At 38.4% G+C, this 72,089-nt stretch overlaps 2 protein-coding genes across 2 annotated transcripts; one reads left to right on the forward strand and one right to left on the reverse strand.

Annotated features, from left to right (window-relative positions):
- Window positions 1-5,266: 5,266 nt before the first annotated feature.
- On the reverse strand, window positions 5,267-8,395 carry LOC132123835 (cerebellin-2-like). The gene is made up of 4 exons (XM_059534526.1): window positions 8,248-8,395; window positions 7,380-7,886; window positions 6,276-6,395; window positions 5,267-6,138 (listed from the first exon to the last, which is right to left on the reverse strand). The coding sequence occupies exons 2-4, from the start codon at window positions 7,665-7,667 to the stop codon at window positions 5,941-5,943; spliced, it is 606 nt and encodes a 201-aa protein (XP_059390509.1). The 5' UTR covers window positions 7,668-7,886; window positions 8,248-8,395; the 3' UTR covers window positions 5,267-5,940.
- Window positions 8,396-11,499: 3,104 nt separating this feature from the next.
- LOC132123863 (F-box only protein 15-like) lies at window positions 11,500-17,639 on the forward strand. The gene is made up of 10 exons (XM_059534559.1): window positions 11,500-11,739; window positions 11,846-11,935; window positions 12,223-12,327; window positions 12,434-12,667; window positions 14,574-14,774; window positions 14,860-14,983; window positions 15,709-15,788; window positions 16,128-16,273; window positions 16,620-16,744; window positions 16,845-17,639. The coding sequence occupies exons 1-10, from the start codon at window positions 11,540-11,542 to the stop codon at window positions 17,112-17,114; spliced, it is 1,575 nt and encodes a 524-aa protein (XP_059390542.1). The 5' UTR covers window positions 11,500-11,539; the 3' UTR covers window positions 17,115-17,639.
- Window positions 17,640-72,089: the final 54,450 nt, after the last annotated feature.

Here is a 72,089-nt window from a genome sequence, read left to right on the forward strand (position 1 = left end):
GAAAGGGCAACATGCAGTTATTTTCTTAAAGATCTAGTACCTCATCTAAATTTTCTATTTTAGTTTTGTTAGGTTAGGTTGTATCTAATCATTCACTTTCCCTGATGCTTTTGATCTAAATAAAGCATTTCATTCAAATGTTATTCCACAGTAACATTTACTACAGTTACCGCATGAAGCATTTTTTCAAGTTACCTTTTTTTACAGTTTGTAAGGTGTACAGTCCAATATTCAAACACTTTTGCTTTAAAGTGGGCATGCACTCTCGCATTCTATTAATACTGAAATCAGCTGAAGTCTTTTTCACTACAGCGATAACTGAGATACAATATGGCACCTGTAGCATTTAAATGAAGCAAGACAGCAAGTAGTGCAAGCTTCAGTGGGCTGTATGCTGAATGTCACCTGACCAAAACAGACAACTGGTCTGATCTCATCCAATTGTTGGAGAAAGTGTTAACAGCAGAATGAACTGCCAGTAATATCTATGAAGTTTTAAGGTGATTAGCTATCCTAGCTAGTTGTTTTTATGCCATATTGTTCAATTGTAGTATCAAAATCGACATCGGTTATGCTCATCTTTGGTATCTCCTTTGATGGCATCTTGATCAAAACAGCTCCATATCTAACAAAGACCTAAACCAGAAGTTACCCAGACAAGCACTCTCATGTACAGTGTTGCGACAGCAAATATTAGGTAATATCCTACTGCTAGATGATGGCATTGATGAACCAGAATCAAATATTCCAGCAAGCCATCTAATAAAGCACCTAAATAAGTAATTTGCCAAATAACATAGCCTATAACATCTAACAAATTATTGTTTTTTTTATTAAAATGAATGCTTTCAGCGAGTGATATGAAACATTATGTTTGTGTACTCATTCTGTTTATATTTATATGAGATTTGGAAAACTGCTGACTTCACAAACAGTTTGGGTTTGAGAGTACTGTATATCCTTTGTAAATCACAGGGAATTTCCTTTATGCCCAACAAAATGATTACAGACATTGCTATTTCTGATTTTCCAGTCCAATCCTGCTTTCCAATGTCTATTCAAAATTAAATGTAGACTACATATGAACATCACAGTTTATGTGGAATTCAGCACATTTACATTGCAGTGCTGCATATGTGACATTCAGATGCATGGAAATTGCATGCTATGACGGTTTACTTATTGAGCAACTGCAGATGCAGAATCAAGATTTTGTTTTTTTTTCTCCAAAATGGATAAAAACAAATAAATAAACAAAACTCTTTTGAATGAATCATCTGGATGCAGAATCTCCTGGCAGGCGTTTCCACAGTATTTTCTGTTTGTTTTGGACTCTTTGTTTGCAGAGTAGTTGCCGCATAAAGCACTGGCTTTTTATTGTTATTCTTTTTTAATTTGTTTTCCTCGACTGGTCCTTCCAGTCGTTTTTAATTACGAAATCTTCTCTCATATGCCATGCAGCATTGCTGGTGCACATTCAAGAAGCAGAATGCTAAAAATCATCCTCAGACAAAGACTGTTAAACTGAGCACACACACGAATATAAATGTTGAGCCAGAGGATGAAACATCTTCACTGAGGTGCCTTTTCCCTGGAGCAAAGCTTTAATCTATATGAAAAGTATGGCACCAATGTTAATATCCTTCTATCCCTTATGCAAAGACAAGAGCCAATTAAAGTGGGCTGTGAAAATTAAGGACAGCCATTTAACAAGGAACCTGCATTAAATACACAGAAAAATCCATTAGGAATGGCTATAAAATGCAAGTGTTCAATGTATCTGACTAGGTATCCTGGTAATTGTTCTGAATGAAGGGATATAAAGGGGTTTGTTTAACAGATGCCATTAAACAGCGATATTTTGAAAACATAAAGCCACAGAGTCATTTATGCTTTTTAATTTAACAATTATTTCTCATTTATAATGCATATTTATTCATTGTTACTGCAAGAACACTAACGGCATTTACGTTTGTTTTGTTTCCTCCATGTCACAAGGAAACAAACTGATCTCTGTATGGAAAGTCAAGGCGGACATTTCCTCAAGTGGAGGGCCTCTTATCAGAGCTCAAAAGCTGTGCACAATGTTGTTCACCATTTTGATTGTCCAGGCCAATCTCAGAGGGAGCATATTGGTTTGAGCCATTTCCTGAGCTAGATTACCTTCCTCTGGGCTCTTGAGATGCAGTTATGAGCCTCCAAATTGGGAGCCTGCTAATGGTTAATCACAAACACAGAAGGTACAGAGGAATTTAAAGATGTAGGATAAAAGTAAAAGTATATTTTCCACATTATTATTATTATATTATTATTTTTGTATTGGGGATTACAATGATATAAATCAGTATATATATATATATATATATATATATATATATATATATATATATATATAAAACTTTTGAGTTTTATACTGTTTTATAGTGTTAGGTTTGACACTCATGCAGGGTGTTCATAGAACTTATATAGAAATAATAATAATGATTATTCTTTCTTAAATTAAATTTAATTATGTAACAATTGTGTTCCCAATTGTCCTGTATCATGTTTCTTCATTTGTTTTTGAAATTTACAAGAAGAGCAAAGCTTGTTTTCTTAATCTGTTGATTAAATCATGTGAACATGAGACAAATACACTTAAATGCCACATACAGACCTCGGTGTGCGAAACACAAGGGTAAAATCGAATTTCTGATCATTTCTGTAGAGGAATAAATGCATTCTGGCACAACAACAAGTTACTAACCGTGACAACAAAATCAAGAACAACAGTGTAACTAAAACTGGAAAATGGTCAAACAGTGCAACCTTATTAATTATTCATGCCCTGGTGCATGATGTGAATAGGGTGAGTAGGATTGAAACAGAAAGCAATTCATAATGCAACTCACCTGCCATGCTTGTTGTTTTGACGTAATAAATCATGTGTGAATAGATAGTCTCATATTCCTGAAAGTCAGAACTTAGAAATAAATAATAAACATAACCAAATAAAAACTATAATTAATAACTATTAACATCATATTTATAGCTTTACTTCCTAATTATATATTTTTTTAAATTCAGTCTTAACTACAACATCTACAAAAAAATTGCATAGCTGTAACCATAAAACTGTAAAAAAAAAAAAAAAAAAAAAAAAAACAACGCTATTTATATCCTTTATGCAATTCCACATCTTAATGACTCAAGTATGTGTTTTGCTGAGAGTTAACTGGAAGGTGGATGATCCTGCTGGGTCTGTATGAAACTTGAGTTCAGCCCACAATGGAAGTTATCTAGCATTGTCTTTTTTGAGAAAAACTCTATTTTGGGTCTGTGAATTGTAAACCACAAAAATTTAGAAAATATTTTAAAGTGCTGCTGTTTTTACCCCCCCCCCCCCCTCGTAATTAATAATAGACAGTGTTTGGCCATCTGTGCATGCATATAAATGTCTGTTAGTACACTAATTTACTGCGTCAGGGGTTTTATGATCTGACTTCTTTAATGGGTTGTGTATAAGTCTGCCAAACATCAGCCTGCTCACCCCACAATTAATTTTAACAGTAGAGGAGTATCTCCAGTGGCCTAATTTTCTTTACATTTGAAACCAATACGACATAATGAGACCTGCCAATAATATCTGGTTACATGCGCCATCTGAGGACCAATAGCAGTGCAGAGATCTGAACTATGAGGTCATCGGCTGCCTTTCAAGAATGGGGGATTAGTACCTTTTATTGGTGTAATAAATAACACCATGACAACCACAGTATAAATTGAGAAAATAATTAAATTGCACTGATGGAAACATTTGATAATCAAAGTTTACATATTTGTATGTAAGAGTGCCTTATTTAATTTAATTAGATTTAATACACTCAGACACACACACACAAAAGGCTGTAAGTTTGAAGAAGCAACTAATTTCTGTAAATGATTCTATGCTCTACTCTCAACTTTCAAAAAATAGATGTCACATTGAACTGGAAAACACAAAGACATTTGAAGAATTTTTGGCCAAAAAAATAGAAATGAAAAATAGTCACCCTTTCCATGTGATTATTTATGAGAGAGAGACAGAGAGAGAGAGAGAGAGAGAGAGAGAGAGAGGAATTAAACAGTAAACTTTTATTTATAACATTAAAGCTCTGATCCAAATGTTTTTTGTTGTTGTTTGTTTGTTTTTGTGTATTTTAAAAATTCATTAAACTTTACCTGCTCTTCTTTTTTTTTTCTTTTTTTTGCTGCCAATGCTTGACAAAGGTAAACATTAATTAATTATCCATTTCTAAATCAATTCTAATAATCGTTTTAATTATATTTACCTATACACTCTAAAACTAAGAGGATCTGAAAAAAGAAAGATCTGATTACTTATTGGCTAACTGCTAGTTGGTTAAACTTCTACTTAAGACATTTTGTTAACATAAAGGCTAAGTTTATGCCACTGGCCCCAGCACTCTCAGAATTAAGTGTCTTGCTTTAAAGCATACGAGCCGTGCCTTGCAATCTTTATGATTTTAAAATGATTAAGTTGTAAGATCTATGATCTACTAATATCATAGACATTTTGCATCTTTAGTCTATTAAGAACAAAGCCAAAAGACCTTCATTTGCATGCAATAATTTTATGTTAAATGTTCGTAGGGAGGAGAAAATCAAAATTATATATATATATATATATATATATATATATATATATATATATTACAAATCAGGGAATTAATACTGGTGCAATATTAATACATCTTAATGTTTGTTTATTAATAGTTCTGTGTTGATCTTAATGTTCACAATTTGTATGCAGCTCTGTTGATTTGTGTTGTGTGTGTGAGTGTGTGCGTGTTTGTGTTTTAATGGACCAGCGGTGGTGGAAAAAAAAGCTAATTTAACATTACTATCACCTTGGTTCAGTCCATTCATTCAGGTAGGTATCATTATAATGATTTAAGGTTGCAAAAAAATAAAATATAAACATGATATATTTAGAGCAGCATACATCATTGTTTATCATCCAGTCTTGAGATGTCAGAGAATGTTCTTAGGTCTAAGTGTTGCTTCAGCACCATGGACAGTGTCGTTTTTTTTTTTTTTTTTTTTTTTTTTTGTCAATCTGTTTTCATTGCAGTCAATCAAAGAAAATGCTTTTTGCACACGCGCAATTCATTAATACAATTTTATCATCCATTATAAAAATAATCAAGGTTAATAATAATAATAATAATAAAAAAAAAAAAGATTGAGTTAATATGTGTACAATACAATATTTTATTAGGCGGGACACTATATAGGGACTTTTCTTTTTCCACAACTTACATCTGTGAGCAATGTCACTGAACACTAAATCAATCAAAGCTACTTATTATCCGGAATGTAGAACACACCATAATGTAAATATGTATTTTTTTTTAATTAGATGTCTAGCAAAAAGTCTTTAAGAAGTCTCCATTGGCTGACATATTATATTTTTTTTCTCATTATAATCACTGTTAGCAGGTGGCTTACATTTGGCATATTTTCAGTATGTTCAGTATCCAAACGACACATCGACAGCACAAAACAGGAATCTTCCATTCGTGCAAAAAATGCTTTGGGGCCGTAAAGCACTTCCGCCGCTCCACACCACACACCTCACTGGACGGAAGCCGAATCATCAAGGCTATACAAACACAAAATAATGCACTGATAAATACACCTAGTTCTGGATTTGAAGTTCGTCTTAAATATCGTCTCGTTTATATAGCGGTCCAAGTAACTGTCAGTTGCGAATTGTTTCCCATCGATAAAATCCAAACAATCGCGACTGAAAATCGCTGCGGTCAAAAAAGGCGGGAACTCCCAGTGGACGCGTCCACATGCAGTTTTGCTAGATTTCAGTTTTGTTCAAAGAACTGAAACTCGTTCGTCATCGTTCTCTTGAAAAATGTTACTCACAGTTACACGTCTGCGAGTCAGTTATAGAGGAAAGACTAAAAATCCAGAGAATGTGGAGTATTTCCATCCGCCCATTAGAGTCCCTCGTTCCAACTTGAGATAAACTCGATCCTCGCGCTCCACCATCAGTAGAACTCCGTTACTCGCAGCCTCCCGCGTGACATCCTGATCCCCAGCAAAGGCAGATATGACCGGGTACTCATTCTGCATCAGGTTCACCTGAATAACAGGACATAGCGCACTTTAGTCATTTGAAAGCAGAGAAACGGCTTTCCACGTTCGTGAAAAACGCACAGAAAGACATTACTATTCACAACAATAGTATTTTGTGCGGAAACACAAGCTGCTCTGCTCACCTGTATGGTTTGTCTGTTGTAGACCTTGACCACATGAAAGCTGAAACTGTATATTCCTCTCCGTGGTGCAGTAAACAGACTCGCTTTTAGGTCAAAATGATTGCCAATGTTTACTAAGACCTAAAACAAAAGCAACATGGCGCATTACAAATCGACTAGCAAATGAAATTGTGTGAATCTCCATTTCACATTTACTTTTACTTTGGCACATGCAGATCTATGAGCGCAGTGTGGCAAGCTGTTTTAACATTTATTCCTTACTTCCAACCAGTAAATATTTTTGTTTTCATATGTTTTTATTAGTATAAGACGATATTTTTTTCAGTTTCACTAGAAGACTTACTGTTCTTTTTTGCCATTGAATTATTTGGAATCTGTGGTCCAGATATAAAAAAAAAAAAAAATCAACAAGTATGTATTTCAATTATTGCTACTCGATTTTTCAGGATTACAAGCAGGCTACTATTAATTTGGGCACTATTACTTCTTCTTTGGTTATTTGTTAGTGTTTGAATAGTTAGGCTAGCTACTAGTATCCGTTCCAGTTGTCAGCTATTAGTACTTATTTATTTGACACTAGAGCCTATATTAAAAGACACAGTATTTATCCTGCTAGTTACTATATATATATATATATATTGCTTACATGATAAAAATGCTTGCCATAAGCGCTTTCCAAACCTGTCAACACGTCGGGTCAGTTTTAATTACTACTGGTCGATTTTAATGGCAGCAGGTAGGTTATTGTTAATCTAAACACGCCTCACTTGTTGTCAATCTAAACACTTGGGTTCAATTTCACATTTTTGACAGTATGGGCGACAAAAAATATTTTTCAACTAAGCAGTGTGGTGAAATATATTGTGGAGACTAGGCTATTAAGAAAATCACAAATTTTATCTGACCAACACTAAAAAGGCTTACGTTTAATTAAATAATGTTAATTACCCTGAAAATCAAGATACGCGGCTGAATTGGTTAAAAACGTACATTCCAATAGAATAGAAGCATTTGTCACTTCGTGAAGTTTCTGGCTGAAAATCCTGAGCACAGAAATACATATGCAGTTCCTGTGATTACAAAGTCACCAACGGGACACCTGACCTGGTCAAAATAGATGGTCATGGATGTGTTGCTCATCTCCGAAGGTTCGTGGTTTGTCCCTCTGACGGCCGAAAAAGCCACTTTGGCGCTGCCAGAGCGCACAGATATCCCAAGCGAAGAGGTGACTCCACCGTCAGAAGAGGGGTTGGAGTCGCACACAACCAGACACTTTCCCTCCAGAACAATGGGATCCGTGTCATTTTGACCCAGACAGAGCCCTATGCCACATCCCAGGAGAAAGGCGAGAGCCAGCATGGCAAAGGGTCCGGGACAGGCTGCTGGCACCATGATCGGAACGAGAATCCTCTACAAACTGATCTTAACCACCAGCCCCTTGGAGGTTTGATGTGGCTGTATCAACTGTTCCAAACTAACCTCTCTCTAATACACTTTCTCTCTTTTGTCTCTCACTTTCTTTCTCTCTGTAACTCACCGTCACACACTCCTTTTCTTCTCGTCTATGCGCATCAGTTTATTAAGGTGCTCAGAATATTTGCACAATGGTCCCTGAATGATAAAAAAGGCATACATATTTTACAAACAATAATAGTGCACGAAAAATAATTGATCAGTGAATATAGCTAGATAATATCTCAGTATGATGCTTGAAGATAATAAATTGCGCAACGATGCGCAACACCTAATCTCGACTAAAAATACAAGGTCAGTTGCGTTTTACTCACGTAACACGTGAATAAAAATAAAGTTTTACAGTTCCGCGTTATCTTTTCCATAATTATTAACACTTCTATAACAATTACATACATTTCCAATGGGATAATAAAATCAATAAATATCAACAACAGCACAATTCAATCTTTCTTTCTATGTTATCTTTTGCCTCATTTCTACTTGAAATGTCCATTACCTGTTAAATCCATAGTTGGTGCAATCTGTGTACCTGCTCCTTCAGCTGTCTTGAGAAGGAGTGAAGCGCGGACCTATAAGAGTGGAGAAAACCAATTGCTCCTACATTATTTTTAGAGGGCGATTCACGCCCATCCCTTCTTTTCAAGTACAGTAATAATTCTGGAGCGGACGTTTCTGGGCATAAAGGTCAGGGGCGGCCAGAATCTTGGACTTAAGAGTTTGTCTGCACAATAACACCTATTTTATCAACCAATTTTTGGTGACATCAGTATTCTTTTAACATAGCAATAGCAAACTTATAGTTTTGCATATAGGATACAGTAAGTAGACCAGCTATAAATTTGAAGCTGATATTATATTGCTTAATACTAAAAAAAAAATAGATATGTAATTCAGTAATAATATCAGTATCCAGGTGGAATGCCTTCAAAGTCTTGTGCTCCACCCTGTGGAGAAGAAGTGCTATGATCCTCTGTCTCTTATCATATCTCAAACCATATGTTTATCAAGTTAATATTTTTAAATAAACACTTTGAAACATGGTTGGTCTACAAGGGCTTAATGAACAATGGCTGGTCATAAAATGTCTAAATTGTGGGTTGTTTTATGCGATTTCTTATAGAACCATTTTTAGTTTCCAAAGAACATTTCAGTGATTACTTTAAACTAAGGTAAGTTAATACAGTAACTTATATTAACTATCAATAAAGAATACATTTATAACAGTATTTATGAATCTTTGTTGATGTTGGTTAATACAACTTTTTATTTTGGATTATTAGTAGAGGTCATTTAAGTGATTTAAAATATTTTTTTTCTTTGTTAGCTCATGTTATGAAGTTAAATATTGTTAATGGATCTTTGATAAAAGGTGTTACCCATAATAGGCACATGTTAGTACCTTAGAGTAGTAATTCATACCCTTAAGTTACTAATATGTTATCATACCTATTAGGGGTAAATAAGGAACAAAGATGTCATTTTAAGAGTACTGCTATGGTGACAAGCTGTTGTACCCCAAAAGGTGCAATTTTGCCCCCTTTTTATATAGCCTCAACAACAATGTCTGAAACCACAGACAACCCTATTATTTGTATTGCCATCAAATTAAAAAGGTCTAAATCAGGGGTGTCAAACTCAATTACTGGAGGGCCGGAGCCCTGCAGTTTAGATTCAACCCTAATTAAACAACTGATCCAACTAATCAAGTCCTTCAGGCTTATTTGAAAACTACGGCTGCATCCGAAAACTGAAAAATGCTGCCTTCGGAGGACTCATTTCAAGGTGGGAAGGCATCAAGGCATGTCCAAATTCAATGTAAGCTTCAGTTCCTGTATGTTGAGATTCCTTCATATGGCTGATTTTTGAAGGTAGCATAGATGTATCCTTCGCTGCCTTTGATATCCCACAATCCTGTGTGTTCCATTCTGTGACAGTTAAGCTAAAAAAAATAAAGACGGCTTCTGAAAGTCGGTGGTCAGTTTGTGTGTATCTGTTTTTGAGCAAAGTTTTCCACTTTTGATGTAATTTCTAGCGAGAAATTAATATTGCAGTAATAGAACATTCACTTAGTTATCACCAAAGCTTTCTATATTTTGCTGTAGATCATTAAACCGTTACTCTGCCTCAGAAGCCTGTCTGAGAACAGTTTAATGAGGTGCCTTTGTGCAAAAACGCTGCTTGTAAAGTCACTGTCTCATACGACAGCGAGGCAGCAAGTCAGCTGCCTAAGTTTTTGGGATGCAGACTACGTGATCTGTGTGTTGGAGCAGGGTTGGAACAAAACTCTGCAGGGCTCCGGCTCTCCAGGAACTGAGTTTGACACCCCTGGTCTAAATTTTTAGTCTTGGGCAGTGGAAAATAATTAAAGGTTCTCTCTTGCACTGCACCTTCACTTCCCTTTCCCTTTTCTTCATTCCCCCCAATATCTCTGCCCCCAACCCCCACCTTGTTGAAAACAACTACCTCATTTTAGCTTGTTAGCACAGAATGTTATATTTCTTAAAATGACCTAAATACTCTAGATTTTACAAACCTATATTTCATACAAATATACACTACTAGTCATACATTTTTGAACAGTAATGATTTAAAAGAAGTTTCTTCTGCTCACCAAGTCTGCATTTGTTTGATCCAGTACAGCAAGAGAGGGGGACATTTTTTATATATTTTTACTATTTAGAATAATTGCTTTTGATTTGAATGTATTTTAAAATGTAATTTATAGCACTGTTTTTGTTGTATTTTTGGATCGAAATAAATGCAGGCTTGTTAGGCAGAAGAGGCTTCTTTAAAAAGCATTTAAAAAAAGAACTTACTGATCAAACCCTTTTGATTGGTGCTGTATCAAAACACATTTTCTAAAGCGCCTAAATGTCAAAATTAATACAATATAATTGTTGAAGAATTCTAATACTGAACACACTATTGCTTTATTAGGTTGTGATATTTTTGTGTTGCTGTCTGCCCTAGATCACTCCCTCTCTGTACAACAAATCCACGTGAATAGCCTATCTGTCTAAATTTTTAAATGTAACTTAACAATCGATATTGATGTCCTTGAGCACACAGTTTTATGAATGATGATGATAATGGGGTGCTAGTACTGATAGCATTTTAATACTCAAAAAAATACAACACTATCTAGCGTGTTTATAGATTAAACTGACATAGAAGGCCTGAACAGGTCAGTTATGTAGCTACTTGTCACTGCTTCTTCCGGCCATTTCCTTTCTTCCATCGAGTCCCGCGCAACATCGAAACTGTTTGACGGAAGCACGGAACAGCGCTGCCAGTCAAGACTAACCGATTTATTATTTATTATCGATTTATTATCAAGTGAAGAAAAAAAAACGGAAATTATGACTTTGGTGCATTGAGAAGGCGTATATTAATTAATAAAATATTATTAATAATAATAGCTAAAAAAAAAGAACAGAGCAGCGGTCCAAATCAGCCGCCCGCCAGGCCAACGGGAATTCTCCCTGGTGCTCCCGATGGCCAGTCCGGGTCTGATGAAATACAATAAATAAATAAATAAGCAAGGCTACTTTTACAAATTGTTCACGTAGCATTATACCCCTACTGTACTTGTGCGGCTCTCATGGTGTTAATGTATCCTCCTGGCCTGTTGGGGGCAGTATTTCCCAGATAACGTAGTCACATCACCTCAAGATTGTAGTTGAAGTTGAAGTTTTTGCTCAGAATAACATGTTATAACTCTTACCTGAACTGTTTAATGTCCTACCTAGTGTGCAGACTGTACCCATTAAAATACACCAGACTCTGAGATGATAGTGCGATTAATGCGTTTAGCACCTGCGCGGCAGCGCGTTGGCCTGGTTACCTTGACAACGAGATGCCGGAAGAGCGAGATCAAGAGATACAAACACGCTTCACAAGAGATACAAATGATGTTTTCGCAATCCTCGAAGACCCAGAGGCAAGATGCGGGACAGCCTTCAATTATTAAATCAGAATCCATGTCCAGGTTGTTGTTGCTTCTATGTTATCTCGCATCATTCTTGCTTTAATGCTTCTGCACTGCAGAGCTTTGCTGGATCGTTTCAGTGTGTGTGTGTGTTTAATCTCCTCAGAAAACAAAGAAAAGCTGCTCTACAACATCCACCAGTCCACAGAATGACATCCAAACGCAGAGAAAAGACTTGTGAAAACTTCTTAGAAAGGCATGTTTTGCGAGTGTGGTAACTTTCTTAGCCTCACGGTGACTCTCATGATCGGATTACTGGAAATTAATTAAATTACTTATTGTTCGAGTATTTAAAGTAGCTATTTAATTAGTTATATCACGCATGAACAAATTATTTATTTATTGTTTGTTTGTTAATTAAGATGCCACATCTCTGTCTGTTTGTTCATCTAGCATCTATCTATCTATCTATCTATCTATCTATCTATCTATCTATCTATCTATCTATCTATCTATCTATCTATTTTATCTAACTTAAACTAGGATGCCACTGGAGATCATTCTCAGGATTCTCTCATACTTGGATACTGGGTCTCTTTTCTGCATTAGTTTTGTCAACAAGCACTTCCATGAACTGTCCAACAGCAAGTGCGTGAGTTGGTTTTTCTCCTGACCTTTTTTTGTCTCACACAAAGCTAAAAAAAAAAAAAAGATCAATCAAAATAATTTCTTCCTTACCCTGATGTCCTTGCAGTGCTATGTGGTATCAGTTTTACATCCGTGAATGTACCAAAAAGAAGAAAGCCAGCCAAGAAGACCAGACGATGCATGTCCTAGGTATGATGGGTGTGCAGGAGAGGCCAAAGGGATACTGGAGAAACACGTTCTTCAAAGAAATTGCCGGCCTGAACTTGAACAAGTGGAGAACGAAACTACGACGCATTGACCCTTTTTCAGGACTGCCACGTCATACAGAGGAAGTCATAAGGTTAGAGATCCTGGCTTTTCTGGTTTATTTTATTTGAGATTTCACAAATATGTGGCCTAATTAAATATGTAAATCTTAAAATCGATTTCTCTTGAAATCCCTTTTATATTTTATGGTTATTATATCCTTCATTTAAAATGATGAGAGCATTGGTTTGGCATGATGACACGTAATCTGTACGTTTCTTCGTAATCTATGTTTAGTTGCTTTGATTATCTCTCTTTCTGTACATCCCTACATTTAGTAATACACTACATGACTTTGTAGTCAAAATATCATCTTTGTTGTGATCTATGTAATCTGTTGAAGATGGCATATTCCCCATCAAATATATGTCAGGCTGTGTTTTTCCCTCCTGCAGTGTCTGGGCTTATTAAAGGTGAGTGTGAGAGTCAGCGTCTTCGATTTGCTCTGTGCTCCTGGGCGATGGGAAAGGAAACACGCTTGATGATCTGCAGGCCGCGGCGTGCTGTTGTCTTAACCTCTGATTAGAGCTGCCGGGCCACTCAATTTTTCGACTCAAAGAGCGTGTGGCATACAGGGGGAATGAAAATAATTGTGGTCCCCTCAGAAGGCTGGGTGAATTGTAGAAATAAATTGCTTGGCCCCTACCTCTTGCCCAGACAGATCCCCATAGGATCCTCAGTTACAAAGACACCGAAGGATTAGATTTACTTCGGTAATAATCATCTCCACTGACTTGCAGACACAAACAACAGCTATTAATCTCTCTGGGACTTTGCTTGTCTCTCGTCTCACAGCATTAATTGATATCATATGGTGCCAATGCCGGATACATGATTTATCAGATTAGGTATTTCCCCAAACTAATGCCCTGCTTCTTTCATAATTAATGTTATGCATTGTTAGTATCTTTTTAAAACAGACACTTTCCTGCTTTTAATCAACTGAATTGGGTTAATAACAGCATTGCACATCAGTCAGTCAGTCAGTCAGTCAGTCAGTCAGTCAATACTATTTTTGTTTTGTTTCTCAGTTAATCTTTCAGTTTTCATCTTTCTAAATGTTTTAGCAGCCTTCTTTTTGTGATACAGTCTCTTTACCTTAGATCATCCACCTTTAAAAATAGTTTTGTATTTATGGATTTAAAAATGTTTGTTTCATTCATTTTATTAATTTAATACAAATGTTTCTGAAAACAACATTATCTTTTGGTTTTCATAATTCAGAATAGCATTTTTGCATGTAATGATGTTTATCTTGTTTTAGAAATTTATTTTACTTAATTCAAAATATAATCTCTAAAACAACATTTTATTTAGTTTTTCTTAATTCATAATTATAACTTTTGCGAGTAATGCAGTTTGTCTTGTTTAAGAAATGCTTATTTATTCATTTTTATTAATATTTATTTTCATTTTAATTAATTCATTTTCCCTGTTGGTAACATTTGTATTATTATTTTAAGCCTAAACCTCAATTTATAACTTAATTAGACTATTTGCTTTTCCTTCATTTTTCATATTTCAGAACATATTTGAAATATGAAGTTTTTTCTCTCATTTTATCATAATATTTATTAGGTCGAAACCTCACTTTTTAACTTCATTAGATTTTTGCTCTATGCATGCTTAAAAATGCAATTGATAATACTCTTACCTAAAAATATAGTATTTGAAAAACAGAGTTATATTTCAGTTTCATATTTCAGCATTATACTTTTTTTCACAAATAAAGAAGTCTATCTTGTTTTAGGGATGCTACAGGAACACAAGATAAATGTACAGATTCAAATTATTTTCATCCACTTAACATTTTCTCTCACAATACATTTTATGTTTTCTTTGTGTTGCATTCCCTACAAAGAACAACAAAAAAGGCATTGCCCTTAAATGATCTGAGAGCAGAGGTGTCAGATGTGGTTTGTGTCATGTGTGTTTGGCAGGAGTCTGTGCATTACGTGGGAGATCACAGTGACTGATGGGAGAGGACGGCGGAGCACCTTTCAGCAGTCTCATGCCTCCTTCAGTAGCACGGCTGTTTTTGTGTTTTGGAGCACTGTCAGTTGGCCTCCTTTCAACCAGCTCACCTCGCTTGAGCTTCATGGAGTGTTGCGGGTGCCACTCAATTGTCCTGCGCCTTACAGGTATGGTAGGTGCCAACAAATATAAAGGTACACTTTACTCCAACCTAAATGAGTGATGTAGTTGTTTCCATCTTGTGCCTTTCAGGCCGGGCTGGAAATCAGTTATGTCCAAAGTAAAGCTTCAAAGAGAACACAGCGAGTTGTGTGTTTCAGACAAGATTGTCAAGATGCTGTATGTTGGGCAGGGGTTAACTTTGGGATTCTGGAAGGTATTTTCCATTTCGAGAGCTGAGCTTGTAGGCTACATTGTGAAGAAAACCTTAAATTAATTGAATAAAAAAAATTATTTTATTCAAATAGCTGTTTTGTTTTGCTCTTGTTGTTTCGTTTATGTATTTTGTTTATTTAGTCTTTTTTGCTTATGTTGCACTTGATGTTTTGAATTTATATATATAATTATTTTTTTCAAACTAAATTAATACTTTTAAACTGCAATCATGCATTAATGGATTAAAAGACAATTCCATTTTACAGAAGATTTGTATTTTTTTAAATTGCCGTTCATTAGAGCTTTCTGTTCTTCAAAAAAAAAATATATATATATATATATATATATATATATATTAATGTTTTCTAAATAATAATGATAATGTTTCTTAATCAGCAGCAAATCAGCATACTATAATGATTTCTGAAAGATCATGTGACACTGAAGACTGGAGTAATGATGCTAAAAAAAATCAGCTTTGCATCACAGGAATACATTTAATTAAAAAAAAAATCTAAATAGAAATCAGTTATTTTAAATTGTAATAATATTACACAATATTATTGTATTTTTGCTTAAATGCAGCTTTAAACATTAAATAAAAATTTTTAATAGTAGTGTGTAAATAATTATAATTATTATTATTGATAGTAGTGGTATTCATAATATAAAATAATTTTTTTTTTTTAATAATACAAAAATTGTTAATCTGGTGCTTCTATACAGGACCAGTGGGAAATTGCTTTTGTCATGGTGAACTTACACAATCACAGACTTGTGGAACGAAGTCTTCATGCATCTATTAGGTATTGCTGTATTTCCTCTTATCATTTTGTCTTTTATCAAACTTTTATTAATGTCTCCTCCCTCCCATAGACTCCAAATATATGTGTGTGTGTGTGTGTGTGTGTGTGTTTGTCAGAACCTGAAAGTCAGTTATGTATCACAGTCAGTATAGTTTAGTGGTGTAATAACTCCATCTTCTGGTGAAGTTAGACAATGCACAGCTCTGACTCATCAGTTGTTAAACCACCTGTTTTACCGCCATACTTTATCTACAGTCTTCAGTGTGAAAAGGTAAACTGACACCCGCTTTGTTGTTAATCTCTTTTGTACCCTTCTTTATCCTTCTTTCACACCACTAGTCCATGTACAGCAGCTGGAGTCAGTGCTTTGTTTGATGATGTGGACCCGGAGTACGGTCTCCATGGATACACTGCTTACATTGAACTGCACAATACAGTGAGAGTCATCATGTCTGGCCGCTTTTCCCAGCTGTTTTGCAGGAGAGGTAAAAACAGACTAGAATAAGAGTTAAAATTGACACTTGAATCATTTATGATGATTTTAAAATCATTCCACGTTAACCTAACAGTTTACACTCTTAAAACTGACATCTAACTGATGGTTCAAAATTAATAATAACCTTACAAGTAAATGAATGAGCATTTGGCTATTGCTACAGTTTTACACTATTCCTCAACAGTTTATTGTACTAGATTCAAAACAGTAGATGGCGCTATATTCCCAAAAATATATCAGCGTTGTCCTATTCTTAGCAAAATTAAGACGTTTTTACTAAGCCGTTATTAAATACAAAGACTTTGAAACATTTGTATAACATTTGTGTTCTCCAGATCAGATTTTTGATGGTTATCTTCCACTGGAAGTAATCAGTGAGAATAACAGATCTCCAAATATTCATCTGGTTGGAGATGTCAGCTTGCCTTGGAGGACTGAAGCTTTACATGGAACTATCAAGGTACAGAATCACCAAACATGTCCGATCATCCTCACTTTTTATTCACAGTATTTAAATACTTATGGAAGGATGTATTTCCTGGTCTACTTGCTGTCTTCAGGACTGTTGCATGCTCAGCCTCACTGTATGGGATGAAGCCAAGCAGCCTTTTTGGTGTTTCAGCGCTCCTGTTGTGATGACAGAAGCAAGTCAGGACACAGTATCATATGATTTTGATGGCGGGAGTTTCTCCATTCTATACCAAGACTCAGAGGGGAGGGTGGAGATGAGGCTGAAGCAGATGGAGTGTAAGGAACAGTATTTTGTGGTAAATCTAGTGATTTACATTGCTGTCGCCAAAGTGAATAAGCACTTTGGGAGAGATTACTGAAGCTTTTGAATGCCATTTCAGTTTGTATGACGACCGTTTGACTGAATTTGACTTAAGAACACGCAGGAACGCTGCAGTAACTCCCAGATTTAACTCCTGTCGAGATTATTGTAGCTTTTTCTCTTTTCAGGTTCATGTTTTTGGTATCACCAAACACATAAATACACATTTTCACATATCTTTATTTTGTAATCGCAGACTATAAAAGTCATCCTGTAACAAAGAGAGGGATAGTCATGTCAAGTTGATCAAATCTAAATAACAGAATAAGTGGAAACCCATAAAAAGAAAACTTCTATAGAATCAAGAGCTAAGTAATAAGAATGGACCTTTAAGCGGGTTTAAAATTGCCAGTGGAGGAGGAGGATCTAATATGAGTTAATATGAAACAGTTCCAGAACTGCGAAATCTCCCTTACAGCATGAACAGGACAGAAGGAAGTTGGTTGCATGACCTTGGGGCAGAGTATGCATGAAGGAGTTTACAAATGTAGTTTGGAGAAATACCACACTGGGCTGCTTTTTTTTTTTTTTAACTATAAACACCTATAATTCTAATAAGAAAGATGTGATCTTATTTTTGATGTTCACTAAAAGTCTCACTGGTGTTTACTGAACCATCTGGAGATGAGATTGAGATGGGCCTGCATTCATATAGTTACATTAATCAAGCTGGGATTGTTTCCAAATCCTAAAATATATATATATATATATATATATATATATATATATATATATATATATATATATATATATATATATAATTTATTTATTTATTTTATTTTTTTTAATTTAGCAGCAGATCTGAGCTGAAAGATCCTTAATGATAAAGCTAATCTGCTTTTATTTTAACTTAATTTTATCTACATTTTAAACATTTAAACATCTTAAATAACTTGATGTTGAATAAATATCAAAAAGTAAAATAACTAAAAGTAAATGATCTTTAAAAAAAAGCAAATAAAATGACAAAAACTGGACAAAAGTAAAACCGATTTCTTAATTTTAATTTGAAAATATTTAATTGAACAGCATATGGAATAACTGACCTTGACACATAGGCATAAGTGAGTAAATCTCATTATTAAAGTTTTTTTTTTATTTGTAGTTATTTATCTTTTATTATTATTATTTTTTTTTTTTTTGTATTGACAGATTGTAAGTTAAGTTTATTGCAGTGTTGTTGATCAGTTATTCATTGTTTTGAACTTATGGATTCATGATCATGTCCAAACCAAAGGCACTGAATCCACTTAACTTGATTTACCTTTCAATCTTCATCAGGAATTGCCCCCCCCCCCCCCCCCCCATTACACTTGTTTCTAAATGAGATGATTTGCATGATGGATAGTTTTGGATGTTGATGTGTTACTCTACTGGCAGAATGTTTCTTACTGTGGAACATGACAGAATTCTTGTATGCCCGCCGGTTTATTTCACTATATTATTCATAGGCAACAGACATTTCCCTGCCCTAGAGGTAGATTATGTTCTTTTGTCATAGCGTCAAGTTACACTTTAAATCTCCGCTGCATTGGTTTATGTAAATGTAATAGTCCATAAAATGTTCGGTAGAAGTGCTTGACTTAGATGTATCACGCCATAACACCGAGGACATTAAGAGCATGTAATGGGATTTCAGTGTGTGACTCTGTGAACAATATTTTCACATCATAAAATGAAAACATGCCGTGACTTATATAGCTTAGCAATGTTCATTTGGCAGCAAAAGTCTCTGGAAAATGATTGTACACAATGCAATGTTGTTATTGTGCAGCCTAAGCATTCCTAGCATAAGACAATTGCATTCAGGAGAGGTATATAATCATGACGTCTCTTTACTGCAGGCATTTTGACACAATTCCAGAGTCGGAATAACGTTTCGCTTAGGTCAGTAATCAAAGGTGCTGAACTTATATGGTTGGCAGAAGAGACAGACATAAAAAATTGATAGACGTAATAAGATTGCCTAGCACGCTATCTTTTTTTCTTAGAGGTCAAGCTAACCTTGAAAACTGCTGTTTTCAACATATTCTGTGTTGTGGCTGATCCAAATCCATTCTTTCTGTAGCCTCAAATGAATTGGCTTCTTGTCATGTCTAAGGCTGTATTAAAGGTTTGCCTGAAGGTTAATACCGCTTATGTTGCCTCAGTATTTCAGTGGTTTATTGTACTGCAGCAGATGAACAACAGTGCAATGCAACTTTTTTAAAGCCGACCCGAGGCGCATTTTAGTGTAGTAAAAAGACTTTATTCATCTGGTAATATAGTCTTTACAAGTCATAAAACACCTGTAAGATCTCATTATCCATAAAAGGGGCACAAATAGTAATGAGTTTGCAAAAGCAAGTGGATGCTGTACTGTAGAAAGGGCTTAAAGTAGTAATGGTAGTAGATTTTTATTTTTGAGAGAGACCAGTATTGGTAATAATGAGTGAGTGAATGTAGTGTTAAAATGTGTGCAGTGATTTATGCATTAAAGCATGGGACTCTAAACTTTTTTTGTTTGTTTTTTTTTACATCATGGACCAGTTTCAAGTCCCAATGAGGAGGGTTGGATGTTGCAAATGTCCAGTCAGCTTTGTAACTAACACAGTATCTACACCAGACGTGAACACTGTTCCTCGTGTCGCTCATTCAGTGTAGACAGAAACACTGTGTATAATAAGATTTGTCTTCAGCCGCTCACATCTACTGTAGACACTGTGTTATTAGTTTCAAGGAACCAAAGTAATTTTGAAGGCTTCATTGACCCATTAGACAATATGTTTCCACATATTGCACACAAGGGACTTGGAGCATGTGAACTGCTCAACAAAACTTTATTTTACAAATGAGTCAACATATTTACAGTTAAAGGTTGCTTTCTTCCTTTTTTGTCAGTAGCCGTCTCTCCGTTATCACCAGCGCTTGGTCTTTTCTCACCTCCTCAACCAATGAGGACGGATGTTTAACACTCATGTTAAAAATAAAAATATTTCCTGAACCTGTGGCAAGTTTGGAAATTATGTTTTCTGAAATTGCAACATATGTAAATTTTGATGAGGAGTCTTAAAGGGAAAGATGCACAATAAATAATGTCATATTTTTTATAATATATTCTGCAACCTGGTAGCAACCCAGTGATCGGGGACCTCTGTATTAAAAGAATAGTTCATCCAACCCAATATGTAAATTTGTTTTTTTTTTTCCTTGGAAACCGGTTTGGAGAAATTTAGCATTATGTTGCTTGCTTAACAATAAAACCGTTGAATGGGTGCCGTCAAAATGAGTGTCCAAACAGCTATAAAAAAACATCACAATAATCTACACGTTATCCACACGATTCCAGTCCATCAGTTAACATAGTGTGAAGCAAAGGCTGTGTGTTTGCAATAAAGTAATCTTTAAAAGACCTTTTTTTTTTCTTTTTTTTTTAACACTCCGAACTGTTGTTTCCAGTATGAGTCCTCTATTCATAACATTGCTTTCTTCAGTGGAAAAAGTCATCTAGTCTCAATCAGGAGGGAAATGTTAAAAAAATTAAGCTCCATTTACAGTACAAGTGTAAACAGTTCTAAATAAGTATTTTGTTGGATTTTGATGCGAGAGGATGATAGTGAATGGACTAAAGGAACTGATTAGAATTGGAATACTTTTGAATTATTGTGATATTTTTATCAGCTCTCATGAGCTCTCATTCTGACAGCACCCATTCACTGCAGACGATCCATCTGTGAGTCTGTGATTTAATGCTAAATTTCTCCAAAACTGTTTTGACGAAGAAACTTGGAAAGCCTGAAGGTGAGTAAATTTTCAGCAGTTTCATTTTAGGGTGAACCAAGTATACTGTGCACAGTATTCAAATTTTCTGAATAAAATAGCTGGTTGGCCCACTACATTTGACAAAATATGCAGTATACATCATTATTTGATCAGTCAAATGTTTAAACATTTTTACACACAACCATTTTCATTACCAAGATTACAACAGGATTCACTAGCTGAATTAAAGATGCATTAAACAATGATAATTGTGAAGTATTGCCTGCTGTTTCTTTCATTATTTCCATCAGTTGTGCACTAGACACTGTATACTGCACAGTATTCAGTAAATTGTAAGATAGTATTTAATTCCAACTAGCTTCTCTTTACCCAAAATATAACATTACGTCTTTCCAGCAGATGGCAGCCTAGTGAAATGAATTTGTTGTCATTACATAGACATTGAACCATATCTATATTAATTAACTTTTTTTTTTAAGATATTAATCAGCCGAGAACAGAAGACTACTGCAGTATTTATTAAAAATAAATAAATAAATTAGCAAAAGACTTCTGGGGACTTACAAAGAGAGTTATAAATGTGACTGAGATTGTCAGAAAGCTACAGTTTGCAGATAAAATAATATTTTGATATGGTGAACACAAAATCAGTTTCAGATTACTAAGAAAAATCTCTGTGATATTTGAAACCGCTGCCATTTTTACCATCTAATGGCATCTCTAATGACTGACCAGCTGAGACCAGGATGTAATCAGCCTCTTAAACAAACTCGTTTATCTAAGTGGCTGAAAGAAAATTTAACTGCCCCCCAAAAAACTAAATAGTTATGCTTGAATTAATCAGAGCAGCTTTTTAGCCCACACAGTGTGAATTTAATCACATAATTTTATTAACATGCAGTTGAATACTCCCAGTGGCATTTTGCAGCAACTTGGCGTTGTTCTCGTCCCCCTGATTAACATGTAACTCCGATCTGGCAGGACCTTGTTGCTACAGTTAATTCTCTGTCATCCCAAACTGAGGTCACATGCAAGGCTGCAGCCTTCACTGTGTATCACCGCTCCATGCTGCCATTTAAACTAAGGCACATCCTTACACTGCTCATTTAGTAAATGAAATATATCTAAAATAACTCAATAGTTTAGCTATTGTACGCAATATTTATATAGCTTTTTTGCAAAAAGTCTTTAATGTTCATTAAGGCTGCATTAATTTGATCAACAATACAATAAAAAGTAAAATTGTGAAATATTGTAACAATTTGAAATTATAATTTAATTTTTTGCAAAAAAGCTATATAAATATTGCATACAATACCTTAATGAACATTAAAGACTTTTTCAATGCAAAAATTATTTACATAATAAAGGAAATTATTAAACATTACAGTTCCCCCAATCTGGACTAAGTTACAGATTTTCTCTAACTTAAACAACTCTCAAAATAAAGTGCTCTGTGTCTGGAAAGAGGAAGACATAGTTAACTTTAAATGAGTTGCTGTATGTAACAAAACGTCTCCGGTTACTACCGTAACCTCGGTTCCCTGAGAAGCGGGAACGAGACATTATGTCAGCTAAGACGTATATGGGAACTCCTCCCTTCTCCACTTTTTGCTGAAATCTTATGGGCTAACGCCAAATCTTATGGGGACAGCTGGCCAATTGACACGAAGTATGCAAATACTGACAGGTCAGCGGGCAGTATAGAGCATCACAGTCTCGCCCACAGCCGGTGCCGGAAGTAAAAATTCAATACAATTTCTGCATTGACAGTTGGGGTATAAGCCATAAAAACGTAACCATACATGGTAGACTTAAAACCAACTACGGCTGTACTAAGCGATAGTATATGCTCATATAAACTGAGGGACATATAAAATGAGGGACAAGACCTACAAAGTTTTGGTGAGTTTTGCAGGGAGGTTGGTAAGGTTAGTTAACATTATCGTCCACTTTAGCTAGGCTACTGTAGCCTTTATATGGCTTATCAAGCATTTTATGATGGCACTGTCAAAACAATATTTAGCCTAGGCATACCTTTTTGTGCATTTACTGAACATTTAATAATTCATGGCAACGATACGTGTTGATGACTGAGCGGTGATTGCAGTCAGGTACAAAGCACTGCACCATGTTGCTGACGTTATCGTTAACCACTTTCACACCCGCACACAATATAAAATACACGATGATAAATATAAAATTCAATACACAACACCTATATAAAACACTATTTATTTACACGATTAATACTGAAAGAACTGCTATTAACTGCACATTCAAATAAAATTAAATGGAGGAAAAAGTTTGCGCGGCCGTCATCAGATTTGGAAGTCGCTCAAAAGGCTCTTTCACGGTTGTGGCTTCAGTCGAATTCAGTGAGGCGCGGTGGTTTATGGGATGAGTAGTTCCTTCGCTCGAAATGGAAATATGTACACAGTCGTGTACCTTTGACTTTTTTTGGATTTTCTCTTCGTTTTTTTTCGCTCGAAATGATATGTTGTATACTTATGATTTCAGCCGTAGCTGGTTATCCTCAGACATGCTCTTAAACTCTTTAGATATGGATATTTCCAAAAGTCAATGGGAGAAATGAATGGGAAATTTACTTCCGGCACCAAAGCTCTCTCAGGCTGTGGGTTGGACTGTGATGCTCTATAAAATGCATGGGCACGAAAATTACGTCAGAATCACGACTGAACGCTAGCACAGCTGATCAAACAGCGACCACGGCGGCTAACGTAATGTCTCGTTCCCGCCTCTCAGGGAACCGAGGTTACGATAGTAAACGGAGGCGTTCCCTTCTCAAAGCGGTTACTCAACATTACGTCAGCTAAGACGTATATGGGAACTGTATAAAATCCCGCCGTGAGAGCATTGAAGATAAGCCCTGAACGGAATCAATCAGCCCCACACATAAGCAAGACAGTTCTAGCCAATGGCCGTGTCGCTAAGAGTGCTCGCATCTGATAGGCGGAACTAGACCAATTAGGCATCTGCTCCGACCCTAACAAAATTTGCATATCTTAATGCAATAACTCGAAGGCTGCATTGAACAGGGCAGACACAACGCAATAAGCACTCAAGCATGAGAGTTAAAAACAGAGTCGACAGCGTTTGTGGTGACAACTGCATAAACCATATAAACCATAACACAGAGTTAGCAGCCATGGTAACTACTGTATAGCTGGTTAACAGTTTACAACACATGAATAAAACTTAACTCACCGAAAGTACATGTGACGCTACAAAGGGTACATTCAGCTTGTAAAACCCAGGCTCTTACCACTGCTGGTTTCGCCCGAAACGAGCTTCCGGTTTGGAGCGGGGTAACACGGTTGGCTGTCTAGCCGGTCTTAGGGCCTGCCGAGGTGCAGAAGAACGGAACCTCGCAGATGATGACTGGAGTGAGCGACGGGGCATCATGTGGCTCACCGCCTTGGCGCGCTTTTTGTGTCTCAGAGAAACGCTCTGTGACCGACTCCATGGCGTCACCAAAGAGTTGCTGTGCACAGATCCCTGATGACGTCAGCCCTACTATGCCACCGTATGCATGGAACACCTGGAGTATTTCCATGGCATGAAGAGCAGAAGCTGCCTTTCCTCAGAAGTATATGCTTTGTCCGCCTATGGGCCCAATGCAGAGGGAGACAGGCACAGGTGCGTGGTAACAATCTCCTGAACGGGGGGGAGGGGTTCCGCCCCATCCACGTGCGTGAACATGGCCTGCGTGGCAGAGTGGGTGCGCGCCGATTGGGGTGCAGTCCACGACTTCACCACAAGCTCTAGCATGCCTCAATGCCATCTGGCAACGCCTTGACTGGAGGAGCCATGAGTCCAGCTACTTTTCACAGCTCCTCCTGGAGGTGTGCAGGGCCCTCTTGGTCAGACCGGTCCGACTGAGACACCCAAACCCTTTTCCAACGCCAAAAGGGAGATGGAGTCGTCTTCCTCGCCAGCTCCAAAGAGGACGAAGTTCGCGGGGCAAAGCTATCATCCACCAAGCCGACGTCAAACTCGTCTTCGGGCGGTCTTTGGGCCTCATTCCCACTGTTGTCCGAGCAACTCTGGCTCAGAGGGCGCGCACTGGCAGCTCGGCACAGTGGGCGCACATGTGGTCCGTGTGAGGCCCAGGCAGGTCACACAGAACTGGTGAAGGTCCAAGTCTAGCAGTAGCAGCCATCGGATGCGGAGGGGAAAAAACAGGGTGAGTAGTCCTCTATTGCAACTTCCTCGATGACTTAGATAAGACTTCTAGCGTGAAGAAAGAGATTATATTATAAGATAATATTTGGCCGATTTGGTGCTCAAGAAAAATGTATATTATTATTATCAATTAGTGGTCAACCAATATGTGTTTAGACAGCCGATGCCGATTTCATGGAAAGGGGAGGGGGGGCAATATAAAGCCGATATGATTTTTTATTTATTATTATCATTAATATTTAATAAATCTGAAATCATTTGACACTGGATTAGAAGGTGAATGTGTAAAGGAAACATGCTTATACTTTAGATTACAGTATTTTTCACAAATAAATAAATATTTAATACAAATAGAATTAAAAAGTAAGTAAACACTGTAACAAACAGGGCACTCAGTATTCTGGGAAGTTTGTGTGCATTGGGAATCATATTTTTCAAATAAAGCCCAGGGTAACTCTCATTTTACATACAGCATACAGTGAAAATGACAATGGGGAAATGCATAATGCGCAGCATAATTTGAAATCACGAGTTTAAAGCATAAAGTTTAAAGCATTCAATTCAAACGGACAGACCATCATGCAGAGAACACGTGATCATGCTGGATACACATACACCCTTCACAAGATCTCACAGCTGGATTTGACTAAGTTTGCAAGGTTTATGAAATTAAATGTTCATTAGTCATTCAAAGATTGGTTTAAATTATATAAATCTGTATTTACTTAATGCTGACGGCAAACGAGAAAGTATTATAATGTTTGCCTTTCTATTACTAATAGGCCTAAAATAAAAGCAATCATTATAATACTTTTTGTATACATTAATTCCTTTGTGTAACAGTTCTATCTGATTATTAGCCAGACTTCTATCCGTATTAGACAGAACTGTTAATCAGTGTTGGGGGTAATGCATTACAAGTAACGTGAGTTACGTAATCAGATTACTTTTTTCAAGTAACTAGTAAAGTAACGCATTACTTTTTAATTTACAAGAAAATATCTGAGTTACTTTTTCAAAAAAGTATTATTGGGAGAAATCGGAAGTATGGAGGCGTTGTTTGCGCTGTGTGAACATGTTACTGTAGTTCTAGACTAAATGTGAATGTGCATTAATTCATCCCACTCACAAAAAAACAAAAAACAAAACAGATTTAGTATTCATCAAAATTAATCAAAACAGTGAAATGCAAACTCAGAATATGACGCAAACCTGCAATAACTAAATATATTAAATAACACAAATGTATCTATTCCCATTTTATTAACAGTGTCTTTGCTGCTGACCTTTAATGATCCAGTTCAACCATACTAATAATTAAAAAATGACTTTAGATAAACTAACAATTGTGCTTCATTGTTTTTTTTTTTTATTGCTGAAGAGTGTTGAACCTTCTTCTCCTGTGTTCTACTGTACAGACGTGAATTTACTTTTCCTTCAGCCTGAGGTTTATTCATTACACTTTTTGGTGTGAAAGGGCTTTTACATTTGCTATAAATAGAACTTCTTATATTAAAAACAATCAAGCCCTGCTCATATTTAAAAAAAGTAACGTGAAAGTAATGTAACACATTACTTTCCATAAAAAGTAACTAAGTAACGTATTTAGTTACTTTTTTAGGGAGTAACGCAATATTGTAAGGCATTACTTTTAAAAGTAACTTTCCCCAACACTGCTGTTAATGACGACGACGAACAAGAGTGAGAGTGTAAGCACTGTGCGTGCTCAGACGCTGTCAAAATAAAAGTGCCACCTTGAACACATCGGCCAAGCAGAAAAACTTAGGGGCCGATGCCGATATTTGACGATATATCGGTCGACCACTATTATCAATGTTGTTGTTCTTAATTTTTTTGAAGAAACCTTTACACTTTTTTTTTTTAGGATTCTTTGATGGCCAGAAAGTAAAAAAAACCTGAAATATATATTTTTTGTTACATTACAAATGTATTTACTCTCACTTTTGATTAATTTAATTAATGCTTGCTGAATAAAAGCATTAATTTCTTCCAAAAAGCATTATTACACTAAACATTTTGTTAGTAAGACACAATGGGCTTAAATTAAACCTAATGGTGGCTCAAGCCTGATTAATATTAATACAACCTTCCAACAATTATTTTATTTTTGTATATAACTGACAAACAATTTATTTTGCTCTGCACTGTTAACAGACCCTGGGGCCACTTTTGCAATCTGCGATAAGGGTAAGATGTATTAATAACCCCATTCAGAAAAGCATCACTGTGCTGACTTGGTTCCAAAAGGATTTAAAAGCATTTAGTGAACTCCCATTTCTGTCTAATCCAGTTATCCAGTTACAATCATATTTAGGGATTTCTTTTTTGTTTTGTTTCTCTCTTAAATTCACTCAGCCTCCCGTTGTTGGTCCCAGGAGTCCTCATAAATGCGCAGAGGGTTTCTTTGCTCTGAGTAAATTGTGAAAATCATAAAGCTCTGTCTCTGAGTTTGTAAGTATAACCCCTTACTGCTGACTGAAAAGACTGCATGCATACTGTTCCGCTTGGGCCTGGAGATGCAGATATGTAGCTGGTGTAATGTGTATTATGTGGATTGTAAAAGCGAGACAAGTCGAGTCAGTTTTATTTATATAGAGCTTTTCACAATACATATTATTCCAAAGCAGTTGCATGGAAAATAAAGCCTTCATATCCCAAGCCAGAGGCAACTCTGGAAAGGAAATTCATGCAGGATTCATGCATTACATTCAAAAATGGCTAGATAGAGTGCAAATGAATGAGACGACAGATTGATATGTTAATACACTAAATTGGTTTAAATATATTTATGAAGATAGTTCTAAGAGTATTTAGTTAAGTGTCAAGAGGAACACTTGTAGAATATTTATTTTAGGTGCACCTAAAAAATTTGATAAAGCCTTTGTTATGTACTTTCTGTATGTAAATTTATTTATTATTTATCATATCTGCTATTAAATGCTTTATTTTTTTTATTTTGTTTTCCGTAATTTGTAGCTTTTATTTGTTCCTGTGGTATAGCTGAATGTTATTTATCTACATTCTGTAACACACACACACACACATATATTGCTGATTTAATTATTGTCATGGCATAAAATAACCATATAAATAAATACAAATGAAAACATGCAACAAATTTCCCAAACAAAATAGAAGAATGTCTGTGTAAACGCCCACCTTAGATATACAGTAATGCTTTGACAGCTTTAAAAAATTATGACCAAGATTAACTTTTTGGAGTAGATATGATTTTTCTTTTTTATTTATTTATTTATTTATTGTCTATAAGACAGAACAGACGAGAATATGATTTGTTTTGTAGATTTTCTGTTTTGAAGAAGGCTTTGCCTGAGAGCAACTTGCCATAAGAGTTTACAGAACAATTGTTTTGTTGTTTCTTTTTCGTTTTTTTTTTTTTTTTTTAGTGCAGTGGTATGCTCCTATGACGAGCACTCCCTGGTCTGAGTGAGTGCAGATACACACAGCAGATACTGGATTCCAGCACTCTGGAGATTGTGGCCTTGTTATTTGTGAGCTTGTGTTGCTGTAGATCGTTTTCCCACTGCTGCCAATGACGAATGTAATGGAAGTGTTGGTGGGCACGTCAGATTTATTGACGATGTGGTCAACTGGAAATGCTTTCTTTCGTTATTTGACTCAGACTCATGTTAGCCTTCGTTCATTATTCAGTGCCGTGTGTTGATGCTAGCATTATGGTTTGGTGTCCTACTATGAACACACTATTCCCTCTGCTCACATTTGGGTGTTTACTAGTGTTATGAGTGAGGTTTATGGCTCAGAGCTGATTTATGTGCATTAGCTGAGCCAGTGAATTACGGAAAATGTCCCAACGCTACTGTTTTATGGGTCAGATTTTTTGAGACACATCAGCATCACACATTGAATAAACAGATTGTGTTTGTATAATACTTCCTCTTTTAGTACATCAAATGCAGAGGGATTTGATGCTCAAATAAGCAGTATTTATGGGCAAGCATATGCGAACGGTCTGCTCAGTATGTCCGCTCTGTTTATTCTGAGTGTGATGGTCATTATAAGGATGGTCATTATGCTGAATGGCCACTGAACTGAGACTGCCCTGCTCTTGGTTACTGAAGCACTGAGACTGGCAAAAGCAGCTTCCAAATCCACAGTTGTCATCTTGCTGGATCTGTCTGCTGCTTTTGACACAGTCAACCAACATATCCTCCTGTTAACCCTCATGAAGATGGCCATCTCAGGAACTGCACTCCAATGGTTCAAATCCATCCTCTCAGGTAGGTCCTTCAGGGTGTCTTTGAGTGTGGAGGGTTTCTAAATCACAACTTCTTGCTATTGTGGTTCCTCAGGGCTTAGTGCTTGGACCACTTCTTTTTTCCGTCTGCGTGTCATTATTAGGATCTGTCATTCAGAAACATGGCTTTTCCTATTACTGCTATGCTGATGAAATTCCACTCTACTTCTCATTCCAACCAGATGATCCAACAGTAGCTTTTTCGCATTGCAGCCTGTCTTATAGACATCTCTGGCTGGATAAAGGACCACCACCTTCAACGCAACCTCACGAAGACAGAACTGCTTGTGATCGAGAAAGTTAATACTCAAAAATTCAGCAGCAGAGTAGTAGTAGTAGTATTAAGAATCTATATTATTTATTATTAATAATAAGAATAAACACATTTATTTATAATAATGATCTATTTTAACATGTTGTAATTACATTAATAATTCCTAGCAAAAGCAATGATGATGTTCCAGATTTGAACCTTAATCCCCCTGAGCAGGGTTGCAAGCACATGCACTCTGACATCAGTTGTGTCTTAAAATTTTAATCTTGCTTAATATAATAATAATAATAATAATAATAATAATAATAATAATAATAATAATAATAATAATAATAATGTATTATTATCATTCAGAAAAATAATTAAAGTAATTTGTAATATTTTAGTTTATTTTTAATAGTAATTAAAAAGAATATAGAAATGTTAATAATTATTATAGATTATTATAACCATTAAATCTCTTACTACTACTACTAATAAATGCATCTTTTATATTTAATTATTATTATTATAGTACATTTAATTTCCATCTGATATATATTTCACAATATTCAACAATTTACCAAAGGAAAAAAAAAAAAAAAAAAAAAAAGAAAGAAAGAAAGCATGTTTTGAGTGTGCTGTCACATTTTATCCAAACAAACCTAATTTATCATTCACAGCTCCTGCAGAGCGGCGCTCATCTCTCGCTAATGGTTTTCCTACCATTACAGATTGTAATAATCGTGAACACATTTTGATTTATGTTATTTTTTCCCCATGAAAAGCATGAAAATGCAACATTGGCTGATATGCCTCGATTAGGTTGGGAGATGGAGGAAGTTATCCATTTACTGAGAACATTTTGCAGTTCTCTCCAACAATAGATGTGATTGGGCCTCTGGTAAGGGAGTCTGGTCCAAGATAAATATAAAAGATTAATTTTAGCACAGAATATGGGAATGTTGTGGTACTTTTGAGCTTTTCTTTTTTATAACGCTCTGTGGTGTTGGAACACTCCGTGCATAACGAGGAGACATCTCTGCTATGATGGTGATTCTATCACACTCAGAGACCCTCAGCCCTGTCTCCACACTGGATGATCAGTGAACTTTTATATTAGCATGATGGATGACTTGCAGTTATGTACCTTGAGAGGTAATGTTCTTTTAACCTCGCTCAAGAGTTCTGCTGAACAGATAACAGCCACCATATACCATGATTTAACGACTGTCACTAGCAATGTGGGTAACATTTTAATAAGGTAAGAAGGTTACAACAAAATACAAAAATTGTTTGTGTGAAATCTTCAGAGAGAGAAAATAATATGTGTATATATATATATATATATATATATATATATAAACTGTAAAAAGCACAAGGTGATTTAACTGAACAATTTAGGAGATGCATTTTGGTTATGGTGCTAAAATGTAGTCACGGGCTAAGCTCGTACTTTATGTCAAGAAGGGCCAGCTTTTATTGGCAATATCAGGCCATTTGTAGCTTTTGGTGACATCTACAATTGTAATTAAAACTTTAATCATGCAATGTTATATATTTGAACACATCTTTACAGGGTATTCGGTGACATTGAGCCATAGGTACCTAGAATATAGATACAATGAACCAGCATATCTGTAGCCTGAGGGAGACAAATCCACAGTGGCCTTGACTGTGAGTCTCCAGGACACGTCATCAGTTTTGTATGCCACCTTGTGTGGCTAAATACAAACCATATCTCATTAGCCAATGTTACCTGAGACATGCAGGACAACATTCATCAATGCCACCATCCTTTCTGCGAACTCTGCATTTCAGAAGTTACTGTAAACCATCTCACCTGCACTAGTGTCATGAACAATTGCATTTGCCGGTCAAATGGCTCTGCGTAAACCAGGGATAGCTGTTTGTATTTGTATCAGGTATGCTATCAGTTCTCTATGGTGCGCTAACACTGCAGCCATCTTTTTAGGGTTAGATTTACACTACTGTTCAAAAGTTTGGGGTCGGTAAATGTAAAGGTTTTTTTGTTTTTATCTCTTTTGCTTTCAAAAGAACAGTTATTTGAAATATAACTTTTTGTGACAATGTAATTTGTAAGTTTTTTAATATCTATATAGAAAAATGGAATGTGGTGTAGATGTTTCACATTTTATTGTTTGCATGTACTTACCATTTGATCAATGTTAACATGATAAATAATAATAATTAGCAGTTATATTAGCTAGCTTAATAATTATAGAATGAGAAATATAATATCACTCCCTTCTGTCATTCACTTTTAATGAGCAAGGTGATTTGAGATGGCATGAATAAATTAATGTAGCATTAAAATGAGATATAGTGGTGAATTGTTGTCCAATTGGGGGCTTATTTAATTAGTATCACTTGTTTGGGTGCTTGTAATGAGAAAACACAGGTGCCCCATAGAGAACATTACAGCTGTCCTCTGAGAAGCAGCTACAAACAACAACCTTTTAATAAATCTCCTGAGGATAACAGGCCAGATGTTTCTTTAAGCCGCAGATAACACAGAGTGTGTAAAACAAGCAATGTCTTACTGTACAGCCATATTTAGATATATTGCTGTGGAAGAGTTTAGGTCCTGAATTCAACAACCTGCAACTAGATGATGTTTTGTTTCCGGAATTAATTAAGGGTTATAGCTAATCATAAAATTTCCTTGACAGCAGTTCAAACTGTGAAGGTGTGAAATCTTCACATTGAAGGCATGGATAAAAGACAAAAATGTGTTGTGTGCATGATAAAGAGAGAGAGAACATGAGTATGACTAAAATATTCAAGACAGCCTTCCAGCCAATGCATATGAGTTCAAAACAGTTTCATGGCCAGGCCTTTAGAAGCACATGAAAGGTGCTGGAGGAGAGCAGTGAGGAACAAATTACAGTCATAGTGATCCTGGTACAAGCACAATTTAAATGTACTAAACATAATGTTCTGGCTCGAGGAAAGGAGGCTCTTCATTTCAAAATAAATCACCCTTCTCCATTTTCCAACATGAAAAATGGTGTATTTTTAAAAGCACGTATGGAGCTTTGTTTAAAAAGATAATATAGTATGTTTTACAATAAACTACAATTTCAGTTTTTCTACTTCAAAATGTTATGATTCAGTGTGCTGCTAACTGTGTCTTTTCAATTGTTTGTATAATTGACAAGCAATTTCTGAGTGAAAATTGTTTACACAAAATTGTTTTAAGTGTTGGGCAAATACAGGTAAAGGTGAGGCACTTTAAAGGACATTTAGTACAGTTTAGTTACATTTAACACGTGAAATAATTAAGAATAATTCAGATGTATATTAACTTCAAATGTAGTATTAAATAACACAATACAGTAAAAATATAGTAGTACTTGTGCTGTGTTAGTCAACACATCAATTGTTTGATAACAAACATATTATTAAAACATTATTTATGTACTTTAAAGTGCACTTTTAAAAGTGTTTTTCCACAAGCATAATATGTGTTTGTTTGTTTTATTTTATTTTAATGAATTTTTTGGACAATGGTCAGTATATCATTGTATGACCAAAAAAGTACTACATGCACTTATGTAATTGGCACAGAAAAGCTATAACTTCTGAAAATGTAAAACATTACATGGAGTTTCACACATGCATGCTAATTGTACTTCAGTTGATTATGATGGGAAAATACACAGTTTGTATTTTCAGGCTTCCTTCATAAACATCACTGCCAAATGTTTCTTTTTGAAGTGTTTTGTGGCAACAACATCGAGGGTAAACCAAAGTCGGCTCATGAATGTGTCAGGGAGATCTATGCTGCGTCACTAGTACTCTGTGACAAGGGAACTGTAGTGAAACAATCAGCACTCATGTCACAACAGCTCACACTGTGAAACCTGCTTCTCAAACGCTCCCAATGTTATGTCATCTTACACACCAACAATACTTCAACACAGTCTCCCAAGCAAGCTGTTCTCAAATTCACATGGGCAATACTAGACCTCGTTATTGCTCTGGACTACTGACAGAAATACTCATATTTTACAAACTCACACCACACTAGGCAAATTATAACCACAACTATTACTTTCCCTGTAAATCACTATTGTTTTGTTCTTGGGATTCTTACAGAATCATTGTGTAATGTTGGGAGGCGTGATATTGCAGTGGTGGATCCCAGTGCAGGCTTTATTCAGAGTGGTCAAAACAGGCAGGGTCGAACAACAGCAAAAGGTACAATCCAGGATAAGACAAAAGAGTAGTGATGTTACGTTCTGTGCCGAGTCTGGCTCACTTGGCCAGACTGGTTCAGGAAGTGGTTTGAATCTTGTAAATTCACAGTCTTCTGCTCTGTAAAACTTAGCCACTTTTAGACTCACCAGTTTTAGACTAATAATACCCCCCCCCCCCACACACACACACATGCCTATTAAGAGCAAAGAGTTGATTTACACAAATTTGATAGCCCCATTCATTTCAAGTCAATACATTTATTTCACAGTTATGTTATATTATGTTGTACAATCATTATTACCACTAGAAAATGCACATTATATTCATATAAATAGATTAGTCTATGTGATAATAGATTTTTTTTTTCTTCACTGTTATTTCTAAGCCTTAACTGGTGCAAAATACAGTGTATCACAGACCACATCAGGTCATCTGTAATGTATCTGCTTGTTTTACACCAAGTGGTATTATTTTGAGCAAATGAAGCCACGAGAAATGAACCATTTTGTGAACCACTTGGCTGAAAAGCTTAAATTCTTCATCTCACCATCACCACAAAAGAGTGATCCAATGAACAAGCGAAGGTCAGGGCAGGCAGCAAATGATCAGAAACAAGGTACACAGTCCAGGAATCAAAAACTAGGAAAACAATGAAACTAGGAAAACATAGTGATGGCTGACGCGAAACTGACATTTCGATATGGTGTCGAGATCCCGAAGCACAGATGTTTTGAAACACTGCTTCAAAGTATGATTTGAAACACCCATGTCACGTGACTAAGGCAAATCAAAGCATCGGGGCCTTTCGCAAGTGTTTCAAGATCTGAATCTGCTTTTGATTGACAAGGTCAGGAACAAACCACACAATCACACATCTGTCTTAACCTAACTCCTGCAAAGTATAAAAAAGTGGAGTTAATGCAGCAGAACAATTAATATATTTAAATAAAAATCTTTATAACATGTAAAAAGTGCCAGTTGTGGCTTGATGTCTTTAATTAATGTTTATTTTTTCATGACCAAAATAACATTCACAAGGAGTTCATTCAGTTGTCAGAGAGATGTAACAACACATTACAGGACCAGAACAATAAATACACAACTTTCAAATATTTATTATAATTAGAAACATGCATCACCAGGTATTCAAACATATACAGGTCCTTCTCAAAAAATTAGCATATTGTGATAAAGTTCATTATTTTCCATAATGTAATGATAAAAATTAAACTTTCATATATTTTAGATTCATTGCACACCAACTGAAATATTTCAGGTCTTTTATTGTTTTAATACTGATAATTTTGGCATACAGCTCATGAAAACCCAAAATTCCTATCTCAAAAAATTAGCATATCATGAAAAGGTTCTCTAAACAAGCTATTAACCTAATCATCTGAATCAACTAATTAACTCTAAACACCTGCAAAAGATTTCTGAGGCTTTTAAAAACTCCCAGCCTGGTGCATTACTCAAAACCGCAATCATGGGTAAGACTGCTGACCAGAAGGCCATCATTGACACCCTCAAGCAAGAGGGTAAGACACAGAAAGAAATTTCTGAACGAACAGGCTGTTCCCAGAGTGCTGTATCAAGGCACCTCAGTGGGAAGTCTGTGGGAAGGAAAAAGTGTGGCAAAAAATGCTGCACAACGAGAAGAGGTGACCGGACCCTGAGGAAGATTGTGGAGAAGGACCGATTCCAGACCTTGGGGAACCTGCGGAAGCAGTGGACTGAGTCTGGAGTAGAAACATCCAGAGCCACCGTGCACAGGCGTGTGCAGGAAATGGGCTACAGGTGCCGCATTCCCCAGGTCAAGCCACTTTTGAACCAGAAACAGCGGCAGAAGTGCCTGACCTGGGCTATAGAGAAGCAGCACTGGACTTTTGGACAAATTTTGCATGTCATTCGGAAATCAAGGTGCCAGAGTCTGGAGGAAGACTGGGGAGAAGGAAATGCCAAAATGCCTGAAGTCAAGTGTCAAGTACCCGCAGTCAGTGATGGTCTGGGGTGCCATGTCAGCTGCTGGTGTTGGTCCACTGTGTTTTATCAAGGGCAGGGTCAATGCAGCTAGCTATCAGGAGATTTTGGAGCACTTCATGCTTCCATCTGCTGAAAAGCTTTATAGAGATGAAGATTTCATTTTTCAGCACGACCTGGCACCTGCTCACAGTGCCAAAACCACTGGTAAATGGTTTACTGACCATGGTATTACTGTCCTCAATTGGCCTGCCAACTCTCCTGACCTGAACCCCATAGAGAATCTGTGGGATATTGTGAAGAGAAAGTTGAGAGACGCAAGACCCAACACTCTGGATGAGCTTAAGGCCACTATCGAAGCATCCTGGGCCTCCATAACACCTCAGCAGTGCCACAGGCTGATTGCCTCCATGCCACACCCCATTGAAGCAGTCATTTCTGCAAAAGGATTCCCGACCAAGTATTGAGTGCATAACTGAACATAATTATTTGAATGTTGACTTTTTGTATTAAAAACACTTATCTTTTATTGGTCGGATGAAATATGCTAATTCTTTGAGATTTTAGCATTTTGGGTTTTCATGAGCTGTATGCCAAAATCATCAGTATTAAAACAATAAAAGACCTGAAATATTTCAGTTGGTGTGCAATGAATCTAAAATATATGAAAGTTTAATTGTTATCATTACATTATGGAAAATAATGAACTTTATCACAATATGCTAATTTTTTGAGAAGGACCTGTATATATATATATATATATATATATATATATATATATATATATATATATATATATATATATAGCCAATTACTAAGATAGACACTTGTAAAATTATGCCTGAAGTATTTATTAACAATTGTATGCTTTTCTTTTAAATTTATAAAAGTTGTTGTTGGGCTGGTGAAGGGAGTACAAACTTTGTTGGGCCTTTTTAACAGTGGAATCAATGTGATTGTCCCACTTCAGGAGAGATGGTGGTTCCCAGGAATCTGAATGACTCCACTGCTGCCACAGTTCTGTCTATGATGGTGAGTGTGTGTGTGTGTGTGGGGGGGGGGGGGTGCAGGGGGTTTCTCCTGAAGTCCACTATCATCTCCTCTGTTCCGAGTGTGTTCAGCTCCAGGTTGTTAAGACTGCACCAGACAGACAGCTGCTCATCCTCTTGTCTATAAGCAGACTCGATATCATCTTGAATGAGACCGATGACTGTAGTGTCGTCTGCAAACTTCAGGAGCTTGACAGAGGGGTCTTTAGAGGTGCAGTCGTTGGTGTACAGGGAGAAGAGCAGTGGGGAGGGAACACATCCCTGAGGGGCACCAGTGTTGGTGGAGTGGCTGTTTGACATTAATTTCCCCAGTCTCCCTGGCTGTTGCCTATTTGTCAGAAAGCTGGTGATCTACTGACAGATAGAGCTAGGAACAGAGAGCTGGGTCAGTTTGATCTGGAGGGCTGTTGGGATGATGGTATTGAAAGCCCTGTTTTGTTCCTTGTTTTGTCCAGATGTTGCAGGATGAAATGCATTCCTATGTCTACTGCAATATCCACAGACCTCTTTGCTAGGTAAACAAACTGCAGGGGGCCCAGTAAATGTCCAGTGATGTCCTTCAGATAAGCCAGAACCAGTTTTTCAAATGACTTAATGACAGACGTTAGAGCCACAGGTCTGTAGTCTTTAAGTCCTGTTATCTTGTGTTTCTTTGGAACGGGGATCATGGTGGAGCATTTGAAGCAGGAAGGGACTTCACACAACTCCAGAGATCTGTTGAAGATCTGTGAAAAGATGGGAGCCAGCTGGTCAGCACAGGTTTTCAGACAGGATGGTATAACACCATCTGGGCCTGTTGCCTTTTTTATTTTGTTCTTCCTGAAGACCTTGCGCACATCATCCTCACTGATTTGAAGAACGGGAGAGGGGGATTGTAGGAGTTGTTAATGGTTGTGTAGAGAGATGGTCAGAAGGGGTGTGGGGGGTTTAAAATCGACAGTAAAACTCATTCAGGTCATTAGCAAGTTGTTGATTCGCCTAAGTGCAGGGGGATGGTGTCTTGTAGTTTGTGATGGCTCTCAGACCTTTTCACTCTGAAGTTGAGTCATTGGAAGTGAACTGATCTCCCAACTTTTTAGTGTAGGTCCTTTTAGCCACTCTAATCTTTATTCAGTGTGTTCCTGACCTGATTGTATAAGACTCTGTCCCCATTTCTGTAAGCATCCTCTTTGGTCTGATGAAGATGTCTGAGTTTTGCTGTAAACCATGGCTTATCATTTGTTGAATGTTAAATAAGTCCTGGTATGAATGCATATATCCTCACAAAAACTAATATAGGATGTAACAGTCTCTCTGAGTTCGTCCAGATTGGTGGTAGCAGCTTCAAAAACTCTCCAATCAGTGAAGTCGAAAAAGGCTTTTAAAGCCCACTCTGTTTATGTAGGGCCGGCACTGAAAGGAACTAGGACATGCTACAGGCTAAACAATACTGAGCCATGAATGAATGAAAAACCAAGCTTTAAAAAGGGTGTGACTGATGAGGTAACAAGACACAGGTGAATGCAATCAGTGATAATGAGTCCAGAAAAGGATTATAGGAAATGTAGTCTGTGACAGTGGCAAGAATGGAGTGGCCTCTGGTGGAGTTCATGGGCACTCCAGCTAGAGATTGTGACACATTTATATTTTTGTAATATTATTGTTAATTAATCTTGAAGGGTTAGTTCACCCAAAAATGAAAAATAATTTTCTTACCTGCACGTTGTTTCAATAAAAGAAGATATTTTGAAGAATATTAACAACATTTGACTTTAAATGCTTGGAGAGAGAGAGAGAGAGAGAGAGAGAGAGAGATTTTATTTTTATTTTTTTCAAAATTGCCTCAAGACACCCAAGATGGGTGAATGTAATACTTTTATCCAGCTATGGTGCATTAAATTGATCAAAAGTGACAATGAAGACATTTAGACTTGAGATAAATACTAATCTTTTTAACTTTCTATTCAGTGGAGAATCCTGACAAAAAAAAGTTTTCACAAAAATATTAAGCAACACAACTGTTTTCAAAATTGATGATGATAATCATAAATGTTTCTTGAGCAGCTAATCAGCATATCAGAATGATTTCTGATGGATCATGTGTCACTGAAGACTGGAGTAAAGACATGAAAATTCAGCTTTGCCATGATAGGAATAAATTACATTTTAAACATATTAAAGTATAAAACATTATTTTAAATCAAAATGTTTCTGTGTTTCTGATCAAAAATTTTGGCAAGGTGTGCATAAGAGGCTTTTTTTTTTCCAAAGATATTTTGCTCATTTCCCAGATCTTCATGTAAACACATTTACCAGTGTTTTGGAGGTAAGTTCAATACCAAAATCACAATGAACCTCAATGGAAGTCATTGTGATTCATATAATGATTCATTCATTTTAAATCTGAACAGGGGGAGACAATCATCTTGTCAGCCTCTGCTTTTATGTTGCCATGGTTTGACAACATACGTAAGTCTCCGGGGCTGCGTAGCGTGCAGGCAGCATGTCTGTATGGTTTGGTTTTGACAAAAATCATCTCTGCGTCAGATTCATGTGGTATCTTTTCATGAAATCAAAGCCATGGAATTGTTTTTAAACTGCCTTTTGTTTTCTTGACAGGGAACTGTGACTTTAAAATTTAAAATTCAAAATTCAGGTTGATTCTCCTGCTTTGCATTATGTTAGTACTGCGTATGTTTGTATTGGATGAGTCGATGCAGTCCTGTGCCACACGCAGAGGCAGTGAGTGCTCCAACTCATTAGGGAATTGGGATCATACAGATGCTACTTCGGAAAGTGTTTGCAAAAAGGCCCCACAGGAGCCCATTCAGCTTATTCCTGTATAATTACCTCAGATGGCTAATGGAAATCGATGGCAACAGTCTGTCGCATCAACTTGATATGCGTTGTTTTGTAATGAAAGTTCACATACCTGTCCAAGGCCGAGCAGGAGGCTGCTGGTTGGACTGTTTGACATGCCAAGTCAACGCTTTTGCCAGTAATGAAGGGAAGACCCAGCCACGGCAAAGATGCTTTTCTGCTTAATTAGCCAAAATAAGACATGTGGTTTGTCGCACTCTTACTTCCAAAGTTTATCTAGCCATAAAGCATGGTGGGCTTTTATGAGATGAGGTGTTTTTAATGGCGTCGTCAGAGATGTTAGTGGCTGTATTGCAAATTAGCTGTTAAACTCTTCCAATACTCAAGCCAGGATACAAGATTTAATGGAGCGAGCAGATGAGTTAAGCATACGAAAGCAGTTGTGAAATATTTAATGTGAATCGTTTTGTTTTATTGTTATTATTGTTTGTAATGTATTCTAAAGTCAATTTAAGTCAATATTCTCGCTTAATAATGAGATTTATTGTGTGCTTTGAACTTAGTTTTTCTGTGTTAACAGTTCATTAGCATTTCCATTCATTTCAAAGACAGTTGCTTAGCTGGTGGAAGAACACTATATTTCTAACATCATCATTGTTAAGGGAAATGAGTTTTTGTTTGTTTAGCTTTTTTTTTTTTTTTTTTTTGTGAAATATTTTTCCTATAAACACCAGCTGATGCAAGAAAGTCGCGTTCTTACATGTTAATATTTTTTAATAAGCTGTGTCTGCTTCAGTCTTGTTGCAAAGGTTCTTTCTAATGCGGCCTCAAAATAAGCCTTTCCCAAGATTCATTGCACGCTGGTGATGATAGTTTTTTTTTTTTTGTTGTTTTTTTTTAGAGAGAGAGAGAAAGAATATACCCTGTTTTATATGTAAGTATTGGGTTTGATCTGACTCTGATGTCTAGCAATACAAATGTAAAAAAAAATTTAAAGATAGTTTATACTTTTCATTATGTCCATACATGGACAAAGGTGAATACATTTGGTCAGGTTGTAAACCCTGTTTTGTTTTCAGACAATTATATAACTTTAAAAAAAGTCCTATACAAATTATATTGCCACTTATCACCTGTATTTATGTTTTAACAGTTCATTAGCTTTCCATTCTTTTCAAAGGACATTGCTTGGTAATTTAAGAAAGTTTGGATCATGCTAACCAGCTAAACCTTGACCTTTTGGTTGGAACAACTACCAACCTTCCATTGGTCTATTTTAAATCCTAAAATCACAAATGATTACACCTTGACAAACTGCGAGCTGGTCAGACTAGTTCTTAAGACACAAGCTGTGTCTTATTTCCGAGGCTGAGTCCTCCAGAGGTCACATTCATTGGTTGCATTTGTCATTGAAGCAGACTCATTTATTATAATTACTTTTCTTACATAAGACCACCTCACTAATGTATGAAAACTGGGTGAATACAATATAGAATATCTAATACTTGAACGTAAAACACCCAAGACCTGAAAAACAATGGTGTTAATTCACCAGTTATCAAGAATTAAATGCTTCTAAAAAATGTATTTCCGTGACCTAGTGACCGAGCATGCCAGTCCTATAAACTGACAAAGGCCACTTTGCTACCAAATCGAAACTGACAGCTCCTAATGAAGACAGAGAGCATTATACATAGTTTCAATTTCACAGTCAGCAACATTCAGTGACCGGGGCAGAGCAGCATGTAAGTGGCAGCTCACACAACTGTTAGAATAGATAAGGTCAAATCTTTCAATGTGTAATTAATTCCACCAGCTGTTACTCCACGGGGGCGGGGTTTAAGGAAAAGCAGATTTATTAAGGAATTAATGTTTGCTGTGTGTGTGAACACATTTGTTAAGACTGAATAAATACATAAGAGCTTGTACATGCAAATGCAAACTCTAAAAGTCTCTGCTATTGTTGATCTGTTTTGTTCTTTATTCAAGGTAAGGGCTTTAGTATATCCTGTAAGCCCAATTGCAATTATAGCTGTTCAGCTGATTCTGTCTTATTTTACTACCTCAATGAAAGCAGCTCACCACTTATATTTTCACCTTCATTTAAAAAAAAATAAAATAAAAAAAGATTTAATTGGCTATCAAAAAAAAAGAAGTAGTTGCTAATAGTAAATTATATTTTGTATTTTTAATTAGTAAATTATTATGAGATATAAAGAAACATTTGTAGGATATTACCTCATTTTTATAATTATTAATTCAGTAACACTTCACATATTTAATGTATTAACTAACATGAACAAACAATGAACAATACATTTATTACACTATTTATTAATCTTTTTTAATGTTAGTTAATGAAAATACAGTTGTTAGTTTATCTTCATTCACAGTGTATTAACTAATGTTAACTTTTGCACAACTTTTGATTTTAATAATGCATTAGTAAATGTTGAAATTAATAAACTAAGATTAATAAATGCTGTAGGAGCATTGTTTTTGCTTAGTTCATGTTAACTAAAGTTGTTAACTAATGGTAATGAACCTTATTGTAGTGTTAATTCTAATACATTGTAATATAATTGATCATTTATTTATTTATTTATGTATCAATGTATGTATTTATTTATTTATTTATAATTTATTTATTCTGCATCATAAATTTGCTTCCATATAAACTAAGCTTTTTTTTTTTCATACATATAGAAATGAACAGTTTATTCTGAAATACAAGAAAACTAAAGACACTTGCTTCTTCAGTGCAAAACAAATAAAAATATACATAAATAAACAGATAAATACCAATAATAAAAAATAAAGAATAAATAACAAAGAAAAAACAACATCTTCATATTTTTTTTTCTTGGATCCTACATTTAACCCTCTCAAGGCAGGCGTTGCTGATTTGCAACAGTTAAAAACTAAAAACCTTATTACTCCAGATACATATTTTATGTATCTGGAGTACTAAAAACTTTACTAAAGGTTACTAAAGTTACTAAGTTACTAAAACTTAATTTGAGCCTGAGAGGGTTAAAAAACAAAGTAAAAAAGCACATGGTCCATTAGAACAAGATAAATCTGTGTGTGTGTGTATATATATATATATATATATATATATATATACAGTACAGACCAAAAGTTTGGACACACCTTCTCATTCAAAGAGTTTTCTTTATTTTCATGACTATGAAAATTGTAGATTCACACTGAAGGCATCAAAACTATGAATTAACACATGTGGAATTATATACATAACAAAAAAGTGTGAAACAACTGAAAATATGTCATATTCTAGGTTCTTCAAAGTAGCCACCTTTTGCTTTGATTACTGCTTTGCACACTCTTGGCATTCTCTTGATGAGCTTCAAGAGGTAGTCACCTGAAATGGTCTTCCAACAGTCTTGAAGGAGTTCCCCGAGAGATGCTTAGCACTTGTTGGCCCTTTTGCCTTCTGTCTGTGGTCCAGCTTACCCCTAAACCATATCGATTGGGTTCGTGGTTCGTTGTGGAGGCCAGGTCATCTGGCGCAGCACCCCATCACTCTCCTTCTTGGTCAAATAGCCCTTGATGCCTTCAGTGTGACTCTACAATTTTCATAGTCATGAAAATAAAGAAAACTCTTTGAATGAGAAGATGTGTCCAAACTTTTGGTCTGTACTGTATATATATATATATATATATATATATATATATAAAATACATTTTTTTTCTTAACTCAGGAAGGAATATCTGGACTGCACCTCAGAGAGCAGCATTCTATCAGTCTTTCATGTTGTTTAATAAAATCAGAGCTGTTGCGTACATGGTTTGTCTTCATTTAGAGGTTTATAAATGGTTTCTCCCTTCCCATAGACAGTTCTGATTGCTCCCAACCCATTTTTTGTGTCTGCAATCAAGTTCCATTTATCATGTACATTTCCAGTGCTTTTGCCTTCTCCATCATAATACCTGTTACCATTCGTTTTGCTGTGCTGTTATGTTATATGCTCACCATAATCCCTGAGTCACTGGCCATTTTAGCTGATATTGTGATGCATGTATTGTCTCCATGCTGATGAGGGCCTTATGGCATTTGCTTGCATATGATATGCCACTGGCTTTATGATAATGAACATTTGCTCTCCTTGGGTCATTTGTTTCTTTGGTCTTTAAGCTGAAATGCTTCAGCAGATGGCTGCGAATTACCATAAACATCTCTGGGCTTGTTTGGATTCAATTTTCTGCTTGTTTGGAGTCTGTGGTGCTGACAAAACTCTCCTATATGTGTTTTCACTGCTGTTTTATTGCATGCATCATGGACCATGTTAGTGTTATGTTAAGCCAAGGTGAACGTGTATAGTTTGAAAAAAAAAAGTTTCAAGTTTTGCCATTGTCAGCTGTTTTCTCTAAGCTTGCATTTAGATTTAGGAATGTCATTTTAGTTCCATTTAAATGTACAGACCTATTTATAAAATACAGTATATCTTTATAGCAACTTTATGGATGGATAGATTTTATTTCCCCCCACTTTAAACCCAAATATAAATTATTACTTAAAAATAATAAAATGTGTTAAATGGGAAAAAAAATAATATAGATGTAGTATAATATATAAATTAATAAATTAAAGTAATTATTAAAAGTTTAGGCATATTAGTGTATTAGAGTATATATATATATATGATATATGCATAGATCTGCTTATTTAATATAATATAGTATAATATAATATAATCTTGCATTTGCAAATTTGCAAGTATTATGTATGTTTCTTTTTCTTTTCTTTTTTTCCTTCCTTTTTTCTACACAAATACAAAATATTGCATACAATTTATAGGACTTATTAAAGTTAAGTAGGAAAAAGTTCTGATATCTCGGAAATATCAACAGAAAATGATGTTGATATTTCTGTGCCACTTAAAACATTGTTTCCATTTTATCAAATAGTTTTGTTCGTCTCATTTTAATAATTGATTCAGAGAAAATTCTTTCGACTTTCATGTTGTTCCAGTTTCAGAATGCTGGCCACACATTAGTACACACAAGATTAATGATTCTGCTTGTTTACACAATTGGTCAAAACCGCGGACAGGTAAACAAACATATCTGTTGTGCAGTCAAGAAGAAAGATGTGTTCGCTCATTGTGAGCTGAGTGTTCAAAGGCATATCCATCAGATCCTGAATCACAAGGATTTTGCCACTTGCAGCCATGTGTAAGTAATGTGGCAGTGCATTTGATCTATGATAATGACTGCATGCTTGATTATGTTTTGCTTATCAAGGATTCAACACAACCTTAGAGGTCACTACTTTCAAATCAGCTGAATCTAACACACCTTGAAACCTGCATTTCCCCGGCTAAACCCAGCAGTAAATATTCTCTGAGAAGTATAGCTGTAGTTCAGCATAGCAATCTGTGGTGCAAATATTATTTGTGTATAGAGTTTCTGGCTATTAATATTTTACTTCAACTATGGATACGGATACACAAGGATGACATTATTGTGATCTTGTTTTATGTTTATTATAATGCATTTGCCCTGCGCAGTGCCTTTGCGAGTGAGAAAGATCAAAATGATTTTCTTACTAGTTTAAATATGTTTCTGAATTTATTTGTATTATTATTATTGTTTTTATTAATTAGGTGAATCATGCAATATCTGAATCATTAAATTTCATTTCTCTTAAAGCAGGTCTGGGGGCAGACCTGTTTTTTTAGGGTGAACTCAGTATGTTTTTTTTTTTTTTTATAAGAATAATTAGTCTCAAAACACAGCTTTATATAAAGGTCCTAAATAAGATGCTAGAATGGAAAAGGTATCTTTCTGTTTTTCTTTTGGAACTGGGACATAAACGTGGTGTCATCAAAACCCCTCATGAGGTTTATGTTTCTTGGTTTGGTAGAAGGATAACATCATATTGTTTATTGTCTTTGTGATGTCGAAGTGCAGCTAATATTATCAGTGAATCCTGAAGAGTGTCCAGTTTTTTCATGTGTGAGGGAATTGCTGTTGAACAGTCTCATTTCCATGAGCTCAGAATCCCACAGCAGAAAATTGCTTCAGTCAGGTAGCATATACTGTAGCATCCGAAATGACTATAACTGTTTCTGCTAGATAGACAAACACAGTAACCTTGACAGGAGAGCATATGTTATAAAGGCACATTCATGATCGGGTTATGAGCTCAAAATACCATTTACTAGCTGAAAGTTATTTCAAAAATCACCTTTTTTTAATCAAGTCTTAAAGGAAGTTTAAACAGACGTAACTTGCAATCCATTTGAGGTTATGAATTCAAATACATACAGTAGCATGCTTTTTTCCTGTGAAGTATATATTGTAGGTGATACCTGTATATATAAGCTGAATATTCATACATACAGAATATCAATCAGTCTAAAGTGGACATGGCTGATATTTTGCTATCAAACCAAGGGCAAACTATGATAGTTATGTCTATATTGAAAAGCCTTTGATAATTTAGTATGTAATAAATTATTCATATAGTGAAAGCCTTGTCCTTTTAATTGCACTGACATAGAACAGGTCTTGGTCTGAATGTATCGTATGCATGGTTTTAAAGTTCACCGGCACTGTGCCAGATTTCCGGCATGCAGCATTTTGCTGTGGAAAAAAATAATCCTACTTTTAAAAAAAAATAAAACAAATTAATCTTGTTTGCCAATGAGTTTGCCTAACAATTAAAAGAGAGGAGCAGCTTTCACTCTCAACCAAACTAAAATTACTAGCCAATCAGAATGTTTTGCTCTTATAAACACGAGACGCGCGTTATAAACGCGAGTCGCGGCCCTGATGAATGGAGAAGCGCGACAAAAAGCTGTGAGGCTAAATGGTCAATGATGTCCATCTAGTGCATATTTACATAGAAAAGCTCATTATAAAGCAGCAGAGAAGAGGACACAAGGTGTGAGTTTATCGAAAGATTGTTAGAATATCTGTATCTGTGCAGGTCTTTGTCATAAATACAGTTTACAAAAGGTCACGAGGGAGCAATCGGTTTCTAACACTTATGAACGCATACTTTAATTACACTTATTTAAATATACTTAATCTAATTATAAGTACTTTATTCATACTTTACTGTGCAAAAGTCTTAGTTTTAGGCAGCTGTCAGACTGCTTGTGCATTGAACAATCTCACTAAAATTTGTGGCAAAATGAATGTTTGGAAATGTAAACTGATATTTCCTACTGACCTACTACAGCAAAATATATAAATAACTGGCTTAAAACCCATAGTATTTGGGGTGAAAATACAAATGTGCCTAACATTGTACTTTACAAACGACATTGTTGCTACTTTATAATGACCATACAGTCGTTCACTGTATCAACTGATTAAAGACAGTGGCAGACAGCACTCGTTTTAACTAAATATCAGAGTGAATGACAGAGATACAGTAGAAACATTATGTTTGGTTTTCTATTAAACAATGACCCAGATCATGAAATAGGCTACATTTATTAGGCTTAGAATAAGGGAAGCTTGAGAAATGAGAGCATCCAAGGAGTGTGTGAATGCTATGGATTTATTTTAAATCTTTTTGATGTTCTTTAATGTTATCCTTTTTAGGCTTTTATTTATTTATTTATTTATTTTTATAGAAGTATTGGTTCAGGCACCGTTTAGGCACCAGTACCATTTTAAAAGTATCGAAATGGCACCGGTATCGAATAAAATCCAATTGATACCCAACCCTATGTATGATACAGCTTTCATTCTTAAGGTCAACCACATATTCATGAAAATGAAAATCAGTTTGAATAAATGAAGCAATAACTTTGCCATAGTATCCTTTCAAATGTTAAAGTTGCCGCAGTCATTGCATGATTTGCCTGTGCTGCCCTATCCCCAGAAAAAAGTTCAGGCTCAGGATTTTTTTTTTTTTGCTTTAACCCCTGCGTATGTAAATGGTCTGATTGTCCTTGTGACCACTCAGATCAATTACCACAATCAGTCAACATCCTTCATATAACCTTGTTATATAAAAGAATTGTGTACATTGCACGTAGGGAAGTCGTGGCCTAGTGGTTAGAGAGTTTGACTCCTAACCCTACGGTTGTGGGCTGAATCTCGGGCCGGCAATACCACGACTTAGGTGCCCCTGAGCAAGGCATCGAACCCCCAACTACTCCCCGGGTGCCGCAGCATAAATGGCTGCCCACTGCTCTGGGTGTGTGTTCACAGTGTGTGTGTGTGTTCACTGCTCTGTGTGTGTGCACTTTGGATGGGTTAAATGCAGAGCATGAATTCTGAGTATGGGTCACCATACTTGGCTGAATGTCACTTTCACTTCACTTTATTTACTTTCTACCATGTGTATCTTATTTTTTAAGTGTCAATAACAGTAACATTATGATAAAAATATCTGACCACACTTTATTTTAGGAAACAGTTGTCACTATTAATAAACAAGCTACAAATTGTGCCTCAATAAACTTCTAATTGGCTGCTTATTATTAGTTAGTAAGGTGTTAAGTTCAGGTATTGGGTAGGATTGAGGAATATAATTATGATTATGCAGAATTAGGCATTAATATATTCTTTATAAATCCTAATAAAGAGCCAACATGCTAGAAATATGTTATTTGTTATTATTTGTAGAAATAATTATAATTATTTATATAAAATTTTTTTATTATTTGTTAGTGTGTTATGAATGGATTATTATTAGTATTATTATAAATGTTGTTATTATTCATGCTTTTTTTTTTTTGTTTCATCACAAACGTCCAAGACTTAATCACTTTTATTTTTTTCAGCTTTTTATTAGAGAAACTAGAAAGTAAAATTTTATTTATATAACACTTTTAAAGCTACAATGCACAAAGTGCTTTACACAATATAAAAACACAATCATAAAAGATACATTAATGAAGAGCTATACAGAATATATTATAAAGCAAAAACGATCAAACCCAAAAATACACAAAAACATCACAAAATATTAAAAGCACATCTATATAGGTATGTTTTTAAGCAACATTTAAAAATAGACACAGATTCAAATTATCTAAGATCCACTGACAAGCTATTCCATAGATTTGGAGCCCTCACTGCAAATGCCTATTCCTTTTGTTTTATATCTTCTTCTTGTAACTGCCAGCAATTCATTAAAAGAAGGTTTAAGACATCAGCTTGTTTTGTACGGTCTCAGAAGCTCAGCTAAATACAAAGGTGCCAAGCCGTTTAAAGTAGGGATGGGCGTTTTCCGTAAATATCACATTCGAATATTTGAGCTCATAAGAAACGAATATTCGAATACTCATTTATTTAAATTAAGTTTAATGAGACAGACGTTATTTTTCAGCAACATTTATTGTTTCCGTCATTTTGAACAAGCTTACACACAATAAGCTTGAACATTACACATTGTGTTTTTCGTAGCTGAAAACCTTTAACAATGCGTGCAAACAAACAAAAGTACAGATTAAAAGCAAAAAAAAAAAAGTGAACAAAGAAAAAACGTAAAGCAGCCTGCCGCAATTAGGCTATTGTAGAACGTAGCCTACACTTAACTTTTAAACTTTTAAACTGTCAGCAAATCTTTTTTGCTTTTTTTTCTATTGTTTTACATGTTCTTGTTAAGAAATACGGACATGTAAACATGATCGGGGGAAAATCGGCTCCTTAGTCTGTTAACAATAAGGCTGTCCGCGGAGAAAACACGCTCTGACGGCACAGACGTTGGCGGGACTCACCAATAACTGTGTGCTAAGTGAATAAGTTTTGTGAAGCGCTTCGTGTTTTTGTTTCACCACTGAATGGGATCCTCATCTGGTGGAATACATGGCTCCAGCAAGAACTGTTCCCACTCGTCTCGGCTGGACTTTCTGTACATCATCGCTGAAGAACTGGCTCAGCCTTTTCTGACGAGTGGGCATTGCATCCTCTTCGTTGGTGATGGCGGCTCCATCCGCACCACTCGCATCAAGGAAAATGTTCTGATAATGTTCAAAAAAGTTTAATTTTTTTCTTACTTTTCTCATGTTTTCATCGAGAAACCTGAGATGTTTGTGCCGAGGGTCTAGGGCAGACTCGAGAGGAGGAGTTTTCACTGCATTCACTGCATGTTTATTCGTTGCTTGAGAGATGCCGCAACAATGTTCTTTAATTCGGTCACTTTCTGTGATTCTCCACTGCATATTTGCAGTTCTTAGGGGCCGTTCACATATCGCGTCTTTTGCACGCTCAAGTTCGTTATTTCCAATGTAGGCGCGCGGTATGCGCGCTCATAATGGAAGCGACGCGGTCGCGATGCGCATGCGGTGCGACACGCCCGTTTTTTCCAGGCACGTCCGCACTGCATCGAGTTAAAAACATCTCAACTTTTCAGAATTCCGCAAGCGCACCGCAGGTCATGTGACAAGAACTAACCAATCAGCTTCATCCTTTCCCGTAACAACGTTGAAAGCTCAGCCAAGATGAAGGAACAGCTGATCATAGCTGTATATGGATTGCCATTTTGAAATAAATTTAGTAGCAGAGCTACTGCAAGCTATTTTTTTGTGCTGCAAATCCATTTATCCTTTGCTGAAGTTTCCGCGTCTTCATGGAGAGAGCGCGTCATTGTTGCTTAGCAATGGCAGATGCCTTAGGAGCGCTTCTGCCTGAGCGCTTTGGAAAGAAGGAGAAAGCGGCATGCCTAGCGTTTTTAGGCGCGATATGTCAACGGCCCCTTATTCATTCATTAATTATTTTTTGCTTGCATACATCTTCAAATATGCCGTGGGGAATCACAGAAAGTGACAAAATTAGGTTTTATTGTGACCTTTTTTTTTTTTTTTGCGAAATTCGAATATCATTTTTATTTATCGAATAATTAGAGCAGAACGAATATTCGAATGTTCGACTATCCATGCACAGCCCTAGTTTAAAGCTTTATTTGTCAATAAAATAATCCTAAAATAAACAGGTAGCTAATGTAAAGAAGCTAAAACAGGTGTAATATGATTGCACCTATAATATGCATTTTAGTCTGAGACTAGTTTAAGCCTTGTCTGTGAAACCAGGGGCAAGACTATTCAGATCATTGGACTCAATGATAAGTATAACTGTAAGTCATCTGCAGAACACTGAAAATTTATATTATGTGGTTGGATTACAGCACTTAATGGAAGCATGTAAATTAAAAATAATATTGATCATAACAGGGATCCCTGTGGTGCTCCAAATACAATTTCAGAACGTTGGGATACTTAATCTGCAACTGACACTAAAAATGTCCTATTTGACAAATAAGACACAAACCAATCCAACACTCACCGATACCTGGTAACAAAAATCTGCAGTCAAAACTAATAAAACTAAAACTGAACATTCACCAGCATCCTCTGCCATCAATAAATCATTAGTAACTCTGCTCTAAAACGGAACTGAAATTTCTCAAAAATATTATTCTCATTAACGACCTTCAGCCATTGCTTTGCTACTGCCTTTTCTATTATTTTGTTAATAAAAGGTAGTTTAGAGATAGGTCTATAATTATTTTCAACTGCAAGATCTAATGAAGGCTTCTTCAGGAGCGGTTGGACCGTTGCAATCTTTAGCTCCTCCGGAACACATCCAGAAACTGGAGAGAACTCCAGAGAACTGTTTACTATAGACAGTAAAATAGGACCTACAGATCCAACTATTTCTTTGAACAGTCTAACCGGAACCACATCATTAAAAAAACTAGAAGGTTTCAACTGTTGCACAATCTCACAAATATCCTGCTGTGATGTGAAAAGGAATCCAAAAATACCTCCATACAACATGGATTAACTCACATTGCACCAAAGGAGGGGAAATTACAGCCCTTGTATTTGTGACCTTGTCCACAAAAAAATTACATAAAATATCAACAATCTATAGGACTATACTAGGCTTAGATAACATAATAAGTTTGTCAAATCGTTAATAACATTAAATAAAAACCTAGAATTGTAATGGTTGGTTTCAATTAAATTAGAAATAATAAGCAGATCTCACAGCTTTAATCAGTGTCTTATTAAAAGACACTGATACTTTCTCTTTAATATATGAATATCCTCATTTAACCATGGTACTTGATTTGCTAATGACCTTGTTTTTATTTTCACTGGGGGTAATATTGAAGAACAAAAATAATTAAAATCATTCAACTGATCAAAGTTGCATCATATGCCCAGTCATCCGTTAAAACATTTGCTGAAAATGTATCAACAACTTCAGCGTTAATAACACAAGATAAATAAGTACCAGTTTTTTTCCTTTCTATCGCACTATGCTCTATTATAGAATTACTAGGTGCCAATCCAAGAGTAAAAACCAAATCCAATGTATGACACAGATCCCTATACAGTCAGAGACAATTACATAAATACAATTATTACATTATTTTAAAATACAATAAAAAAAATATTATATATATATATATATATATATATATATATATATATATATATATATATATATATATATTATTATTATTATTATTAATATAAATATTCTTGTTGTTGGGGTTCTTGTCTTAACCTGTCTATGACAAAAGATTCATGAGAGGAATGACTTTGGTTAGTTACTATTGAGAAACAGGTTTCACCAAGCACTCGATGAGTAAATTCAGCTTTATGCAATGTCCAGATAAACTTGCAAATTTACGGTAATGAGCCTTTTAGTCCGGCTTAGTTTTTTAATCACTGTAATCTCTCTGCGATCTCATTGTGCCAGTCGTTAAATGACTAAGCTTTTCTCTCTCTGACACATCATTAGCCACTTCATTTGTTTGTCCCAGTCAGAGGCCTGACACAGCATCCAGTCACACAAGACTTCATTGAAACTCCTTTGCCTGGAACATACACAAACTGTGTTCACTGTAATTTGATCTTTTATTACCACATATAATAAAACACCATCCATTCAGCCAACCTGTGCAGATGTCATCTGGTCAAAATGATCGTGTTTACATTTGGAGGTTTTATTAGTTTCTTTGGCCGATGTGTTTTATAGAGAGCAGCTTTTATAGAGACAACTTTGGATTCGTTTTTTGGAGGCCCCCTTCATCCCACGCTCTAAGCTGCCACACAGACTTTTGCGATTCATTTTAATATTCAAACCATTAAAGTTCTTTTATTAGGCCACCTAAAAATAGAAACAAACAAAGATGGTCCAGTGAAGCGTTAGACCTCTCGGATAATTTGGCCTATTCTGAGAGCAGTGTGAATTAAATGAGGTGCCTGAGCTTTTCATTGTGTTTGCCACAGTGATTCAATTAAGACGTGGATGGATAATGAAGAAGTCACTTCAGGGTTGGCTGATTCCTCCCTTTAGTTTTAAATATGGAAGTTTTATATTTTGCCTTGTGTCTCTTTTCATAAGTAATGGGGCAGCAGAGGAAGGATTCAGTCATTTACACATCTGTTTTGTTTATATGGCGGGCTGGTGTCTGTAATGGAGATTCAGCAACACTCATGTTTCATCTTCAGTGTTTCTTACACATGATTTCCGGTCTGATGCACACTAAGGCAGAATGTTAGTGTAAATTTGTGTGCGTATTGTTTTGAGTTAAGCGTTACTCAAACAGAAGGGTGAAATAAAGGTAGCCATTTTCGTTTACAGGCAGCAAAGCATTTGGATCATTCTGATGTTCATTTTCCTTCTCATTTTATGGTTCTGTGACTTGGTTAAATAGACTTAATGATGGGGCTTCTGCTATTTGGAAATGAAAGGTTGAGGGAGCAAATTAGCTCCCATTCACGGCAGCTGATGCAGATGTTTTCCTTTCCTCATGTAAGGCTTTTCTGTGACGTTTTTTCATGAGGTCAGTAGAAAACACTACTTCAAACCCACTTTTTGAGCAGCTTTATGAAATGTTTCACTGTCGTGTAGTGTTTGGAATCAATACGGTAACGTCTGCTATAGCATAAATATCATATAGCATATGAGCATAATATATTTTAGCAAAAGATATTGATATTGTAACATTTTCATTAGATATTTAACGCGTCATAAACCTGGCAGATATATTCTATTAACCTGGCCATACCACCTAATGACAGCTCTTATTTACCTGTCAGATCCTTTTAGTGTGGAGGAAACAAACTTATTGTCATTTTCAGTGCTGTTGAGAGGGCAGCTATGCATTATTTATCTGCTCATAGTAATACAGCCCTGTTCCTCTCTCTTACCCTCCCTTCCCTTATTTCAGCTTATTTCAGACTCAGAGATAATACCTGTTGAATAGAAATGAACTCTAATGCCTCTTTTTGCATGGCTGTTAAGGAATATAAATTACAACCACTCTGTCAATCCTGTCGCCAACTCGCCAACCCACAATCATTTAAATCCCTCAGGACACAGATTTCCTTCCCTACGGAAAAACTCAAACTGACAATTTAGACTTTTTTTCCTGCAATTCAGAGAATTGCTAGTTATAAACTAAGATATTGCATGAATATAAACTCAGAATTGCAAAGACATAAACTCATAATTGTGATTAAAATTTTTCAATTCTAAGAAGAAAGTCCTAACTGTGAGATATAAATGTACAATTTTCTTCTTAGAATTGTGACATTTATCTCAGAACTGTGAGAAATAAACTCATAATTTTGAGGTTTAAACTCAATTCCCTAAAAGTCAGAACTGAGCGATATAAACTCAGAATTGCAAGATATGAAAGAAAAGTCTTATTGCGAGATTAAAAAAAGATTAAATAAAAAAAGTCTAAAAAACTGTGAGAGAAAAACGTCACAAATATTTGGTTATTCCATTGCAGACATAAGCTTCCCCACACCCTCATGTTCTTCCAAATCTGTCTGACTTTTGTTCTTCTGCTGAACATAAAAGACATTTTGAAGAATGTTTGTAACCAAACAGTTTTGGTTACCATTGACTTCCACTGTATTAAAAATAAAATACTGAAACATTTTCAAAATATCTTAAAACTTGAGTGAATGATGACAGAATCATGTTGGCTGTCCCAACTTCCTGTTTCAGAATAGGGGGAAAAACTAACCATTAAGTCATTTTTTTAGACTTTATCAGAATCAAAGTGGATCTCGTGAAAAAAGTGGTTATTGCTCTTTAAAGGCCACCCCCCCCCCTCTCTGAGTCTGGCAGAACTGGTCAATATTTCTGTGAAGAATGGCCTCTTAAGATGGGCAAAATCAATAACCTCTTTCACAGCACATTCATCCTCTTGTTTGCATTTGCCTCATCAGCAGTAGCGTAACTGATTATTGCCCCCCACCCCACATGTATCTGCTGTTATCTTGTAGTTGTTAAGATGTTGGTTTGTGAGCTGTGCCTTTTTGAGCGCTAACTAAGCCATTATTAATTTTATTGTTCTGTCCATATCATATACTGCTAATTTGATTTTAAAGTGACCTCTAATGGAACTACAACCATAGATAAATTCATCTAATCCCTCACTATCACTGTTGAAATCAGTAAACCTTCTGCTCTTTAGATTACATAGTCAGTTTGAACTGCTCCTCAGGCATCATTTATTCATTCCCTGTCATTGTATTCAATCACTGTGCCTACTGTCATACCGACCTCATACGTCAACTGCCCGGAGCTGCTTCCATGTACAACTGTTGGTGTAAGCTACTTTAAAGTTATTATTATGCTTTGAAAATTGATATTTTTCTTACAGAAATGCATCGATTCACTACAAGAGGACTTTTAAGATAAATTATAAGAAATACCGACAATCATTGTAGAAAATTAAATAGGCTAGCATATAAAATATAGGCTAATACAGCATGATGAGAAAACACATGAAAGGGTCAGAAATAGCTGAGATTGTCACAGTGTCTGGGTTGTGTTCCCTGGGTGTCCACTAGATGTCCTCTTTTCCCACGGTGTCTTTCACTTCATTAATCACATTCCTCACGTCCCTGCTTAATTATTGCACCCAGCTGTCACTAATTACCTATCATCACACCCTGTCAGTTTCTCATTAGCATTTGTCTCTCCTTGTGTATATAACCCGTTCTGTCTTAGTATGTGTCACGGAGTCGTTGTTTATTCATGTCTGTCAGTTCGTGCCCTTGCCTTGTCTTCTTGTTTAGTTTATGTTTTGTTTGGATATTCTGGTTTTGACCCTGCCTGGACTGTTTACCCCTGTGGATTACCCTTTAATAAATGACTTACCTGCAAATTGGTTCCCTCTCCTGTGTTATCTGTAACACCCAACGTGACAGAACGACTCCGTCACACTAGGAATCAGCGGTATGTAATTTTTCCGTTCCCCAGCCAAGATGGCGGAGCGGCGAACCAAGTACCTTCGGTTGATCGTCCTCCGCCAAGAGGGCAATGAAGTGAGTGCCCTGGCTCAGGTGTTCTGGTCCCTGGCTGAGGGCATGGGCTACAACGATGCGGCCCTCAAGGACTATTTTAATGGCGGGCTGGATGATCCAGTGTCTCAGGAGGAGATGGCGCAGTTAGAGACACTGGAATTCTGGGAATTCGTGCGCTACCTGCAGCATCGGCTTCGGTGGGATGCCCCAGCCACTTCTGTCTCTTCCGGCGGGGTGGTCGTCAGCCCAGCACCACTGCCCAGGATGGCAACCAGCCAAGCACAACAACCCAAGATGGCCGCCAGTCCAGCACCACTGCCCAGGATGGCTACCAGCCAAGCGCCACAGCACAAGATGGCCGCTAACCCAGCGCCAATGCCCAAATTGGCCACCGTTCCAGCGCCACAGCCCAAGATGGCCGCCAGACCAGCGCCAATGCCCAAATTGGCCACCGGTTCAGCTCCACAACCCAAGATGGCCGTCAGCCTAGCGCCACAGCACCAGATGGCCGTCAGTCCAGTGCCACAGCACCAGATGGCCGTCAGTCCAGCGCCACAGCACAAGATGGTCGTCAGTCCAGCGCCACTGCACAAGATGGCCGCTAACCCAGCGCCAATGCCCAAATTGGCCACTGGTCCAGCGCCACAGTACAAGATGGCCGCCAGTCCAGTGCCACAACCCCAGATGGCCGCCAGCCCAGCACCACAGTACAAGATGGCCGCCTGTCCAGAGTCATGGCCCAGGATGGCTGCTTGCCCAGCGCAGCTGCACAGGATGAGAGTCTCAGCTGACCCTCCGGAGTCGATTCAGGTGCCAGTTGACCCTCCAGAGTCGAGTCAGGTGCCTGTGAACTCTCCAGAGTGGAGTCAGGTGCCTGTGAACTCTCCAGAGTCGAGTCAGGTGCCTGTGAACTCTCCAGAGTCGAGTCAGGTGCCTTTGAACTCTCCAGAGTCGAGTCAGGTGCCTTTGAACTCTCCAGAGTCGAGTCAGGTGACTGTGAACTCCCCAGAGTCGAGTCAGGTGCCTGTGAACTCCCCAGAGTCGAGTCAGGTGTCTGTGAACTCCCCAGAGTCGAGTCAGGTGCCTGTGAACTCTCCAGAGTCGAGTCAGGTGCCAGTGAGTTATCTGTTACACCCAACGTGACAGAAGGACTCCGTCACACAGGGAACCAGCGGTATGTCGTTTTTCCGTTCCCCAGCCAAGATGGCGGAGCGGCGAACCAAGTACCTTCGGTTGATCGCCCTCCGCCAAGAGGGCAATGAAGTGGGGGCCCTGGCTCAGGTGTTCTGGTCTCTGGCCGAGGGCATGGGCTACAACGATGCGGCCCTCAAGGACTATTTTAATGGCGGGCTGGATGATCCGGTGTCTCAGGAGGAGATGGCGCAGTTAGAGACACTGGAATTCTGGGAATTTGTGCGCTACCTGCAGCATTGGCTTCGGTGGGATGCCCCAGCCACTTCTGTCTCTTCCAGCGGCGTGGTCGTCAGCCCAGCACCATTGCCCAGGATGGCAACCAGCCAAGCGCCACAACCCAAGATGGCCGCCAGTCCAGCACCACTGCCCAGGATGGCTACCAGCCAAGCGCCACAGCACAAGATGTCCAGTGCCACAACCCCAGATGGCCGCCAGCCCAGCACCACAGTACAAGATGGCCACCTGTCCAGAGTCATGGCCCAAGATGGCTGCTTGCCCAGCGCCGCTGCACAGGATGAGAGTCTCAGCTGACCCTCCGGAGTCGAGTCAGGTCCCAGTGGACCCTCCAGAGTCGAGTCAGGTGCCAGTGGACCCTCCAGAGTCGAGTTAGGTGCCAGTGGACCCTCCAGAGTCGAGTCAGGTGCCAGTGGACCCTCCAGAGTCGAGTCAGGTGCCAGTGAACTCTCCAGAGTCGAGTCAGGTGCCAGGGAACTCTCCAGAGTCGAGTCAGGTGCCAGGGAACTCTCCAGAGTCGAGTCAGGTGCCAGGGAACTCTCCAGAGTCTAGTCAGGTGCCAGGGAACTCTCCAGAGTCGAGTCAGGTGCCAGGGAACTCTCCAGAGTCAGGGCTAGTCACCGATGACATTCCAGAGTAAGGGCTAGTCACCGATGACCCTCCAGAGTCAGGGCTAGTCACCGATGACCCTCCAGAGTCAGGGCTAGTCACCGATGACCCTCCAGAGTCAGGGCTAGTCACCGATGACCCTCCAGAGTCAGGGCTAGTCACCGATGACCTTCCAGAGTCAGGGCTAGTCACCGATGACCTTCCAGAGTCAGGGCTAGTCATTAATGACCCTCCAGAGTCGAGTCGGGTTCCAGATGACCCTCCAGAGTCAAGTCTAGTCACCGCTGATCCTCCAGAGTCAGGGCTAGTCACCGTGGACCTTTCAGAGTCAAGTCAAGTCACCGTTGACCTTTCAGAGTCAAGTCAAGTCACCGGTGATCTTCAAGGACTGAGTCAAGTCACCGGTGATCTTCAAGGACTGAGTCAAGTCACCGGTGATCTTCAAGGACTGAGTCAAGTCACCGGTGATCTTCAAGGACTGAGTCAAGTCACCGATGATCTTCAAGGACTGAGTCAAGTCACCTCTGATCTTCATGAACAAAGGCAAGTCACCTCTGATCTTCATGAACAAAGGCAAGTCACCTCTGATCTTCATGAACAAAGGCAAGTCACCATTGATCTTCATGAGCAAATGCAAGTCACCAATGATCTTCATGAGCAGTGTCAGGCCAGCACCGATCTTCTGGAGTCCAGTAGAGACACCATGGAATTACCAGAGTCTCATCCTCCCGTTGATCCGGCCGCACAGAAATGGTGGGCTTCTGATCCGCCCTGGGGGCTTTGTGCATCGACCACAGGGATGTGGTGGTCTTCTGCTCCGCCCTGGAGGGCTTCTGCTTTGACCACAGGGGGGTGGTGGTCCTCTGCTCCGTCCTGGGGGCCTTCCGCCCTGACCACATGGTGGTGGTGGTCTTCTGCTCTGCCCTGGGGAACACCAGCCTCGACCACAAGGATGTGGTGGTCTTCTGCTCCGCCCTGGGGAACTCTGGCCTCGACCACAAGGTTGTGGTGGTCTTCTGCTCCGCCCTGGGGGGCTTCCGCCTTGACCACAGGGTTGTGGTGGTCTTCTGCTCCGCCCTGGGGGGCTTCCGCCTTGACCACAGGGTTGTGGTGGTCGTCTGCCCCGCCCTGGAGGGCTTCCGCCTTGACCACAGGGGTGTGGTGGTCTTCTGCTCCGCCCTGGGGGGCTTCCGCCCTGACCACACGGTTGTGGTGGTCTTCTGCTCCGCCCTGGAGGGTTTCCGCCTTGACCACACGGTTGTGGGGGTCTTCTGTTCCACCCTGGTGGGCGCCACGTGAAGTCCTTCACGGACTTATGTTTTTCGTTTTCTGTTGTGTTTTCTGTCGGTTCCCCTCTGTTAGCCTGGCCCTCTGTCCCTCCCCCTGGACCTCCTCCGGTCCTCCTCCCTCCTGGTCTCCCTGTTTTGTGTTTACACTTCTGGTGTCTGTTTCCTATGTTTCCTTTCTGGCCCTCCGTCCCTCCCCCTGAGCCTCCACCTGTCCGCCTCCCTCCTGGTCTCTGTTTTGTGTCATGTCGTGGAGCGTCTGGGAGCCGCTCCGTAGAGGGGGGGTACTGTCACAGTGTCTGGGTTGTGTTCCCTGGGTGTCCACTAGATGTCCTCTTTTCCCACTGTTTCTTTCACTTCATTAATCACATTCCTCACGTCCCTGCTTAATTATTGCACCCAGCTGTCACTAATTACCTATCATCACACCCTGTCAGTTTCCCATTAGCATTTGTCTCTCCTTGTGTATATAACCCGGTCTGTCTTAGTATGTGTCACGGAGTCGTTGTTTATTCATGTCCGTCAGTTCGTGCCCTTGCCTTGTCTTCTTGTTTAGTTTATGTTTTGTTTGGATATTCTGGTTTTGACCCTGCCTGGACTGTTTACCCCTGTGGATTACCCTTTAATAAATAACTTACCTGCAAATTGGTTCCCTCTCCTGTGTTATCTGTAACACCCAACCTGACAGAGATTCCCTTTCAGTTGGTCACGTTCGACGTTACGAATGGGATCTCACCCGAGAGCCCAATCACCTTCGAGTGGTACAAAACGAGCCAGTGGTACACAAAGTACCTTGGTCTGCGGGATTTGCATCGCAAGCTCCACCCCGCAGAGCGGGTATATAAGGAGCAACGCGAGCAACTCGCATTCAAGCTTTCGCTTCGGAGCTGAGCACATCGCTTGCTGCAATCACCGGAGTGTTACAAGCAAGAGCTGGTATTGGTGTGACGGCGCGATTCAGCGGTTCGTCTGGGTTTCCTGCGACAGCTCCCGCGTTCCCCTGAGCGCTTCAACACCTCTGAAGGAGCAAATTTCTTTCACAAAAGAGATATGGGCCGATTTGCATTCTTTTTAAAGATGTCATTTCACCCGTGTGTTTCTGGGTGCGGTCGATATATCGCTCCTCGTGACGGTCACGATCGCTGTGTCACGTGTCTGGGCTTCCAGCACGCTGAGACTGCTATCGTGGATGGCTCATGTTCTCATTGCGGGGACATGACCATCTCGGCGTTGAGATCGAGACTCGATTACCTTAGAATGTATAGAGTCCCCTCTGCCACACACCCCGTTCTAGCTCTTCTTCTCGTAAGAGGGCTACTTCGGCTGGTGGCCAGGGTGTTCTGAGGGTTACCGTGTGGGCTTCCCTGACGAGCCAACCTCCTCGGGCCACACCCCCCTCACATACGCCGCAGCCGGTCGAGTTTCCAGATGAGTTTGCTGGACCCTCTCAGGCTCCTGACATCTCATTAGGGGCTCGCGAAGAGGACCGTATGTCGATCGCTGCATCACAAGGCGGGCTTGAGTCCTCGGGAGATGAGGGTTCGGCTGCGTTGCCTCCCTTGGGAGTGCCAGCGTTGTCAGAGTCCGATCCCGAGCTGACAGCCGTGCTTTCCCGGGCAGCGGAGAGCATCGGGCTTGAGTGTAATCCTCCACCCTGTCCCGAGCGCTCGAGGCTGGATTATTGGTTCCTGGGGGCTGCTCATGTGGATCACCAGCACCCCCCTCTGGTTCCTTTCTTCCCGGAAGTGCACCAGGAAGTAACCAGTTCCTGGAAGGCACCTTTAGCCACCCGAAACCGTTCTGGTACTTCCTCCACCTTCACTGCCCTTGATGGCGGGGCGGCCAAGAGGCATGCTGGGATTCCCCTGGTGGAGCGTTCTTTTGCGATGCAACTGTGTCCACAGAGCACCTCCGCTTGGCGTGGTGGTCCCAAGCTGCCCTCCAAGGCCTGTAAGATCTCATCCACGCTTGTGGCCAAGGCTTACAGAGCTGTGGGCCAGGCCGCTTCTGCCCTGCATGCCATGGCCTCAATTCAAGGTCTATCAGGCCAAGCTGCTCCGGCAGCTGCACGAGGGCAGTGCTGACCCAGGGGTTTTGCAAGAGGCGCACACTGCTACCTACCTTGCTCTCCGGGCAACGAAGGTCACTGTGCATTCCTTTGGTCAGGTGATGTCCACTTTGGTGGTCCAGGAGCGCCACCTATGGCTGAACCTGGCAGACATGAGGGAGTCTGACCAGGCTCAGCTCCTCAACTCCCCGGTCTCCCAGGATGGCCTCTTCGGCGACGTGGTAGAGAGCTTTGCCCAGCAGTTCTCTGCCACCCAGAAGCAGTCCGAGGCCATCAGACACATCCTGCCCTGGCGGCCCTCTGGTACTGGACGAGGAGCAGGTCCACAGGTGGAAGCTACCATCCCTTCAGCTAGAGCCGTGTCCACCAGACACACCTATGCTTTGAATGGAACCGACTGAAAGGGAACGTCTTGGTTACGTATGTAACCCTCGTTCCCTGAAGGAGGGAACGGAGACGTTACGTCCCCTTGCCACATCGCTGTTCTGCTGAATGGCTGGGTCACTGGTTTGGCTCCTCAGCGAAGACTTGAATGCGAGTTGCTCGCGTTGCTCCTTATATACCCACTTTGCGGGACGGAGCTCGCGATGCAAATCCCGCAGACCAAGGTACTTTGTGTACCATTGGCTCGTTTTGTACCACTCGAAGGTGATTGGGCTCTCGGGCGAGATCCCATTCGTAACGTCTCCGTTCCCTCCTTCAGGGAACGAGGGTTACATACGTAACCAAGACGTTCTCAGATCAAATCATTTATAAAAGCTGCTACAGTGATAACAGGCAGTGTAGTTGTGGTATAGTGAGATACATGTGTGAACAGTAGGTGTTGCTTATGCCAATGGGCACAGATATGTCATGAAGAAGTAAAAGTAAACTGAGAATAAAGATAGTTGAAAGCATGCAGCTTGAGATCCTGAAGTTCATTACTGTGCAATACACAACATATTGGCCACAAGGATGGCCCTTCTTGCGTTCTCGCCTCCTCCTGCTTTTTTAGAAAACTCTGGTGAGCCGAACTATACTATTTAATTCATGGATTCGTATGTTTGATAACTACGTGACAGCATTGTCGGACGAGGATATTGCGGAAAAGAGGAAACACGATTTGCTTATCCATTGCTTGGGAACGGAGGAACAGAGGATTTTTTATACACTTACAGTGGCTGCTGATGGTTATCAGACTGCGCTGACTGCTTTGCGAGCATTTTTTGTACAGAAAGTGAACGTGGTTGCTGAGAGGAATAAATTTCGTCAGAGCGCTCAGAGACTCGGCGAACCTATCGTGCAGTACGTGGCTGCGCTGCATGAGCTGCTTGTGAACTGTGAATTTGGCGCGCTCGCGGACGATATGATGAGGGATCAGATTGTAGAGAAGACATGCAGTCCGCGCATACAGGAACGGATGCTTCTGGAAACGGACCTAGACCGAGATCTGCTCCATGTAAATCCACATTTTCACATCAGATGCCTTCAAATGAATCACAGAAAAAAATGGATGCAAAAACATGCTTCCGCTGTGGCACTACAACACATTTAGCAAACTACTCTAAATGTCCAGCTAAACAATCAAAATGCAGACTTTGTGGGAAATTTGGACATTTTGCGAGAGTTTGTCGTAGTTCTGCATCCACCTGCAATGTCCAAGAAGTTGCTGTGCCTGAGTTAACGGTCTTAAGTGTTGAAATGCCTCTGTCTATGAAACAGAAACACAATCTCACATGTACTGTCTCTTTGCACATTGAGGGTGCAAAATCAGTCAACATTGAACTGCTCATAGATACTGGTTCAGCTGTTTCTATCCTCCCAGAGCATCTCTACCATCAGCACTTCTCAGACATTTCACTTACTGTGCCTAATGTTCATCTGGTGACATATATGAAAAAGACTATTCCAGTTGTGGGGTGTCTTGCTATTGCAGTTAGCTATCAGTGTTACCGTGCACATGCTTCATTCTACATTGTACCCGGCGGAACACCATTACTTGGTATGGATCTCTTTAATGCTTTGCACCTTGAAATAAGGGATGGATCTGTTGTATCTTCTGCAGAGAACAGACAAGTTGCTATTAACCTCACTGAGCCTTTGGGTGTGGCTGCTGGCTTTGTACACGAAGTTAATGGGCGTTCAGATGTGCCGCCAGTTCAACAGAAATTGCATAGACTGCCATTTGCAGTGAGAGATGCAGTCTCACAAGAGTTAAAGAGACTGGAATCTGAAGGCATCATAGAAAAAGTAGACTCATCTCCTTGGGTATCACCATTGGTGGTCATTAAAAAGAATTCTGGAGGAATTCGACTTTGTGTTGATTTAAGAGAGCCAAACAAAGCTGTCATCATAGACAGTCGCCCTCTGCAACATATTGAGGAAGTTTTTACAGAGTTGCGTGGGGCTTCCATGTTTTCTACAATAGACCTCAAGAATGCATATAACCAAGTGACCTTGCACCAGGATAGTAGGGATTTAACGGCTTTTGTTACCAATGACGGGCTTTATCGTTTTACACGGGTCCCTTATGGGCTGGCCTCAGCACCTAGTGCATTTCAGAGGATGATGTCTCAAATTTTGGCGGGTCAGGATGGTGTGCAATGTTATCTAGATGACATCATTGTTTATGGGAATAATCCAGAGCTGCATGAGAAACGACTTCAATCTGTACTACAGCGGTTGCAAAACAGTGGGTTGAAGCTTAATGTAGAAAAGTGTCGTTTCAGGAAAACTGAGTTACCGTTGCTTGGCCATATCATTTCTGCGTCAGGCTTGCATCCAAATCCAGATCATGTTCTAGCTATACAACAAGCTCCTCCTCCTCATGATGCACAGTCCTTGTGTTCTTTTCTTGGACTTGCCGGCTGGTATTCTAAATTTATTCCAAATTATGCAACATTGGTTGAACCTCTCCATGCACTGCTCCGGAAGTCTATTGGCTTTTGCTGGACAGATGAGGCCCAGGAATATTTTAACCACCTGAAACATCTGATCACTACTAGCCCAGCCCTTGCACTGTATGATCCTTCTTTACCAACAACAGTCACTACAGATGCGTCAGATTATGGTGTCGGTGCGTGCTGACTCAGAGTCATGGCACTGATGAAAGAACAGTTGCGTTTTCATCTAGAATATTGTCGGATTGTGAAAGGACCAACACAAGCCCAAATGCCTCCTCTTCTGTTGTAGAGTACTTCCTTTTACAATCCGACAACGTTCCCACCATTAATTTGTGGGAACGTCATATTAACTCGTAGGGACTTGATATTACCACGATATCATTTTGTCGAGGTAACGACATACTTATGTCATGGCCTCGAGATGCTATGTTGAGTGAAAGACATGTTTTTTCTCGTGGCCATGAGTTTAATGCATAAACAAACCTGCGTGATCATAGCAACCCGGGGATTATCAGAGATGGACTCATTAAAGGGATACTCCACCCCAAAATGAAAATTTTGTCATTAATCACTGTGACGACACCTGCTGTTGATTCTGTGAATTGAGCCCATTAATCACCTAAATTGCCAGTCTATTGGAAACACCTGTGTTCGTGCCTTGGATGCTGTTTAAGAGATCACCAATTGACCGGGGAGAGTCAGTCTTTGGTTTTGATGCTTTGGTTTTGGACTCTTTGGTAGTGTTGTATTCTGTTGCTCTTTTCATTTTCACTTCAACACTACATTACACTTCACACCTGCATCTTGCTTTACACACTGACCTTACTGATGAATACAGAAATATGGTTATTTTCTTTAATTGTTTTGATTCTATAATTTAGTGTTGTCTTATTTTGTAATTACATAAATATTACTTTGAGCTTATAATTTGGTTTTCGTGTGTCCCTTGTTTTGTTGCTTCCCTTGAGCCAAGGGTCGTAACAAATTGGGGGCTCGTCCTTGCTTAGGTTATTTGATTGTATTGATTATTTTTGGACATACGTAATTGATTTGTACCAAAGTCAATTTGTTCACCGTGTGAAATCACCAGTTGTTAAGTACATGTGGAATATTGTTTTTTTTTTGAACGTGAGTTTTCTCTGATAGGTATAGCGGCATGTTTCTTTTGAGACGTGTCGGATTTGTTATTTTTGTGTAGTGTTGCGGTGAAAGTGGGAAGTAGTAATTATCTCGGGAGCACATCCGTGGTGTTGAAGGTGTCGTTGGTTTGACCAGTTGCCTATAGTGCATAAATACTCCCCACCGGTAATCCCATGAAGACTAGGGTTGAGTTAGGTAGAGGTACTGGAAAGGTAGAGGGAAAACTCTCGTTATTTGATTGCATTGTGCTAATTAAATTATTCTGGTGATTTTTAGCATGGCTGATATTGATGAGTTTGTTAGTTCACCTTCGCATGAATTTTTGGACAGGTGTACTAAAGAGCAATTATTAAGTTTTGCCGAACGTTATGAAATTTTGATTAAAGATAAAAAGCTCAAAGAAAATGTTAAAATAGCTTTGAAAACTGAGTTGATCGAAAAAGGTTTATTAGACACTGAGATGAAGGAATATGTACCAGTTGCATCTGATTTAAAAAGTAATTTGTCTTTTGAACAACAGAAAGAGCTGCTACTCTTACAGATGGATCACGAGAAGTTAAAACTGCGTTCTGAACAGGGTAAAATGGAATTAGAAAAGGCAAAATTGGATTTGGAATTGCTCAAGCTCAACATAATGAAAGAAGGTAAGCTTTCTAGTTCTGGTCAGGAGCAGAGTGTGTCTTTTTCGATCACTTCTAATCTAAAACTTGTCCCCAAGTTCAATGAGGAAGATCCTGATACTTTCTTCGCTCTATTTGAACGCATGGCAGAATTAAGGAACTGGTCAGATGATAATCGTGTTGCACTGCTGCAGTGTGTTTTAACTGGGAAAGCACCGGTAGCATTTACTTCATTGTCAGTTGATGATTGTAAAGATTATGATACAGTTAAATCTCTCATTTTAAAGGCATATGAATGTGTGCCCGAAGCATATAGACAGCACTTTCGATTGCAGAAAAAAGACGAGTTACAAAAATTTTTGAATTTGTGCGTGCTCTGAGAATACACTTTAATCATTGGTGTAAGGCATTATACATTAAAACATTGGAGGATTTAATTCATTTGATGGTGTTGGAACAATTTAAAAATTCAGTTCCAAGTCGTATTGCTATGTATATCAGTGAGCATAATGTTAAAACACCAGAGGAAGCGGTTATGTTGGCCGATGATTTTGTATTCACGCACAAAACCACTTTTGTTGATTGGCATGCTCGTGATGTTCAGTATGCAAAGTCTCTATCTACGTATAACCGTGTTTTCACAGGAAAATTTGATCCAAGTAAGATTTGCAATTACTGTCATGAGAAAGGACATTGGAAAGTAGATTGTCCAGTCCTTAAAAATAAATCCAAAATTAATGCACAAAGTTCACAAGCTAAGCCTTCTGCTCTTGCAGCACCAGTCCTGTTGGTAGGGAGTGAATTCGTTGAAAGTCAAAAACTTGATGTTGATTTCTCTTCTTACTCACCTTTTATTACAGAAGGGCGTGTATCTCTGGTTGGAGAGAAAGAGGAAATCCCCGTTAAAATCTTGCGGGATACTGGCACAATGGATTCATTTATTTTGGAATCAGTTTTGCCTTTTTCTTCACAGTCTCATACTGGTGAGAGTGTTTTAATTCGTGGAATAGGACTGAATATTCTGTCTGTGCCTCTTCATAAGGTAAGGCTTCAGTCCGATTTGATTCAAGGTGAGGTTGTAGTGGGAGTACGACCAGCTTTGCCAGTTGAGGGGGTCCATATTATTTTGGGTAATGGACTGGTAGGTGAACGTGTGTGGGCTGATACTTCAGTGTTTCCCATAGTGACCACTGATAATAAAATTGAGTGTTTTGTGCCAGGATTCATCATGTGTCGTGACTCGTGCTATGAAACGTGCCAATGAGGATGCAATGTGGGATCAAAACGAGATTCAATCTGATAAAGGCTGTACTAAGTTGTTTATGCCTGACTTGTCTGCTTTGTCTTTTCCTGTTTCTGTAGAGGATTTAGGAAAGGAACAGCGAACTGACTCCTCTTTGGAAGAACTTTTTCAGAGTGCTGTTCTTCCAGTAGAGGAGTGTAACGTTGCCCGTGGATATTTCGTTCACAATGGAGTGTTGTTGAGAAAATGGAGTCCTCACAAAGATTTCGTTGGGGATCCTGTTTTTCAAGTACAACCCGAATTCCGGAAAAGTTGGGACGTTTTTTAAATTTTAATAAAATGAAAACTAAAAGACTTTCAAATCACATGAGCCAATATTTTATTCACAATAGAACATAGATAACATAGCAAATGTTTAAACTGAGAAAGTTTACAATTTTATGCACAAAATGAGCTCATTTCAATTTTGATTTCTGCTACAGGTCTCAAAATAGTTGGGACGGGGCATGTTTACCATGGTGTAGCATCTCCTTTTCTTTTCAAAACAGTTTGAAGACGTCTGGGCATTGAGGCTATGAGTTGCTGGAGTTTTGCTGTTGGAATTTGGTCCCATTCTTGCCTTATATAGATTTCCAGCTGCTGAAGAGTTCGTGGTCGTCTTTGACGTATTTTTCGTTTAATGATGCGCCAAATGTTCTCTATAGGTGAAAGATCTGGACTGCAGGCAGGCCAGGTTAGCACCCGGACTCTTCTACGACGAAGCCATGCTGTTGTTATAGCTGCAGTATGTGGTTTTGCATTGTCCTGCTGAAATAAACAAGGCCTTCCCTGAAATAGACGTTGTTTGGAGGGAAGCATATGTTGCTCTAAAACCTTTATATACCTTTCAGCATTCACAGAGCCTTCCAAAACATGCAAGCTGCCCATACCGTATGCACTTATGCACCCCCATACCATCAGAGATGCTGGCTTTTGAACTGAACGCTGATAACATGCTGGAAGGTCTCCCTCCTCTTTAGCCCGGAGGACACGGCGTCCGTGATTTCCAACAAGAATGTCAAATTTGGACTCGTCTGACCATAAAACACTATTCCACTTTGGAATAGTCCATTTTAAATGAGCCTTGGCCCACAGGACACGACGGCGCTTCTGGACCATGTTCACATATGGCTTCCTTTTTGCATGATAGAGCTTTAGTTGGCATCTGCTGATGGCACGGCGGATTGTGTTTACCGACAGTGGTTTCTGAAAGTATTCCTGGGCCCATTTAGTAATGTCATTGAAACAATCATGCCGATGAGTGATGCAGTGTCGTCTGAGAGCCCGAAGACCACGGGCATCCAATAAAGGTCTCCGTCCTTGTCCCTTACGCACAGAGATTTCTCCAGTTTCTCTGAATCTTTTGATGATGTTATGCACTGTAGATGATGAGATTTGCAAAGCCTTTGCAATTTGACGTTGAGGAACATTGTTTTTAAAGTTTTCCACAATTTTTTTACGCAGTCTTTCACAGATTGGAGAGCCTCTGCCCATCTTTACTTCTGAGAGACTCTGCTTCTCTAAGACAAAGCTTTTATAGCTAATCATGTTACAGACCTGATATCAATTAACTTAATTAATCACTAGATGTTCTCCCAGCTGAATCTTTTCAAAACTGCTTGCTTTTTTAGCCATTTGTTGCCCCCGTGCCAACTTTTTTGAGACCTGTAGCAGGCATTTAATTTTAAATGAGCTAATTAAGTGGATAAAAGTGTAAAATTTCTCAGTTTAAACATTTGCTACGTTATCTATGTTCTATTGTGAATAAAATAGTGGCTCGTGTGATTTGAAATTCCTTTAGTTTTCATTTTATTAAAATTTAAAAAACGTCCCAACTTTTCCGGAATTCGGGTTGTAGTTGTTCCTACTAAGTTTCGACAAATGATGATCGAAATTGTGCATGATCAATTAGGTCACCAGGGGGTGCGTAAGACTTATGATCGCCTGTTGCGATATTTTTTTTTGGCCGCATTTAAAACGAGATGTCTCTGCTTATATTAAGAGATGTAAAACCTGCCAGTTAACCAGTAAGCTGAACCAGGTGTTGAAACCTGCTCCGTTGAAACCAATTCCAGCTACTGGTGAACCGTTCAAGCATCTTGTTGTTGATTGTGTAGGGCCACTTCATCGTTCGAAGTCTGGTAGTAGTTATTTGTTTACTGTGATGTGTTTGAACACACGTTTTCCTGTGGCATATCCATTACGTACAATTACATCTCGTTCTGTTGTGAAAGCTCTAACCCAGTTTATATCTATTTTCGGAATTCCGAAAATCATCCAGAGTGATCAAGGTTCAAATCTTACTTCACATCTCTTCCAGCAAGTTTTAAAACAGCTGTACATTAAGCATAATCAATCTACTGCGTTTCATGCACAAAGTCAGGGTGCATTGGACAGATTCCATCAGTCGTTAAAATCACTTCTCCGTGCAACCTGTGTGCAGCTGGATAGAGATTGGGAAGAGGGTTTACCATGGATGATGCTAGCTGCATGTGAAGTAGTGCAGGAAAGTATGGGTTTCAACCCTAACAACTTGGTCTTTGGCCATAATGTTCGTGGACTGTTGTCTGTATTTCAGCAGGTTGGTAAAGCTGTAGAGCCTCCTAAAAACTTGGTGTCATATGTTTTGGGGTTTAAAAACAGACTCATCCAGGCTAGAGAACTAGCGAAATTAAGTCTCGAAAAACATAAAAAAAACATGAAACGATTGTACGATCGTACGGTTGAACATCGGGTGTTTGTACCTGGTGATCAAGCTCTTGTCTTACGATCAATGGTATCTTCTCCTTTTGAAGCCAAATTTGATGGCCCATTTGTTGTAAAACGGAAATTGACTGATGAAAATTATGAAGTCTCAATGCCATCACGGAAAAAGTCAGTTAAAAGGTGCCATGTAAATCTATTAAAACCCTATTATGAAAAAGAAAATTCGACATCTTTGCATCCAGCACTTTCGGCCGTTTCCATCGGTGGGGGTAATGTGAGTTTGGTGGGTGAGGAAGAGGAGACCATTTCGCCCGATGATTGTGTTTTCCGGGGTCGTTTGAATAATTCTGAATCATTGCACAACTTGGAGTTTACTCTCCATCATTTATCTACTGTAAGATGTCAGGAGTTATGTGATTTATTACGTAGTTTTCCTGAATTATTCGGTAATGCACCGTCACTTACTGATTGGGTTGAACATGATATCGATGTGGGGGACGCAAAGCCTATTAAGCAGCATTTTTATCGTGTTGCACCTGAGAAACGGGAATTGATGGAGAGGGAAATTAAGTATATGTGGGACCACAATATTGCAGTACCTTCATTTTCTGATTGGGCTTCCCCATGTATTTTAGTTGGAGAGTTGGATGGTACGGTGAGATTTTGTACGGATTTTCACAAAGTTAACGCTTTAACAAAACCAGACTGTTTTCCTCTTCCCCGCGTTGAAGACTGTGTGGACCAGGTTGGTTCTGCCAAGTTCGTCAGCAAGTTTGACTTGCTGAAGGGCTATTGGCAAGTGCCTTTAACCAAGAGAGCACAAGAAATTTCATCTTTTGTCACTCCGTCAGGGTTACATTCTTATCAGGTCATGAGTTTTGGCCTGCGAAATGCTCCGGCGACTTTTCAGCGCCTCATGAACCGGGTAATTTGTGGTCTTGAGGGTTGTGCCGTCTATTTGGATGACTTAGTAGTTTTTAGTGACAGTTGGGAGTCTCATTTAAAACGTTTGCGTTCGGTGTTGAGACGTTTGGCTGATGCTCGACTTACAGTGAACTTGGCCAAATGCGAGTTTGCGAAGGCGACAGTGACATAACTCGGGAAGGTGGTGGGGAACGGTGAAGTGCGTCCGGTGCAGGCTAAAGTGCAGGCTGTTCAGAACTTTCCTTCCCCAACAACAAAGAAAGAGCTTATGAGGTTTTTAGGGTTGGTCGGATACTATCGGTCTTTTTGTCAAAATTTCTCTACTGTGGTGGCACCGCTTACAGACTTGTTAAAGGGAAAGACAAAGTTTATCTGGTCTAACACTTGTGAATTGGCTTTTGAGAATGTGAAATCTTTGCTGTGTTCAGCGCCCGTGCTTATGGCTTCGTGCTTTGATAAACCTTTCACGTTGCACGTTGATGCTAGTAATGTGGGCGCTGGAGGTGTCCTGCAGCAGTCTGATGTGGACGGAGTATACCATCCAGTTAGTTTCTTTTCGCGAAAGTTTAACACATACCAATGTAACTATTCTGTTGTTGAGAAGGAAGCATTAGCCCTTATTTGGGCATTGCAGCATTTTGCAGTTTACCTTAACTCGAGTGCACCTATTGTGATCTACACGGATCATAATCCATTAACTTTTTTTAATTCTTTGCAGTGTCCGAATCAGAGGTTGGTTCGGTGGTCCTTGTTCCTGCAGTCCTTCTGTCTAGATATTCGACATATCCGAGGATCAGAAAATGTGGTAGCTGATGCGCTGTCACGCGCCCCAGATGCAGTTTAATCTACTGGATTTGACGTTATTCCTCTTTGGTGTTTTTGGGAGCTGTCTGTGGTTCTGAACTTGAGTGTACCCTATGACTGAATTTTGTTTTGTTACAGGGATCTTTGTGGGAGTCCCTGTCTTATGGGGAGGGGTGTGACGACACCTGCTGTTGATTCTGTGAATTGCGGTTGGCACCTGAGCCCATTAATGACCTAAATTGCCAGTCTATTGGAAACACCTGTGTTCGTGCCTTGGATGCTGTTTAAGAGATCACCAATTCACCGGGGAGAGTCAGTCTTTGGTTTTGACGCTTTGGTTTTGGACTCTTTGGTTGTGTTGTATTCTGTTGCTCTTTTCATCT

This window comes from Carassius carassius, chromosome 42, assembly GCF_963082965.1.
Source record: "Carassius carassius chromosome 42, fCarCar2.1, whole genome shotgun sequence".
Lineage (NCBI taxonomy): Eukaryota > Metazoa > Chordata > Actinopteri > Cypriniformes > Cyprinidae > Carassius > Carassius carassius.

Excerpts from the sequence above, each read along its gene's own strand:
- LOC132123863 (XM_059534559.1), top strand. The coding sequence starts at position 11,540 with ATGATAGTGCGATTAATGCGTTTAGCACCTGCGCGGCAGCGCGTTGGC. Across the intron at positions 11,740-11,845 it reads AAATCAGAATCCATGTCCAG|AAAACAAAGAAAAGCTGCTC; the intron begins GTTGTTGTTGCT and ends TAATCTCCTCAG. Across the intron at positions 11,936-12,222 it reads TGTGAAAACTTCTTAGAAAG|GATGCCACTGGAGATCATTC; the intron begins GCATGTTTTGCG and ends AACTTAAACTAG.
- LOC132123835 (XM_059534526.1), bottom strand. The coding sequence starts at position 7,667 with ATGGTGCCAGCAGCCTGTCCCGGACCCTTTGCCATGCTGGCTCTCGCC. Across the intron at positions 6,396-7,379 it reads TGACCATCTATTTTGACCAG|GTCTTAGTAAACATTGGCAA; the intron begins GTCAGGTGTCCC and ends CTTTTGTTTTAG. Across the intron at positions 6,139-6,275 it reads ACAACAGACAAACCATACAG|GTGAACCTGATGCAGAATGA; the intron begins GTGAGCAGAGCA and ends CCTGTTATTCAG.